Raw genomic sequence first — 72,089 nt, 5'->3', positions numbered from 1 at the left:
CTTTGAGAGATTGACTACCCTGCTCGATATTCTCACTAGGGAAAAGAAAAACAAATATATAATAATTGGTGATTTTAATATTAATCTTCTCAAGCCGCAAATTGATGTCTGTGAAAATTTGTTAAATATTTTAGGAGCATTTGGAGCTGAGGTCATATTTCATCAACCAACTCGAGTAACTCATTATTCTTCATCCTGCTTGGATAATGTTTTCACTAATATTGTAGATGGCAGGGGGGAAGTTTTTCAACCGCATCTCTCTGATCACCGGGCTATTTCATTTAGTTTTAGTGTACATGATTCTAACTGTCCAAAAAAGGTCATGAAACACCGTAATTTCAGCCATTGTAATATTTTGAAGTTCAATGCTGTACTTTCTAAAGTGGATTGGTCCACACTGTACTCATTTCAAAGGGATAAAATTAATGACATGTGGAATTATTTTTTTCAAAAATTCGAAATACTGTTCAAGAATTCTTTCCCTAAAGTTGTAAATAGATATCGGAAAACGGCGACTTTTGAAGGTCAAAAATGAGTTGGACATCTTGTATACAATATCTCGAAAGAATTCACAATACTTGTTACTCTATAGATCAAAAAAAAATGAATATGACAGACTGATAACTGTACTCAAACAAGAGTATTATGGTAACTTAATTTCTACCTCTACTAATAAATCTAAGACTACTTGGTCTTTGATAAGAGAACTCAAGGGGAGCGAAGGCACTAAGGTATCGAGGTTTCCTTCTGGTGATCCTATAACTCTAACCAACAATTTTAACAACTATTTTGTTAACGCTGGAAGCATATCCCTCACCCCAATCAATGATGGTACTTCTCACGACTTGACTAGATGCCCAAGGTCATTCTACATGTTTGAACTTACTACATCAGAATTATTGAATATTGTCTCAAAACTGAATAACTCGTTATCTCACGGTTATGATAAAATTGCTATGAAGATCCTGAAAAATTGTATTCATGAAATTGCTGAAACCCTAAGTTTCATAATAAATAATTCGTTCACTTCGGGCATATTTCCCAATTCTTTGAAGATAGCAATAGTGAAACCAATTCATAAAAAAGGGTCCCATGAACTATTGGAAAATTACCGTCCAATTAGCTTATTGACATCTTTCTCTGAAATTTTTGAAAAGGTTTTATCTATTCGCCTTATTTCCTTCTTTTCTAGGTTTGAAATCTTTAGTAAATTTCAACATGGGTTCGTTTCACACAAATCTACTGAGACAGCCATATTTGATGCGATTAATGAAATCCTTATTGCTTTTGAAAACGGCAATATTCCCCTAGGAATGTTTCTTGATCTATCGAAGGCCTTCGACAGCATCAACCATGAAAGACTTCTGTCGAAGTTGGAGGCATGAGGCATTCGTGATAATCAGCTCAAACTCATCCAGAGCTATTTGAGTGATCGCAAACAGAGAGTTGAAATGGTGAAAGATGGCGATGTTTTCTGCTCTGACGATCTTCCAATTTCTATTGGCATTCCTCAGGGCAGTATTTTGGTGCCTCTGCTTTTTCTAATTTATATTAACGACCTCCCACGTCTGATCTGTCTTCTTTTCAGGATTATCCTCTTTGCAGATGATACTAATGTCATTGCCTCTGATCCCGATATAGCTACAGTCATCCAAAAAGCTAACAATGCGTTTGAATCCATTTCATCATGGTGTAACTACAACCACCTCCAATTGAACGTGAGCAAGACCAATCTAGTCTTTTTCCACAGTGACCGATCACGCATCTTCTTCCCAGAGTCAATCAATGTCTGTAACACTGACCTTTCCACGAGTAATTCGACTAAGTTCTTGGGTATCCATCATGATGCCACCCTAAAATGGGATATTCAGGTGGAGAATTTGAGTAAGAGATTGCGCTCTGTGCTATACGCAGTAAATGTTTTGAAGCGTCAGGTAACAATCGACGTTTTGAAGGTTCTTTACTTTGCAAATTTCGAAACATTGATCTCATATGGTATTATCTTTTGGGGTAACAGCCCACATGCGCGACGCATTTTCATCATCCAGAAAATGACTTTGAGATCCATTTTACGTCTACCCTACAGAGAATCTTGTAGAGGATTTTTCAGAAGGAACAACATTCTGACGCTGCCAGGGTTGTTTGTATTCAGGTCTTTGTGTTTTATTCGCACGCATCCAGATCTTTTTTCACAATTTTCTAATTCGAACGATACTAGAAGGATGGTGCCTTACCTCCTCCCCAAATGTTCGCTTACTCTCACGCAGCAAAGCTGCCAATATAGTTGTATGCGATTTTTTAATGCTCTTCCGAGATCACTTCAACAAACCAACAATATGCGTTTATTTAAGATAAAGTTACGCAAGTTCATACTCAATATGGAACCCTATAATGTAGAGGAATTTTATAATTATTGTCGGTCAATTAAGGACTAATATATCTGTTTTGACTTGTTTCAATTTCATCACTGTATTTCATATATATTTATCTGTGATAATTGTTGAAATAAATATATGTTATTATTATTATTATTTTTGGATCTTGGTGGTTCTACTTTGATTTCAATTTGTCCGAGAAATTCCAGATTGAATATTTCTTTGTTATTTTTCTGAGACTTAAGATCTATAAGTGGTTCTTTACTCACTCTGTGCTTGGCGTTGCTGATATTTCTCACTTTTTGTCCTTTCATTTCGAGCTCCTCGTTAATTTCGATAATTGATATTGAGTGAAGCAATCCACGTATAACTACTCTATAATCCCTTTCTTTCTTCAATTGGTAGTTGTGATGTAATCCTTTCTCCCCGTTAGTGTAGTGGATTGTACTCGTGAGAAATTAAATAAGCTGAAATATTTTATATTGGAGGGCATCTCGCACTGCAAAAATTGATCCTTCCTTCAACAAAAAAAAAATACAGAAAGACTTCTCTAAGACACCAGAAACTTTCATCTGAAATAAAGAGAAAACAAAAGCAGAGTTCTCGAAATGAACATTTTTAATATTACTATACATAAAATGAGTGTATTACCTGAAATAACTTAGAGATTTTTCTTGCCGTATATCGATCGATATCGTTAGTTCTTTCCCTGCACGGTAAATCTTCTGAAGCGATTTAACGTATGACTGAGCTAGTTTCATGCCTGTTTTAATATACCATAATATACTACTTTTCATTCTGAATCGAATGGTGTGTCTAACTCATTTACGGACAAAAATTGGCATCAATGGTTTTTTTTGCTTGTACCCTTCAAATATTTTAAATACAAATTCAGAAAGACCAGAAAAAAAATTGTAAAACTGGGGATATGCTTCGTAAGTTAATCAAACGTACCTGGATTCCGGTCGAGTGGTCCTTAATCAATGAAACTGACACATAACTGCTGTCAACCAATTTCCTGAACCTGGCTGACTTACGAACCATATCCTGATGAATTTATTTAGTTTTTCCGCATACAGGTCTTCAATTTTTAACTTGAGTCAAATCTAGATATCTCGTTAATGAGGTGGCGGATAATTGAGAAAAATTAATTGCCTTCCCCAAATAGTACTTTTCTAGATTCGTTTCATGGAATCATTAATCCTTCTTGTTTTCTTAATTAGGCACTGGATCCCCATTTCATTGTAATATGAGAAGTTATTGGGACAAATTATTATCAACAATAACTAATCTCCCAAACAACCCGTATGCGTAAGAAAATTATCATAACATGTGTTCATTGCAAAACATCGAAAAATACATGAAAAATGTGAATCATGTTCATTCCGGAGAAATCATTCTTCTATTTTATACAAAATGACTATTGAGCAAATCTACATTACCAAGGTTGTACAAAAACAGAAAACAAAAAACAAGAATTTTTTTATCCGTGACTGATTATTTTTTCAGCTAATATATTCGTTTTTTTACTCTTCTGATGTATTCTCGGTAAGAATATAATACAACAGAGCAGTTTGTATGTATTGATTATTTTAGTAAATTATGCAATTTAGGTTCATTATTGGAAGCGTTTTAGGATACGTTTGGGACCTGAATTATTGAATTTTTTTAATACATTTAAGAATGGTACACACTGCTTTATTCTACTATTATCATCAAGAACACATCAGAATAGTTGAGAGATGCTCATACTCGTGTTCTAGCTGAAAAAAAGTTAAGATATGGAACTTTTGAAATTCGAAATGTTGATTTGTTGCCTTTGTTAAACAGGATGCAATGTGATGATCAATTTGGGCATCAAAGGTGACTAATTTCTGAGCATCACGTTGGGCACTCGGCGGCTCAGTTATACAGGGTGTTTCATGAGTCGTTGTCCATACCCTAATGGTGAATGCAAGTCATCCAGTTCTATCAGAAAAGTTGTTTTTTGTATCCTAAGGCTATTAGTTTCGGAGATACGGGGTGATTAATGAATATTGAACTAAATTTGCGATAGCCATAACTCTGGACGGCAAGATCCAATTTTGATCAAATTTTATGGGTTTGTTCACTTCAGAATGCTCTTTCAAACGGCGCATGAAATATCAATATTTTCAGGGCAGTACTCAGAATATCGTTATTTTTCATTCAAGCCCCAAAATCTATATTTTTTACATACCTCACAGAAATTTCGTTATTGCCCTGAAAAAGTACATAATTTATTCTAAGAAATCCAATTTTCACTTTGCATGGCACACTTGTCGCAAGGGAATAGGAGACGGACGAATTCATATTTTATGTCATTTTTTCGAAATGCGGTCCTGTTTTTATTCCTTCGGTTATTGTCCGTTGCAACTGATTTTCATTGATTACGGACCACTCGACCGGAATCCAGGTACGTTTGATTAACTTACGAAGCATATCCCCAATTTTACAATTTTTTTCTGGTCTTTCTGAATTTGTATTTAAAATATTTTACTGGAGACTCAAAACCACATTTTTTATTTTTTGAGCCACCACCTGATTTTTTATTATTTTTATCGACTCAACTGAGGACAAAGACTGTATAAGCCAAATATTATAAAATTTGTAGGGTAGTTCATAAGGTACGATTACCGAATTGATAAAATGGAAAAATCACTAAATGATGCTGCTAATGAAGAAATATACACCCACAAGTCATTTGGAGACACCTTGGTGTCCTCTATCTACCTTGACTCTATGCGCATTTCCCAATGAATCACCCTGTATATACCTTATGGGTAATGTTATATGTTATTTGTAATCACCAAGTTATAATGGAGTGGCAGGCTGTAGGTAAATAAAAGTAGTATAATAATTTTTTCAAATGCAAAATTGATCATCTTTCAGAAAAAATGGAAAAATATTTGCTAGGTAAATTGCGGAAAAAATGTTGTCGTTTTTGAGAAGACTGGAAGTTGGAATTAATAAATTATGATCAGGAAATTTCTTCATTCCATTAAATTCCCAAGAAAGAATTGATTTTTTTTTTATTAGAAATTTTTTTTACGTGATAGTGATTCTTCCATAGGATAAAGCGGGCAAAAATGAAATAAGCACGACAATTAGCATTCAATTATGGTACGTCAGATAAGTATCGTTTTCCATCTGAAACCTTAGCATCTAGAATTCTTCCATGGCATGAACCAAAGATTAGAGATCTAATCATACCAAAGATTAGAGATCTAATCTTTGGTATGAATTGTTCGCAGCTTCCTGATTGATGGCGAGTGGCTAGTTTGATTGGGATCGTATCATTTGTTGACATTCAAATATCGACGAGTCTGAATGAATTCTTATAATTAATTGCTTTCAGGACTCGCTGTTGCGGTGTTATTTTATTCTTCATTAATCTTCCTACTAGGTTTTCGCTTTTTATTCGAAAATAAATTTACTATTTGATGAAAATCCATAATTAAACTCAAAACAGGTTATATAATTTTCACAAAAATGAGCATGTGTTTCGCTATCTCAATAGCATCTTCTGGTGGGTGATGGTGAACTGAGTTAGTGAAGGTAAACTTAGTTACCTACATAAAAGAGTTCACCAATGCTTTTTAATGAAAATCTTCAATTATCGTGAATAGCTGCCTTAGAACTTCATATAGGTACGTATGCAAAATTTATGAAGAATATGGTATTCAGATACCTTCATTCAACTGTTCACAAATTTATTTTCATACAAATCAAATCAATCCAAACAAGAGGCTCTGGTGCAGTGGGATGTTTTGAGAAACATCAGATGATTCAGATGGTCAGTATTCTTTCATTTGGTGGAAAAACTGAAATAATGTTAGTATCGATCCATCCCTCCTATCCTAGCTATGATTGATTCGCTATTTGTGCAACCATTCCTAATCGTCCTTCATTTCCCCTCCGACTTTCCAGATCCCGAAATCAGACAGTGCAAACTGATTTTTCATTATTTTCATCGCAGCAACGCGAACATGTACGTGTATGGAAAGAGGGGAAGGAAAGAGGAGGTCCAGAGAATTGGATGGAAATATCATTACATTGGAAGTCTCCACTAAAGCCGCACCAAAAAAACAGACTGACCGAAATGCAAAAAATAGAGCGAATTTGACTGTGGAAAATAATGAAAATTGCATATGGACTCTGAATTATGCAAAGGCTGATTGGACGATGGAAATTTTCACCGAGGTTTATGCAATTAAAATAATTTTACTATTAAAATGATTCAGAATGGGAACTGGAAATATTTTCCAATGTACAGGATGGGCAAAATTCGTTGTCTACTGAGGGGATCTCGAGAACTATAGCAGCTAGAAGAAAACGGACGGCACATTTTTGAGCTCATTTTTCTTGACTAATCCAAATCTGAAAACAGATCCAGCCTAACGTTCATAGATTTTGAGTTATGAATGAAAATTGAGAAATTATCATTTTTAATGAAGCTGAATAACTCGCTTATTTGAACTCGTATTCGAAATCTGTTGTTACATTCTGCAGGCACTTTTTTATTAGGAATTCGAATATGATATCAATAAAATTTTCAATCCAGTCATTTTCGAGATACGACAGGAATCTCTGATTTTTCAAAAATAAACTATAGTTGAAAGTTTTTTCACCTTGCTTCGATTTTTTTGCTGATTTCAAAAATGTATCATATGTCTCTATACACATAAATATAACCTAAGAAAAAAAAATTCAATACTTTTCCCTGCTTTTTGATTCTGATTTTGAGGCCGGCGTAACCATAGCGACAGTTGAAAATGCATTATCATTCGTGAACTCCACATAATTCTATGTGAACTCAATCTTCTGCGATAAGAATCACCGACTGATGAAAAATTATTTCTTTTATGTATCGATATCGAGATCGATATCCTTTTACAGAGAGTAAAAGACTTTCGTCTGCAGCCAGATGAAAAAACTTTCAACTATAGTTTACATTTGAAAAATCAGATATCCCTTTCGTATCTCGAAAATTACTCGATCGAAAAATTTCTTAATATCATATTCGAAGTCCTCATAAAAAAGTGCCTGTAGAATGTAACAACGGATTTCGAATACGAGTTCAAATAAGCGAGTTATTCAGCTTCATTGAAAATGACAATTTCTCAATTTTCGTTCATAACTCAAAATCTATGACTGTTAGGCTGGATCTGTTTTCAGATTTGGAATAGTAAGGAAAATACAGCTACAGAATGTGTCATCCGTTTTCTTCTAGCTGCTATAGTTCTCGAGATCCCTTCAGTAGACAAAGAATTTTGCCCACCCTGTACACTGATAAAGTGTTTTGCTCGAATATTCAGAATATTTCAAACTACCCAAAATATGGTGCCGAATTCAGACGAAAGGCGATTTCCCATAGTGCACTTTCTTGAATACAAACATAATATTCATGAGTAGTTTACTACATTGAAACAAAAAAGCAATTAAATTTTTCTCATTTCTGATAACAAGTCGACCTATTTCACAAAGCATGGAATATTGCAGTCAAATATTCCAAAATAGTTTCGATTCGAAGAAATATATTTTCACCTATTGTTACATTTTATACCTCAGCTGTTACGCAATTTTGCACATAAACCACAATACAATTTATTTATTCATGATTCATTGTAAGAAGCAGTGTAGAGATTGAGTCTCACTATACGGTCCTTATCCTTTCCATATCCATACTATATACCTTCCATCGAATTCTCGCGTGTTCTCTCCTTCCGTCTAAATTACGTCTCTTTATTAACTTTTGTTTTTTGGTATGTAAATCAAAATTATGATTATCATACGTCCAATCGGAACACATCTGGTCAGTCAGCTTGAATGTGCGTAGCGTCGTTTATAAGGGTGCAATTCGTTTGTTAAGCGTGAAATGTTTTTGTAACTACTAATGATTATATTATTAATAAATAAAATGCTCAGTCAGCCATTCCGTAGAACGAAGCCCGTCAGTCAGTGGATAAGAAATTAAAGTTTTTTCGCTCTCTATAGATATTACATCAAAATCATTCAAAGTAACACATTTATTTCAATAAGGCACTTCCGTGTCGCAATTGTGCCTTGAAATCTCAGAAATAAAATTCGTTCGAAATCAACGCAGGTATACGCACAGAAAAGAACTCCTTGATTTTCAAACATTTTAACTAATATTTTTTAAATTCATTATGGATAACAAGCTACAAATAATCATCACATAATTCATCATCTGCATCTTCCATATAATTATTTTCACCATCGTGATCTAAGACGTCAAGCTCAGGTGGTGCAGAATCTAAAGAATAAATAAATTTGTGATTGTTTAATTCAGATAAAGATATTTCTATACCTATACCTGTTTTTCCTTGTAAAGGTTGAATAATAAAGAACATCCTGTACAAGTTCTGCTGAACAGGACAAACAGCCAAATAATGTAAAACTAAAAATGATATCCCATCCGTTTTGAAAGCACTAATAGGCTCTAATTATGCACTAATTATTGCAACAAAAATTTTCACGAAATTCCAATTATTCCAGATTATTTCCTTTGGTGCTGACTTCACGCCCAGCACCAAAGGAAATAATCTGTGATATTATGAAAACCGTTCATTTTTTTTCATTGTTTCCAAAAGCACTAATAGGCACTAATTAAGTACTAAATATTAGTATAATAATTTCATGTTAATTTGAAAATGTTGGTGCTGAGCGTGAAGTCAGCACCAAGAACTTGAATTATCAATTTCTCAAAAACTACAATGGTTCTGTCAAAGATTTATACGGCACTAATAGGCACTAATTAGGCACTAAATATCAGAATTAGTGCTTTCAACTGTTCGCTAACTTCACGGACCCGACGTGTTGAATGATTTTTCGAGCATACGATTTGGGAATTTGATTGAATACTGATTATTCGGGAGAGTTCTATGAATGAGTTTGTTTTTTTGTGTTGTTATTGTATACAGTCCAGATCAAAAGATCGTTGGTTATGCAAATTAAATCAGGTGAGACTTTGCCTATATAATAATCGGTTATTTTTGTTCTTTTCTCTCTTATTGATATTTATCGCCATAGTATAAAACTAAAAAGGTTTAGCCATGTCGGAGACCTCAGATAATGAGGGGTCATACATGGAAGCTTCCGATGAAGTCGAGGAAGACTTTGGCGAAGGTGAGTTCGTGGGTCGGACAAATTTACGCGAAGAAAATGAACTCATGAAAGCCGAAATCGCTAAACTCAATGAAACGGTTTCGATTTTGATAAATGAGCTCCGTCAAGCCAAAGAGGAAATTGTAAAACTCTCTGTGCTGAAGCCCCCAACTTTCGCCGAAGTTACCAATTCGGTGGGGAAGAAAGTAATTCCTGTGGAGATCAGAAAAAGCCCTAAAACGCCTTCGGTCAAACCCCAAAATGCGCCTCCTACAAAGCGCGCGCGCAAAGAAAGTTCTTCGTCTGACGAGGAAAATATCAGAAAAGCATCAGAAGTGCCTAAGAAGGATACAATCCCATCCATCACGATGATGGGCACCTCAGATTGGGTAGACATATCCAAAGCTCTCTACACAAAAAAGATCAAATACCGCGCAACTGTAGTTGAAGACGGTATAAAAATCATCGTTTCAACCGTAGATGATTTTAGAAAAATCACAAAATTCTTCGAGCAGCATGGTAAAGAATTTTTTACCTACCAAATGAAGGAGGATAAGAAGATATATGTCGTCATCAGGCATTTACCAATAGACGCTGATCTTGCGTTGATTAAGGACGACCTGATATTCCAGGGAATATCAGACGCTGAGGTATCCAGAATGACATCGAACAAGACGAAGAAGCCCATACCTCTCTAACTGCTTAAAACCCAGAAGAAGGAAATCTTCGAAGTGAAGCGCCTCTACAATCTCTGTATTGTAGTTGAACACAAAAAGAGGCCTGAAAGTTCAAGCCAGTGCTTTAGATGCCAAAGGTACGGACAAGGTACGGCACAGAACAAATCATCGCCTTGGATGTGAATGGGTCTAATCCATAATTTTAGGTTTTTTGAGTTAGAACTGTAGACAACTTCAAAAAAGCTCATATTTTAGAGTAGTGAAGACATTCAATCGATTTGTAGCTTATTCGTTGAGTTCTAGCAAAATTGCTGAAAGATCTGAGCAACAATTTTTTTCGAAGTAGCTATTTTTACTCGGATATCGGGGAGAAATTATTGGTTTTACTTTGAAAATCGTTCTCGGAAGTTACAATCAATATGATTTTATTTAGATTTAAATCATCTATGACATCCGCAAATTGTCAACCACAACAATTGTTACAGAGTTTTAGGTATACTCTTCAGAATCAAATTATTTAGCATCCCTTATTTCTCATTCACTTGGGTCAGAAAGAATGATTGGTTTAGTTTCCTCTTTCAGTGTTTGATCTTGAACTCGGTACTTGTCTTCAGTTTCAGTCATAATACAATTTTGTGTATTCATTATTTTACTAAACCCAAAATGGCCGCTGGAACAAAATATTGAACTATCAATTTTTCAACAAATGTCTCCATATTTGTGGGATTGGTAAGTTTAATGATAGAAGAAATAAGTCGCGTATAGAAAGCATGGTATCATTTATTCGGTTGTGAAAAATAATGTTGGTGTGTGTATTTTCAACATCTATAACACATAATATGTTCTGAACAGATAATTTCAAATTTTTTTGTTGCGATCCGGAAAACGATGACGATGTTCGTTGATCAATTGTAAAAGAAACTGTAACTGTTCTTCATTCTTCTTTCAGGAGTTATTGCGTTTTTCAATTAAAGCAATAATTCGCTCCGTTGAATCGTTAACAACAAAAAGATCTCTGAAGAAATTAAAATTCTTTATGTAACTTTCCCTACGTAATGTCTCCTTCAATGAAATCATAGAGCGAGAATTTTGTGACAGCGGCCATTTTGGGTTTACAAAAATACTGAATACACAAAATTGTATTGTGACTGAAACTGAAGACAAGTATTGAGTTTTGAGATCCAACACTAATCTGAAGATGGGCACAAAACCAATCATTTTTTCTGACCCAAGTGAATGAGAAATAAGACATGATTAATAATTTGATTTTGAAGAATATAAGACCCTTAGATACTTTCTGAATAATATTGACGTTGACTGATTGAGGATGTCGTTAATTATTTAAATCTTTATAAAATCATATTAATTGTAGCTTTCCAGAATTATTTTCTAATTTGCAAAGTGAATTCCAATAATTTCTCCTCGATATCCCAGGAAAAACAGCTACTTCGACAAAAATTTAATTTCAAGCTCTAATAACTTCTCGAAAAGCCGTTTTATGGAAAAATTGTATGAGGCAGTTTTTGTAGAGCACCTAATTCCCTACATAAAAATATATCGCTCAATGGTATCCGTCCATGGGTTTGCGAACTGAAATTTTTAAGTAGAAATAAAAAAATTTCCCCTGCTCTTAGTAGGGAGAATATAATTCCTCGATGAGCGACCACTATATAATAATATTTTCGGCTAATATTTTCATAGACGTCATTTTTCAATGACCTGAAGATAATTAGGGGGGAAAGTCTCGAAAAAAAAGAAAGTCGATTTTTTTGAATCAGCCTAATATACCGGGTGGCCCACCGCCCACCTCAGACGTGTCGCTCATTTTGAGGCAGTAAATAAAGATATTTTGAAAATCTTTTCTTGTGTTGTGAGTTCAAAAGCACAATTTAAAATTATTGTCACAACAGGGGTATATACAGGGTCTTCGAAAACAAAGATATAGACCAAAGTTACACTTTTTCAAATGTAACGCTCTGTACTTGAACTCAAAAATGGAATGGCTTCAGATCACTTCATACTCTAGAAGAACCATTTACGAGATAATGGCGAAAATGATTTAATAGTTTTGAATTGAAAATCGAAAATTGCTCAGAAACTATCAGGTTTAGATGCAAAAAATTTTTATGAATATAATTTCGAAATTAATCTTCACGTTCAACGAGATATAGGAATACCGGGTGTGCCATTTGAAATAAAAAAGTTTTCGATGATTATTTGTAGTTGATGTTTTAGAATTAATTATGATCACTCTGTATTTTCCACAGTTGAAATTTTCTTTTATATGTAGGAGTAGCACCTTGTCTACTCGAAAAAATTCTGTCTGTATTGATGGCGTAACCAGTTTATTCATTAATTGCTAATTGAAAAAACTCCATATTTTCTATTTTTCGCCATTATCTCGTAGAAGTGGCTTCAAAGCTATAAACTAATCTGAAGAAACTCATCATCACTGGAGCTTGCCATTCCATTTTTGAGGTCAAATATAGGGTGTTACATTTAAAAAAGTGCAACTTTGGTCTATATCTTTGTTTTCGAACACCTGGTATATATGACAATAATTTTAAATTGTGCTTTGGGACATCCTACACACACCACAAGAAAAGACTTTCAAAATAACTTTATTTACTCCCTCAAAATGAGCGCCACGTCTGGGGTGGGCCATCCGGTATATAAATATATGTATAAATATATATGTAACTTGTTTAACCCTCTCACCTCATATATGTCGCTGTCACCTCCGAAATTGGAGCTGACAACGTTTTGGCTTGTTTTTTAGCTTCTTAGATTCAGGAGGCTTCAGGGATCAACATATAAAAAAATGCTGAGCTGTATATCGAAGAATTGCTCCGGGGGACTCTTTGATCGTTAGCACCTCCGAAAATGGCAACGTTGTACTGTGCAAGCAGATGTAGACAGGCGGAATATCAGTATACGGAGGAATTAACTGGAGAGAGGCGCAGCGCGCTATCTCCCCCATTATTGCAATCCAGGCGGCATCCCAAAGATTTTTTATAGCATTCTTTTGTAGGGAAAAGAATAACGTAAAAGAAAACCAATCATGGCTCTCTCGGATGGGATTATGGCTGTTTATATTTCATCGTATGTATCTATGCATCCGTTGAACTTCTTTCGTCTTAAGCTAACATCATTCAAGATCCAGTATGCGAACGACTGAATTCTAAGAAGCCCGATATTTACTCCTCCTTCAAGTTGTCTATTCCTACCCAATATCTGTCTCAGTTAATGGAGCCCGCATTCTGGCCTGAGGGTGTAACTATCAACCGTTTTTTCCTGAAACGTAGGCCGATAGATCCTCCTATAAAGGGTCAACCAACAATTGTGGAAACCAAGTTCCAGTCTATCTTGCTACTATCAGAATGCAAGGGGATTGAATTCTAGAACCCATAATTTCTTTTGCGGTGTCCTGGGGAGTGATTATGACATTATCGGTAATCGGTGTAAATGAAACTTGGTTTCGTGGTGATGTGATGTCGTCGGAGTTGATTCCTGAGGGTTATTGCGTGTTTCGGTGTGATCGGGACCTGGAAGTTACTGGTGCGTCCACTGGTGGTGGTGTTTTGCTGGCAGTGCGTGAGTTTCTGCGTTCCAGACCTGTTTATCTTGGTTCCCTCCGTCAGCTCTTTCCATCGATTGATGTCATTGCTTGTAAGCTAGACTTAAGATCTCGAACCATTGTAATCGTTCTGATTTATATCCCGTCGAGGGTCGATATTTATACATATGAATTCTTTTTTGATAACCTGTTATCATTGAATTGCATGTTGTGTGAAGATTTGTTAGTCTTCGGTGATTTTAATGCTCCATTATATTATAGTCATGATATTAATGAATATAAGTCCATTACTCTGAACGTTTTTTCGAATATTCTAAAATTGAAACAGTTCAACTACGTGCTCAATTGCAGTCGAAAACTTTTAGACCTCGTTTTTTCTACAGTAATATGTAGTGTAGAGGAGGAATCATCTCTCTTCGATGTGGTGGATTCTTATCATCCACCTCTTCACATTGTTCTTCAAAGTGTTTCACATAGCCTTCCTGATCTAGAACCACATAACTTTGTAAACAAGGAGTAAAATTTCAGGAAAGCTGATATTCCTATTTTGTACCGGTACATCTATGAAACTGATTGGTCACGTGTTCTGGAGGAGACTAATGATGTTGATTCTGCCTGCGGAATCTTTTATGAAACTTTTAATGGAATATTCGCTCAGACAGTGCCATTCAAGTGTAAACGTCGAAGAAGATTTCCATCTTGGTTCACTTCAGATACAACACGTAGCATTCTTGAAAAAGAAAAAATCTATAAAAAATATAAAAATTTCAAAACAAGGCTCTCTTAGATCTTAGATAGGATTCTAAGAGCTATATCGAAGGCCAGAATTGCACTGGATTACAAATTGTTCCTTCGAGATTCAGAGATGAAGATTTTGAGTGATGCATCTGACTTTTGGTCTTTCATTCATAACAAAAAATGTAGTTCACGAGTCCTTGGCTCTATGAAAGATGGAGATTTGATCTATGAGGGAGCTACTGAAATAGTTGAAGCCTTTGCTGGTTATTTTAAGAGTGCTTATGTTCAGTCCTCAGATACTGAGGGTACTTGTTCGGGTGAATCTATTTATGAGGATACACTCTCACTAAAATTCATTTCTGAGGAGTCTCTCATTGCGGCATCCAAAAAGCTATCTGCTCGATTGACTGCAGGCCCTGATGGTATTCCCAGTTTCCTCGTCAGGGATTCTATTGGTGTCCTATTGATCCCGCTGTTGCATATATTCAACATGGCTCTAAGAGATAGCAAGTTCCCATCGTGCTGGAAGATGGCGAAGATTGTCCCGGTGTTGAAAGGTGGTGACCCAACTGATTTAAAAAATTACAGGCCGATCTCTCTTCTTTCGAGTTTTGCAAAGCTGTTCGAGATCGCACTATACCAGAAAATATATCCTGCTGTGAGGCACTTGATAAGACAGGAACAACATGGCTTTATGTCAAAGAGATCAGCATGTTTCTGAGATTCTGGATAGAACAGGTCAGGTGGACACTATTTACACTGACTTTCAGAAGGCGTTTGATAAGGTTGATCATAAACTTCTGCTACATAAGTTGAGAACTCAGTTTGGCTTCTCCGACGATCTAATAAATTTTTTTATGTCCTATCTGTCGTGTCGTAAGCAGTTTTTCTACCTGGAGGGACGCTGCTCTGTACTTTATATTTCTACATCTGGTGTATCCCAGGGCTCCAATCTAGGCCCACTTCTGTTCATTATTTTTGTCAATGATCTGCTCCAAGGTCTTGATGGTGAGGACAGCACTGCGAGATGGCATGGTGGAATGGTGGTTGGGGAGCTGATTAATCCAGTTCGTGCATTGGCTTATGCCGATCATTTTAAATTTTTCTGTGAGATAGGCTCTATTGAAGACTGCGTTCGCCTACAGCGTGCCCTGAACTCATTGTTGATCTGGTGTGGCAGAAATCTGCTTCCATTGAGCATTGCTAAGTGCAATGTCGTAACGTACACCAGGAAAAAGAACTATCTCTTGTATAGTTATAGTCTTGATGGCAGCGTTCTGAGCAGAAAAACGGAAATAAGGGATCTTGGCATTGTCTTCGATCAAAGATTTACATTTGTTCCTCATATTAGTCATTTACTTAGTACGACGTCAAGAATGTATTGATTTATCGTGCGTAATAGCAAATATTTTTCTGACCCGGGAACCATGATTTTGCTGTTCAATGCATTTGTGAGGAGCAAACTGGAGTTTGAATGCATTGTGTTGAACCCAATATACGAGTGCCATCGACATCACATGGAGGCTGTTCAGAGAAGGTTTTTCAAGTACATACTTGATATTTAAGGAGGAGGGTGTTTATCCGATGCGAGGCTTTGATCATGCTGTTTTGTTAGATAAATTCGGTGCAGTTAAGCTTGATGTCAGGAGGGGCGTTGCTTGTTTGAGGTTCCTTCATGGACTCTTGAATGGTACTGTTGACTGTCCGGATCTACTCGCTAGAGTAGGATTTCATGTATGACGTCCAAGTTCAAGATCCGCACACATGTTCAACATTGCTACACCAAGAACAAATACATTGTAACAGTTACCTGTGTATATGATTTGCTCTAAATTCAATCAGGTTTCGCATCTCTGTGATATTCACTTTGATAGTGTTTCCACGATATGTAAAACTTTTATTAATTTTTGTGATAATGGATATGAGTGTTAGTTCAATTTTTTTTTCTGTTGGCAACTTGTTTACTTTTTTAGTTTCACTGTTCATGCTTCTTAGTAATTAAATTCTAGTCTATAAGTTACCTTTTCGCATATTAGTTTTAGTTCATAGTTTTTGTAGATTTCCTGTTATTTGGCGCTGCCTGTTGGAAATAAATCCTTATTATTATTATTATAATTATCATAATTCTGAATTTGGCGAAATATTTCATTTCCTACTTGAAAACAAATCGATTTGAATCTTGTCCATAATAATACTGATTCTCTCGTATTCCGATGTTATCTGGCAGATGTTGCGTAAGAAATCTCTCCGCTGCAGTGGAAAATTGTCGATCAATGACCCAAAATTGTTGTACCGTAGTACAATTATTAATTTGTAGGCTCGTAAGGACCAATTTTATGTGTAAACCACTATAAGGTTTGTGCGGTACACATAAAGAAGAATTGATGACAATTTGTATTGCTTGATTTAATTAAATTCAAATTTGCTCAGTGAGTAGTTTATTCAACATTTGATTTTACAAATGAATGTTTCCACTCTCGTTCCAGATATGATAATACAAGATTATGCGCATAGCGCAGTTATCTTAGGTTTATACACCGTTTACTCATCTTTCAAAAATCGAGGTCGGAAACGTGCTATCCATTTTTGTCTAGCATTTACGATTATAGCGCTGCCATACAAAACCATCGTATTTTGCCCACCCAGTATTAATTGAAGAAATGGGGACAATCAGGTTACAAAGAACGGTAGACCCATACAATTTGGGTAATTCAGTGGCACCTCGGTGTGCCCCATATCTATCTTGAATGCCCATTTCCCGATTAATCACCTTGTATAATTATAATTGATATCAGAAGGGTCTCATTCAGGAAATTCTATGGCAGTTTTTCCGACGAAAACCTTGCCCAAGGAAAAGCCAGAAGCGTTAGCTCGGGCAAATAGATTCAGGAACATTCTAAATCAGATAAGGGGAAATAAAAATTTCCAAGGTATTTAATTGAATTGTAGACAGGAAAAAGCGTAACATCTAACACGTCATACGTGTGGAACGACACCGACGACGGTAACAAAAATGGTATACATAACTTCCGACTGGACATTTTCGGTTAGGAGGGAAAGCGCGGCGACTCGATCGGGAAAAATATAGACGGCATTATTATTTACTGACTTCATTAAGCGTAGTATGGGTTTATTCTCCCTGACTGGCCGGTACATTATTCAATTTGAAAAGTTCTTCGATGGAGGACCCAGAGAGTAGAAAATAAATTGTGTGTTTTTAACGGCAGGGACGTACTGAGAACAGAAAATTCTCTCAATTTTGTATGATCCATATATAAGTTGAATTATATCTTCAGTAATCCATATTTGAGACCATCCAAATACCTTCAATATTCAGAGTGTTTATTGCTTGCTACTATATACACTCACCGCCAAAATAATCGATTCACTCAATGAATCGATGAAGTTTGTTCATTTATAAACGTGCTATTATGTGTCTGATTTAATAGAATTTTTTTTTTCAATTGTAGGCGAGTTAATATAAAATCTATAACACGTTTTGAACTTCAAAAAAATAAGGCGTACGTCATTTTACACTGGGTAAAACGAAATCTCTTTTCCTACTCTAACCTTAAAACCACCTGTGAAGTGTTCCAGTTGTTCCATCTTATGATTTCTTGTTTTATCATCAAGACAGCTCTTTACTCAACAATTTCATTTTTTTTATTAAAATACCTTAATTTTTGTGGAAGATATAGTGCTTTCAGTGAAACGTTACATTTCACAATATATTTATAATAATAATAATAATATTGCTGTGCTGGAAAACGAACATCACAAGTACAGAGATCTCGAGGAGCAAACCAGGAGACAGTGGAAGCTGAAAGATGTCAAGACCATCCCTATTGTCATATCATCTACAGGCCTGATACCGAAGAAACTACTAGAGAACTTGAGGAAACTTCAGTTGGACGAAAATATCTATAGAGTCATGCAGAAGGCAGTACTGCTCGGAACGGCGAGAACTGTACGCAAGTACATGGGGAATGCAGAGGAGCACCGTCTGCTCCGACAGGAAGTGCGGGTGGAGCAGGAATCCAACCTACAGCAGGGAGGCGAGGAGCGACCCGGACCCGACCACCACCACGAGCCCGAAAACCTGGAAAGGGCTCCAACGGAGCTTAATCCTTTTGATATCTGAGATATCTGGGATAAGTGCATTTTCCTCTGGAGAGGAGTGTGAAAACCGCAAGGCTAAAGTCATAATAATAAATCCACTTTATTTACCCAACAGGAATACTCCCAATTATGGGGTAACATATATAGGTACATTTACAAGAAATCAAAACGAGATAAATTATTCAAAAAATAATATCAGTTATTAAAAATAACCAATAATTATTACTAACTAAACATGCTAATCCTGAGTGTAAAAGTGTGGACTTTTACACATGTGAAAAGCCGGCGCACGAACCAACAAGTTTGTACGAGGTGTTGGCAGACGAAAAACATTTGCAGACCTGGAAGCCAGCCTTGGAACGGCAATACACATTTTAGACAATAAATACGATGAGTCGATGTCACTCACCAGAAGCCTCTGGGCGAACCTAGCACATTGGTATCTATGTCTTTCGGCCAGCGACGATATTAGCAAATCCCTCATTACGGAGGAAAGATCAGCTCCACGTTCAGGATATATATCTGTTTGCCGAAATAGGACATACTTAAAAAACCTTCTATGGATTAGATCGAGCTGACTCAAGTGACATTCATACATGGGAAACCAAATGATACTTCCATATCCCAGCCTACTGACAACCAGTGTGAAGTAAAGACTTCTTAACACTTCCAGATCGTTAAATTCCTTAGAGCACCTGAATACAAATCCCAGCATTTTATAAGCGGAGGCACAAAGTTCCTCAATATGGGGTATGAAGCTCATTTTAGCGTCAAACAAAATGTCGAGATCGCGCATTTGATCCACATGGACGAGGAAATGGTCACCAATGCAGTAATTGCCAAATAATGGATTCATCCCTCTCGTGAAAGAAATCTGAAAGCACTTATCCAATGGTTATAACTGTAGGTTAGGTTAAGGACTGTTGAAGGGACACTATCCAATGGCGGCTCATGACAGTATGAGATGGTGAGGCATCAGAAAAAAAACACGAACCTCAAGGAATCGCCAAAAACGAATTGCTATAAGCAAAGTTCGCAATAAAGGATAAATGTAAATAGCTATCAGGAATTAATGGTTGTATTCTGCTTTCCATTCGTAAGTTACGAATCTGTAGCGTACCATCGATCTGTAAGTTTCAGATTGAAAGATTCGTAAATAATGCAATTCTGGAAATGTTTCTGTCACTATCTTATTGACAGTGTCACTTTTGAACTACTTATCGTAAATAGTTACGGATTCCTGTAAGCTACAGACCACTAAAAACCGTCCAGAATTGCAAATTTCCTATAAGCTTATGGAAAGTTACAGATTGGCTTACAGATGAAAGCAGAATACCACCATATATATTATTTTTATTCTCTAAAAATTAGTTCGTTATGAGTGAAAGTTTGTAACGATGCTTGATTGATTTTGAAAGTCAAGTCTCGTTTTAAATGTCCGTTTCCCTGAATTATCCAGTTGAAGCAATGCAACACCGTCTGATGGAGATTTCAGTTTTAATATAGTTATTCCGTTTCATTTTAGAAATATTTTTCAGATCCTGAAAAATTAAATTCAAATTCCGTAAAATTTAAATTTCCATCGCTAATCCTACGTAAGAATCCAAAACAAAGAAAAAGTGTCTTTCTGCATTCGGCGTTGTTTTTCCGTCACAAAAACACACCGAATTCAGCATAAAAACAACGGGGATTGCAGATAACGACAGTTTTTTCTACCGATAAAGAGATAACCGCCACCGAGAATATTTCTTTTGGGGAGAATATTCGAGAAAACCGAATTTTTGGATGCAATTTTGATCACATGACCGTCCACATGTTGGAAAGTTGATAAATAGGGCCGCATCACCAGACGAACGTCACTCATGATTCGGTATTCTTTAGTCATTCTTAGTACTTTTCTTGCTTCATTATATACTGTTCGGCGCTTAATTCATTATTTTCGGCAGTAGTTAGTAGATTCCTGATGCCGCATTGATTAGTTCATACTTGATTCGATTCATTTCTGGTTAATTTGATATTCTTCCTATAAGAGCTTTTTTTTCTTTTCTTTTTTTGTTCTCTGAGTGGTAGTGTGACCGTACCGGAACAAACTGTAAGTCTTTTCTTGAAACCGCATACATCGTGATTTAAAGTTGCATTCTTTTATTTGTTTAATTGTGTTAATCGCTGTTGTTGATACCCCTGTTTAACGCAGACTTCTGTCGCCTGGTTCTCTGGTGAACCAGAACCAATCGACAGGAGTCTCGAAGTCGTTCCACTGGTAATGCTTGGCGTGTACACCCAAGGTTGCCACAGAAAGACCACAGTAACCTATCCCGTTCTACCCCTGTTGTGTTCCGTTTAGATTTCCCGTTTACCGCAGACTTCTGTCGCCTGGCTATCTGGTAACGGAAACCAATCGGCAGAGGTCTCGAAGTTTTTCTGCTGGTAATGCTTGGCGTGTACACCCAAGGTTGCCACAGAAAGACCACAGTAACCTATCCCGTTCTACCCCTGTTGTGTTCCGTTTAGATTTCCCGTTTACCGCAGACTTCTGTCGCCTGGCTATCTGGTAACGGAAACCAATCGGCAGAGGTCTCGAAGTTTTTCTGCTGGTAATGCTTGGCGTGTACACCCAAGGTTGCCAAGGAGAGACCACGATAAACTACCCCGTTATCCCGTAAATTGTTGCATTGTGTTTCACCTGCATCAACCCCTTTCCGTTTATTGAATAGTTTCAATTCTGATTGGCCTATACACTGAAAATCATTGAAAGTGCTCGGGATCAAACCCATCGCTAAATTAACCGATTACAGGGACTTGGATCTTTCTGAGATACCCGGTTACTGTAAGTTTTTTATAAACCCCCTACATCCTTTATCGTCTCAGAAGGAATGAAAGTGACCGCTATTGATTTTTTTTTTCTTTAATACCTGATAGTTTGACTGAATATAATTAATTTGAATATTGTTCAATTCATTGATTTCACTGTGTTGAGTTTGAATTTCTGATCACCGTGACGAATCAATTATTGCAGTTCTGTTTTCCTCATTTTTTGAACTTGGTCATCAGCTGTATATATTTCTTGACTTGGAAATAACTGTATGGTTCACTGTAATTTAGATTGTTGTAATAAATTCGGTTTTAGGCCCGGTACTTTCACCTTCGAATAAATTTTATTCACTGTCAATAAGTATCTGTCAAATAAATTCCTATCTGAAGGATACCTTATTTCAGTGCTTTCAGATGAAATTATTTGACGAATAACAATTCTATGAAAACACGGAATACTACTTTTCACTGATTGATGTAAAATAAGACATCGCATTGTAGAAGTTGTCATAATGCCAACTATACTTCATTCAAATTTATTTTAGCAGTCGGTTGGCCATGAAATAATTTTCTCAAGTTTTTGTAACTAGAACGAAGTTAAGTTGGCACTCATGAAATGTCGTTAATGTCATAACGCCGTTACCACAACTAATATCAATTTTTATTACGAAAATTCGAAAATGTCGAAAGTGATTGAAAAAAGAGACAGGGTTTCAGGAAGTGCTATTTAGAATTCAGGTCCGCTCATTCAAATAGTTATACCCTGATATTCGAAAATCCACAATACTTCAGACGGTAGAGAACATATTCAATGTAAGAGAATTTATATAATGTTTCATCTGAATCTAAACGACTTATATTTCAGCTGAATATTTCCACAATCAGAAAGATTGTGAATGAAGAGGATGACAAAGAATTTCCTTCTATTGGGAGACCCAAAAAAGTGGTGGCATTTGAGAATTTTTTATTTTAGTGAAGTAATGCGAAAAATTTACTATAGGATTTTCGATAAATATCATCGAAGAATAAGTTCCCTAAAATGGATTTTTCTATTTTTCATTTGACTTGTCCTATACAATGTAAATGTCTTAAGGTACTAATAAATACCTAATTATTATTATTATATCAATGTATTAAAATCTGGTAATAGTCCATCGGTGGAGTTTTTAATAATGGTTATAAACAAATAAATTTTCTTTCTTTAATGTGTGTGTTTTCGCATGTTCCCCCTTTTGTTGAACATGTGATTGTGGATATGTTTAATTTGATTTTAATTGTTAAACATAGATGTCGTTATTAGTGTGTTTTCTTGATGATTTTGTTTATTTTTATTCCATTTTGCTCATATTACATCGTTGACGTCTTAACGAATGCATCGGTAGGTTATAATTTGTTCAATTTAAGATCTTTTCATTTGTTTGACAAATTGTTTGATTTTAGAGCACCTGATGATGGCAAGTTACCTTGCCGAAATGCATAGTGCATAATTTAAATATATAGTGGAATAGACCATTTATTTGTTTATAACCATCAATGTATTAAGATAAATAGCCACAAATACGCGCAAGTTGCCCTGTTACTTGTTTATTCATGTGAAATTTTTGTTCAACGGTGAAGTTTTGCATCTTAACTTGAAACTGCCTTTAATTCCTTTTACTTATATATTGATGCGAGATGATTTTTGTTGAAGAATTTAACATTTTGTAATTATCTGTTAATTCCTTCGGGAGATACCCATTCCCAACAACTGCATCATATGCATTTCATCTTCGGGTTAATATTTTTGAAATCTACAAATGATGTAAGCCAAAGAAGATTAACTCTCCTCAAGCTAGTGCATATTATGATATTATACTGATCTCTTGTATTTTCCATGCAAATAACTGGATTTGGTATGCCTTCAAACATTTTGTATAAACTTCAATTATGTTCGTCACATATTTTCCGAAGAGATTCGACATTGTGATAAAATACGTAATAACAGAAACTTTAACGTAGAACGGGCCACATAGCGTTGATTTAAAACCCAAAAATGTTTTGACAAGCTGCATAACCCCACATTTTCGTACTATACAGAGTGAAATGTGTCAAATTTCCATGGCCAACCGACTGCTAAAATAAAATTGAATGAATTATAAAAAGCAAATATGTGATATTTCCGGCTGATTGGAGTTCGATTAACCTGGAATATTCCTTGTTGTTGTGTCTTGTGTGTGAAATAAATTCCGGTGGCTGAACACTGTAAATATTTCAGGCCTCTGGGGCTATAGTTGTAGTTAGAATTAAGTTAGTTTCTTCTTTCAGTTATTTTTTTTTGTTTCGATTGGGATCAGATAAGCTCCTTATCTCTGGTATTTTTTTGTTTCCATTATGAACGAAACAGATCCCGAGGCTTGGCCTCGGGTTCTGGAAGCATTATCCCTCAGGGCAAGGCTGGCCTTGGAGCAGCTGAACAGGGATGAGTGGAATTCCATTAATGTGGGACTCCTGAAGGATGAAATCACTCTTGTTAGGTCGGAGGCATACCGTTGTGGGAGGGTGAATATAGTTAAAAAAATAGACGAAATTCTATCTATCATTGCCCAGGGCAGATCGAAGATTAAAAAGATGCATTGTTTTTATTCTGATAGAGATAGGGGTCTTTTTGAGGTCATAATAGAAAGTACCAATGAAGAGATAAAAAACTTGAACCCACTCAATATAGGTAAGGTAATATATAACAACAAAAGCTATAAGGATTATAAAATTCTGAATATTAGTAGAAAGGGTATTAAAAAAGTGGGTGTAAGATTTTCATCGGCCGATCAGGCAAACTGCTTTGTGAGGTACAATGAATTTGACCCCAACTCATATGATGTCTATATTCCAGGTAGATTTGTCTCAGTCATGAGTATTGTCAGGGATATTGGTCAGGATATAACAGACGAGGAGCTAGTCAATATGGGTAAGGGATTAAATCCGAATGTGAAATGCATAAGAGTACGAAGATTTATTCGAAGGAAGACTACTGAAGATGGCATTGTTTTTGTGAAAACGAATACGTGTGTGTTAACCTTTAAGGGTACAAGATTACCAAAATATTTTGAATTGTATACTATCAGACTTCCGGTCGAACTGTATATTCCTCCGGTAGTTCAATGCAATAAATGCTTACGCTATGGTCATGTAAGGAATCTCTGCAGGGGGAGATTCAGATACATGAAATGCGGTTCCCATCATGAAGATGAAAATCCTTGTGACGCTGAACCTTGTTGTCTATTTTGTAGACAGGGGCATGAGGCCATGGATAGACGATGCCAGGAGTACCTAAGACAGGTTAAGATGAGGGAGATTATGGCAATTCATAATGTCTCGTTATAAGAGGCAGACAAATCTTGCAAAAGATCAATGGCTCCTAACCCATCGGAGTTTCCCTTAATAACGGGGAAAAAACAAGAGGGCATGCAGAATAGACCACGAAATCAAACATATGCAGGCATCGTGTCGCAATCTGATTATAAAACCCAGAGCTCGATGCGAACTAACGATAGCGGTCCAAGACTAAAAAGAAAAGCTCCCCCCACAGTGGGCTATGACAAAGCGTGCCTGCTCTCATACAAGCCGGCTTCCCCAATAAGTCACTTTTCCCAAACTTTTTCTCAGGCTACTTCCGTACCACCCCATTTACAAATAGGCATCGCTGGTGAAACTACATATGTTGAGAAGGTCAGAATCTCAATCCCAAATGAAAGGTAACGTTTACTCTATCAGTCAGAACGACCAGTCAATGATGGATAATGTTTCAGATGATACAGGAGAAGACAGACAGATTATTACATACAGTGAGGACTACCTAAGATATGGGAAGTCCTCACCCACATATTAATCTCGATCTTAAATAATAGTAAATTAATTGCTGAAATCTCTGTTGTGTACCTTGAGGTTTATTTTTTTTCCGAGTGTTGAATGCTCAAAATCTTGCAGTGGAACATAAGATCCCTTTGTGCCCATTTCGACGACCTTAAGGTTCTCATCAGAGACTTCGAGCCAGATATTATAGCGTTGAATGAGATTTTTTTGCGAGATTATCAGGCTGTTGGTACCTCAGGTTTCTCCCTGGTGAGGGAAGATAGGGCTGATGGTTTTGGGGGTGTAGCAGTGGCGATGTGCAACTACCTTGAGTTTGAGGTGGTGGAACTGAGCTATATGAACTTTCCGGCTGGAGTCCAATTGCAGGGCGTTCGTTGTGCTGGTGCCACTGTCGTTAATATTGTTACGAATTGAATAATTGAATATAAGTTGCCATGACTGTCAAGGAGACAGTTCTAAAAAAATGTGACATAGGAAAATAGACGAATTAGTATTGTATTGTTTTGGATGAATAAAGGATCGTTTGGAATTGTTAATCAACATTTTTACTGAAAACGAACCCCAGTTTCGTAAAAATATATATGTACCACCTGATGTCTACTTTGTGGATACCCATCTGGATCAGTTTGCGTCGATTGTGGGGGGGGGGCAACTCTTCATCTTGAGTGACTTCAATGCGCAGAACCCCCAGTGGGGATCGGGGAGATGTAATCACAATGGGGGTATTATGATGTCATTTCTTAGGGAAAATATGCTTGTTCTTTTGAACGATGGTACGCCAACCCGGCGTACTGCCCCGGGTCAGAATCCCAGCGCTCCGGATTTGTCGATCTGCTCTGGGGAGCTGATGCTTCGCTCTACTTGGTCCGTAATTCCGGACTCTGGCCCTAGTGACCACTTCCCTATTCTTATAGAGGTGCAAAATGTGGTTCATGGTTTCTGTAATCCCAGAAGATCACTTCGCGAATATAATACCAAGAAGGCCAACTGGCAACTTTTCGCCTCTAGTTTCCTTGAGCAGATCAAAGTGAGGCGGGTGAACGATCTAACGGAGTATATCTCAACTATTCGGGCCGCAGCTGATGCCTCTATCCCCAAATATAAGGTCCGCAACATGAGTAAGCATAGTGTGCACTGGTGGGACGAGGAGGTTGCATCTGAGATATCCCTCAGGAGATCCCTTCTGAAAGTTTACTTACATGCCCCTTCTATTGAGAACTTTATTAAGGTCAAACACCAAATTGCGAAGACGAGACGGTTGATTAGAATGAAGAAAAGAGACTCTTTTCGTAAGTTCACGGAGAATCTCTCAGTGAGGGATACAAGTCGTTTTTGGAGAATAGCAAAGAAATTCTCTGGTCAACCTTCCAGTATGAGAGGACACATAATTTCCGACCAATGCTGCAGAGACATCCTGGCTAAGATTGCCCCTGTTGACTTTTCACAAGACCTCCTCCTTGAATATGAGGACTCCTCGGAGAGCTTCACTTTGGAGGAACTGCTGTATTCGTTGAGGGTCAGAAAGGATTCTTCTCCGGGTATAGATGGTGTGGATTACATGATCCTGTCCCACCTCCCCTATCTACTAGGATACTGCTGCTTGAACTCTTCAATCGGCTGTTGCAGGATGAGTGCCCTCCACCATGCATGAAGACTGCGATTATAATCCCTATCCTGAAAAACAATCTTCCGTCTAACGTCTGTACAAGCTATCGACCTATCACCATTACGTCATGCGTCACAAAAATCCTGGAGAGGATGATGAAGGAAAGGATAGAGAAGATAGTATAGGACCGATTGGGGCAGGCTCTAACGTTTGGCTTCCGTAGGGGAAGATCTATCTATGATTGTCATACTCTCCTTACTGCGCACATATACAAGGGATTTAAGAACAAATTATTTACTGTAGTTGTGTTTCTTGATATCTCAAGCGCATATGACTGTGTCAACCTGAACATACTTTGGCAAGATATGATAGACAGTGGTGCTCGGCGTAATATTGCCAACCTGGTTTACCAACTGTTCAGGGGCAGATCGGTTGTCATCAGGGGTTCATCGGGATCTGAGTTCCGGGAGGACATTACTAGAGGACTGATACAGGGCTCTTTGTTGGGTCCTCCGCTGTTTGGCCTATATACCCTCTGTCCCCGAGGGCTTTTACACCGGGAGCTTATCCTGCTTCAATATGCAGATGAATTTGCGTTGCTTGGCTCGGGGAGTGATGTCGAACACATTGTGGAACTGCTGAATACTAGCCTTGTAAGCTTGAATACTTGGCTGTCTGCTGTCTGGCTGTCTCTATTTTAAGAAGGACACGTGAGAATAGGAATTTCCTACGTCTCATACTGTTTACGGATGAAGCAACATTCCACGGAGATGGTTTCTTCAACAACAAAAATAATATAATATGGCAAAGGGAAAATCCACATGCAACAGTAGCAAAAAATAGCCAGAAGAGATTTTCTGTCAATGTTTGGGCGGGAATGAAGGATGGATTCATTATAGGACCGTACATTCTTCCTGAAACATTGACTGGAAATGGCTATAATCAATTTTTGAGGGAAACTCTGCCCGATCTATTGGAAGATATTCCTTTGAGTCACTTTCAGGGAATATGGTACCAGCATGATGGTTGCCCTGCTCACACAGTGAGGAGTGTACGAGAATTTTTAGACTCTCAATACCCTCGCCGATGGATCGGCCGATTGGGACCTGTCGCATGGCCTCCTCGTTCTCCAGATCTTACACCTATGGATTTTTATTTCTGGGGTCATATGAAGAGTCTTGTTTATGATAAGCGAGCTCCAGTGACTTCGAGAGAAGAACTGATTCAAAGAATCGAATCAGCCGCCGAAGAGATTCGCCGAAACCCGGAAATGGTTCGTTCAGCGGTGGATAGTGTGGCGAAAAGGGCGAGAAAGTGTATCCTGAAAAATGGCAAGATTTTTGAGAACGAATTATGAATAAATTTTATACTAATAGGTTTTTTTTGTTGCGTTTGTGAAATTGTGGAATTATTCGTAGAAATTTCCGCAATAATGCCATGCCACTAATATCTGGGAAGTATTAACCGCCAATTTCTACTCAAACTGCATAAATTGGTTTCAAGATAGTTGCAATATTATATTCAGTTAAATTCCAATACTCTGTCAAATTTTATGAGCTGCCATTGCTTGGCAACGAAAATTAAAAACCTTTGAACAGTCTCAATTCAGATTCCACATTTATTTTAATAGGTACTTAACTCAGAGCAGGGAGTACGACTCTCAATGAAGTTTCACTGATTTTTTTTAAATTCATTTTGCAATCTGAAATGTTTCGACATACAAATTCAAAAATTATGGGCCTAAGAACACAAGCTGTGTCATGTTTTTTTATTATTTCAGATATTCGAACGGGACATTTGAATGGCTGTAAAAACGAAACCGTTTGATATTTTTCGATTCTGTTTTGATATTCGTGTTAGGTATGAAAATAAGTACAATCGTGAAAAATTTCATCAATTTCGAGTGAAATTTTTTTTTCGCTGTAGACATGTAAAAAAAATGTTGTGTTCGATTTCTGGAAAAATTTTTTCACAGATATCCTTTAAAAATTGTGTTAATTTAGGAAATGAAAATCAATTTGGCAACCGAAAAAAAAAATCACGAACATTGCAGGTTTTCCGCCATTTTGTAATTTTTTTTTCGGTGCTCTACACCATTTCTGAATGAAGCATCCAAAAATACTACGATATGACAAGAAACCATTACTTCCAGTCTTATACATAACCGACCACACTCAATATAATAACGCTCGAAAATGACATTAAACACCGTGTATCTCCCATATGCTTCGAAAACGGGAAATATTTCATAAGAAAAAAATGATTCTCCCGATGTTATCTACACGTCATATGAGTTTGTCCAGTTTATGATGAAACACCCTGTATATGTAGGACAGAATTGGAAATGAGTCGGCAAAGGAGTGGAATTTAGTCCAAGAATTCATAATTGCACTCTATCTACGAATGTGGGGCGGTATAATGTTTGAAAGAACTGGTAATGATTGAATAGGTGAAATAGTTCTAGTAATGATTCTCATAGAAAATATTTAGCTGTGCATCAATTTTTTGCACATGATCATTATGAACCCACACAAGGAAACAACATTCAAGAGCCAAAAAAACCAAAGCTAGGGCTGCCGTTCGAAGAGTATCAACCCTATGAAGTACCAGCTAGTTTATGCAGGGTATTATACCTAATTTTCAACATCAGAAACTTCGATCGGTTTCCTATATTTTTGATGACTATTCAAATGGAAACAGGAAAAAATAAAACTCGGTTTTATGTGGGTTAGGACGCAAACCCACCTGAAAAAATAATTCCTCAAAATTTTATCTCTAGATATACTATTCTTAATACATCTGAAATCAGAATGACGGAATGCGAGGGCAATATCATCAGCGTATATAAATTTCTGAGAAGAAATAGTATGGATATTACATAGATATAAATTTAAAAAAAGAGAAGAGTTTTGATAATCGTTATAGCAATTTTGTGTTTTATCTGACCAACCAGGAATATATTCTTGACGACACCTCGAAATGAACTTTTTAGCTGCAGCTTCCACTACACCTACAAATCTGGAGTAATGATCATAAGAGGGACGAAACCATCCTATACGTCGCTATCAATTTTATTCGAAAATCGAACTTTATTTTATAATTATTGCTTCGATTTTCTTTGAGTAGTACGAAAAAGGCTCGAAACGTACCGAATGCAACATTTTGTTGTGAGACGTTGCATCGTTTTTTCTCTCATAAAAAGTGTTGCAAGTCAAAATCCATATTGCAAGCGGAGCGTACTGACCCATTTGATGGCGAAGAAAATGCGGAGCTTGCAACATCTCGCAACGTCTCACAACACCGCGCAACAAAATGTCGCATCCGGTGAGTTTCCAGCCTAATTCATCAAACATTTCAACATTCTTTATTTCATGAAGGCTCTCGGGATTGATGTGCATTTTGTCCCTTTATCTACTTGGTCAATAACGCAGACTAGATAGTGCAGAATTTAAATTCGCATTAAAAGAAATAATGCAAATCAGGCTCATATATTCCCGGTTATAAAAATCGCTGAGAGATTAAAGTGGTTTATTAAACATTAATAAACAAGTGAACAGTGTAGGCAGTGACAGAAATGAGCGGCTTGAAGTCGAATGAGTTTTACGCACACAAAACCGCCAACAACTTATCGTGGAGTTCCGGAGGAATGTAGAGATAAAAGAACCGGAATAAATGGAAAGTCTTCGCGAAACTGCATCCGTATTCACGAACAGGTATGCTGAACCTCATTTGTGATCACATTTAGCGCTCATGATCCTAGGAGACGGACGCTCATCATGTACAGTAATTTTCAAATTTCGAGTCGAAAATGGTCTGATACGATTGGGCTGAACTCATTGATGGTAATTTCACGAGAGTTCAATAGTGCTCTTTCTTCCGCCATAAAGTATTCATACAGAGTGTGGAATGAATGGATTATATATTTGGTACCTGCGGGTAGACGACGTTGTGGCGGTTCAGAAAAATAATTTTTAACTTTTGTGAAAGTGCCTCGGTTTTCGAGATATTACACATTTACGAAAATTCAAAAAAAAATATACCATCTGCCACTCTTTTTCATGGTAAGACTCCAAATGGAAGGGTTTTTTTAATCTGTTTTTTTTTCGGACAGATGCGCTATGGAATGTCATTTATGATTTTTGTTGCGCATGCATAGTTATTTCTCAAACAAAAAAACTAAAATTTCCTGTTCCTCTCATTTTTTTTTGCAAGATTCATCTCACCTGAGTGCAAAAGTAGGAAAAAATATACCTGTTTCATGGAGAGTCCCAAATGGTATAAAACAGTGATGTATTGCCAGCATTCCATAATACTAAATTTATAAATGAATTCCTATTACAATGATTCCGAGCCTAGTTTAATGTAGACCTTGTTTTTGAAATTTTTAGCAATTGAAAAGAGACATATGCAAGCAGAAAAAAGCAATCTTTCATTAGAAAGTGCAGTTATAGAGCTTTCGGTGGACACTTTGAGCTACTTTTGTAAAACCCAATTCAATAAAATTTAAAATTGTTATTTTTTTTTTCGTTTTTTTTTCATTATTAAGCTTCACAGTCATGAAATCGATGTGAGTGAATTTCAAGTTATGAGGTAATTTTAGTACTTTTTCACAAAAGTAAGAAAAAAATCTTAAAATGAATTCCTATCACGAATAAAACTAATTCAAAAGCTTTTTTCTTGATAAAAAATGGCTAAAAGATATACTTCATTGAATGAAATCAAAAAAAGTATTGATTTCATAACTATGGTGCTCAATCTGCGAATAACACGAGAGAAAATAACAATTCAAACCAAACATGAGTATCATATTATTGAATTTCACAGAATTTTTTTACATCTTTGAGAACCTGCAGAAGGTTTTCCCACCGCTGAAAGTGCAAACTTCAAAGAACCTTTTTTCTTTATAACATCTAATCTTCAAAATTCACTAGGTTTTTACGACGCTCGAGTAAATCCCGATTGTTATTGTTATTGTCATTGTCATTGTGATTGTTCTTGTTATTATTGTAACGTTTTCTTCGCTTGATTAAAACGTCCAACTTATTAAAATTATTTATTTACACTTAATACACATATAAAACTATTTATTTCCACTCTTGTTTATTTCCACTAGTCGCTTGCTTTGTAACTGTACTTGTACTTGCCTACCTGCTCCTCCGCTGGGCTTATATAGGCGCCGGAAACATTCAGGTACCTTCGCGAACCTTTCGCGAATCTTCCAGAAGGAAGCGACCGCCCTGGTTCTCGAAAGGTCCGACCGCAAGGGCCGGACTGGTTACACTGTCCCCTCCTTAAGCCTGTTCTGTCCCAGAACAGATTTAGTGAATTTCTCCGAGGACCGTGGCGAAACTTGCAGTCATCACCATTCCTACAGTAGCCATTCTGATGGAAGTAGCACTCCACAGTTTTTCCAGGCTCCCTGGCCTGCTTTGGGTTGAAACTGCACACCAGGATCCGTATACCAGTCCCCTGAAATACCACCTCCAGCATGTTTCGCACAACTCGCCAATTCAGTTGGTCCAATCCACAACCGAGCTTGGGAACAGCTAATTTCCTAACTCCAAAGCGTTGAAGGTCTTCTTTCAAGCTATGCAGTGCCGTCCATAGATTCTGATAGGTTGGCTTCTGATAGGAATGTCGCTTGGTGACTAGGTAATAAATGAACCGACCTTCAGCCTTCAATTTCAAAACTTTTCCGATTCTTGGCTGCTGTCGCAATAGTTGTTCCTGACGTCCAAATTTATTTCTGAATACTCTGGCTATTCCTTTGCTCATACGAAGGTCCTCCGCTACGCAATGAGCGAGAGAGTATTCCTCAGACACGGTAAAGAGATCTTGATGTACTTCCTGTGTAGCGCCGAACCGTGCAACGCGTGTCTCACCATAACGATCCATAAACTTCTGGTAATCGCTGCTACCTTGCATCGGGGCTTCCACAAGACGTACCTCTTCTTTGTCCTGCGCGTACGGGGCTAATCGGTTGAAATGGACAACCTTTGGTTTTCCTCTGGGGAGCTTCCTTATCCGGTAAACTACATCATTTATCCTCTTGATTATTTCATACGGTCCCTCCCACTGTCTCTGCAGCTTTGGTGAAAAACCTTTCCTCCTTTGTGGATTATGTAGCCACACCAGATCTCCAGTGGTGAATCCACCTTCAATAGCCTTGATGTCGTAGCGCATTTTCATTCGGTCACTTGCTTGCTTCATTTGATTGCGCACCTTGTCATGAATGTAATCCAGCTTGTTCCTTAATTTACTAACGTAGTCCTCCCCAGCTACGTCTTCTCCAGGCTTACATCCAAACTCTAAGTCGCAAGGCAGCCTTATTTCTCGGCCGAACATTATACTGGATGGAGTTTCCTTGGTAGATTCTTGAACCGAAGATCTATATGCCATGGCGAATAGATGTAAATATTCATCCCAATCCCGCTGGTGATCAGGAACTACTTTGGCTAGATGTTTTCCCATGGTCCGATTCATTCGTTCGACCATGCCGTCTGATTGTGGATGAAGAGGTGTAGTCCTTGTTTTATGAATCCCCAATTTGTTGCATACTTCTTGGAATAACTTCGACTCAAAATTTCGGCCTTGATCACAATGCAGCTCCAGAGGTATTCCAAATCTGCAGAAAAATTCTCTGACCAATTTATCAGCTACCGTACTTGCCTCTTGATTAGGAATACCGTAGGCTTCCACCCATTTCGTGAAATAGTCCATCGCTACCAAAATGTACTTATTTCCATGGTCTGTTTCGGGAAAGGGGCCAGCGATGTCGATAGCTACTCGTTCCATGGGAGATCCGACGTTATATTGCTTCATTGGTGCTTTTCCTCTACCATAAGCAAACCTTGCATCTTCTACACCAATCTTTAACGTCCCTCTTACAATTTGGCCAATAGAATCGCTGCCTGACTTTTTCCAATGTCTTAGTTATCCCGAAATGTCCACCTGAAGTTCCGTTATGTAGTCTGGTCAGAATGTCTGTCACACGGCTCTTCGGCACAATCAACTGAAGTCTCTGCTCAGTTCCATCTTCATTTTCCCAACAACGTTTCAGAAGACCTCCATCAATCTTCAGCGTTTCCCATTGTACCCAATACGACTTTATATTCTGGCTCAGTCTGGATACTTCTTCCCAAGTAGGTCGTCTACCGCTCTTCTTCCAACACAGGATTACTTTCAAGTCGTTATCTTCCTCTTGTGCTCTTTGAATTTCTTCAGGTAGCCAGTCGTCTTCGATTACTGTGGTCCGCCTCAAATCAATCTTTTCTTCCAGACGCGAACAATGGCTGCAATTCTCGGGACAAGGTCTTCTTGATAACGCGTCTGCATTGCGATGGCTAGTCCTCGCTCTGTGTTCAGTGTCAAAGTCATACTCTTGCAGCCTCTCAATCCATCTAGCCACTTGTCCTTCCGGGTTCTTAAAACTCAGGAGCCATTTCAAAGCAGCATGGTCAGTTCTTAGTAAGAATTTCCTTCCGTACAAATATTTGTAGAAATGTTCTACGGACTTGATGACTGCTAAAAGTTCTCTCCTGGTCACGCAATAATTCCGTTCTGGTTTGGACAACACCTTGCTGAAGTACCCGATGACTCTTTCCTGTCCATCCTGGACTTGCGATAGAACGCCGCCAATGGCTGTATTACTGGCGTCGGTGTCGAGCACAAATTTACTTTCAGCCCTTGCGTAACTCAGAACTGGAGCTGTGACCAGAGCCTTTTTCAATCGTTCGAAGGCTTCAGCGCAATCATCGGACCATATGTACAGGGTGGGCAAATTTCGATGTTTTAGCACTACAGTTTTTAAACCAGTGGAGATAGACAAAATCTGATGCCCCATTCTCGTTCTCTTTTTCTGAGAAACTAACAATTGTAGTAGTCATTTTTGGCCACTTTCTTTTGTTTTCGAGTTATAAGCAAAAATTGGAAAAATGGCGATATTGAAATAAATTTATATCTCCGCTAATACTGATGATAGAGCTCTGAAATTGAAACATTATAGAGGCACTTCTTTACGTAGAATCCAGTGGCGTACTCGCCTTTTTAGCAGGATTTTTAATTACGAAGCTATTATCCAAAGTTATGTTTTTCTAAATGGGAACACTAGTTTTCTGTGCAATTTTTTGATAGCTTAATTTTTACTGATTTCAAAAATATATAACATCATATGGTTTGTATCAATATAAATGATAGAAAATAGTCAAAAACCTTTTTTCTCAATATTTCTATGATTTCAATTTTTGATGAGCACAGAAACATATAGCATGGTTTAATTACCACTGTCTCCTTCTATAAGTCTTTTCATTATTATGAAAATTTATTAAATATATCTTGATTCAAATTTTGTGAAAATTGGTAAAATGCATAGAAAGAATGACATTGCCGAAAGGAGACTGCTTTTGTTATAGGAAACTCTATTTTTCTGTGCTCGTCAAAAGTTGAAACCATAGAAATATTGAGAAAAAAGGTTTTTGACCATTTTCTATCATTTATACTGATACAAACCATATGGTGTTATATATCTTTGAAATCAGTAAAAATTAAGCTTTCAAAAAATTGCACAGAAAACTAGAGTTCCCATTTAAAAAACATAACTTTGGGTCATAGCTTCGTAATTAAAAATCCTGCTAAAAAGGCGAGTACGCCACTGGATTCTACGTAAAAAAGTGCCTGTATAATGTTTCAATTTGAGAGCTCTATCATCAGTATTAGCGGAGATATAAATTTATTTCTATATCGCCATTTTTCCAATTTTTGCTTATAACTCGAAAACAAAAGAAAGTGGCCAAAATGACTACTACTATTGTAAGTTTCTCAGAAAAAGAGAACGAGAATGGGGTATCAGATTTTGTCTATCTCCTCTGGTTTAAAAGCTGTAGTGCTAAAACATCGAAATTTGCCCACCCTGTACTCCTGTCCATCTTCCGTCAATTTCGTCAGCGGCTTGGCAACGTTGGCAAAACCAGATACAAATCTTCTATAATAAGTGCAAAGGCCTAAGAAACTCCGCAACTCACTTTTGTCTTTCGGTATAGGCCATTCCTGCACTGCCTTGATCTTATCCGGATCAACTTTCACACCTCCCCGTGAAACTACGTGTCCTAAATATTTCACTTCTGTTCGAAACAGATTACACTTTTTAGGACTTAGCTTTAGGTTGGCATCACGAAGTCGCTGGAAAACTTCGGATAGGTTGTGTAGGTGATCTTGGAATGATTTTCCCACTACTATCACATCATCAAGATACACCAGACAAGTTTTCCAGGAGAGCCCTCTCAATATTGTCTCCATCAGACGTTCAAATGTGGCAGGAGCATTGCATAGACCGAAAGGCATAACTTTAAACTGCCACAGACCCGTTCCAATACTGAAGGCAGTCTTTTCTTTGTCTTTTGGATCCAAGCCAACCTGCCAATATCCACTCTTCAGATCCAAGGTGGAAAACCAACGTGATCCCGAGAGTGTGTCCAGGGTATCGTCAATTCTCGGTAACGGATAGCTGTCCTTTTTCGTGGCCTGATTGAGCTGCCTGTAGTCTACGCAGAATCTAGTGGTTCCATCCTTCTTCTTCACTAATACAACGGGCGATGTCCAGGGGCTATCGGACGGTTCGATTACACCTTCTCTCGCCATGTCTTCAATAATCCTTTCAGCTTCTTCTCTCTTTGCCAGAGGAAGACGTCTAGGATGCTGTCGGATAGGTTGTGCATCACCAGTATTGATTTCATGCTGCACAACATCAGTCTTCCCTGCTTTTCCGTCCGTATCAAAAACGTCGGAGAATGTTTGAACCAATTTTCTCACTTCGAGTAGTTGGTATCGGTCGAGCTCTTGACATTTTGAAGTGAGGAGGGACACCAGTTCTTCAGGATTTCTTTGCGATTTTGAGACTTCTGCAGTACTTATCCCACCCGAAATATGGTACACAGGTACACCACGTCCAATCAAGGTATCCTTTTTCAGGGTGACTGGAAACATGTTGACATTTAGCAATCGGATGGGAATGCTGTCTCTTACCCTTACCAAGGTCTTCCCAAGTAATAGTCCTTTAGCTAAGGTTATATCGTCAGAGGGCTCAATTACCCTCACGCAGCCACTCCTCGTTACATCGTCACATCTACCAGTCACTATGCCTTCAGTTCGCCCTGGCAACGTGATGTCCTCGGTCAGTCGAATCCGATATATCTTGTCCTCCACATCATTGAATGGAATCTCTTCACTTCCTAGCCGAAGTACATCACTCTTCATATCCAATTGGCATCCAAGCTTCTTAACAAGGTCCAATCCCAGAATAACTTCTTCCGTGATTCCAGCTACCAGAAGTTCGTGGCTAACTGTTGTGTTTCCCAATTCAATAGTGGAGACGATCGATCCATAAGTCGGTATTTCCTGTCCAGATGCAGTTCGAAGTTTGATGCTAACTGGGCGAATCTTGAATCCTTCAGCAATTTCTGGACGCACAATAGTTTTGGTCGAGCCAGTGTCTACCAGTATTTTCACATTTCGATCATTTATCTTTCCAGGGATAACTATGCTTGATAAATCCTTAGACATTATTCCTCGGATAATCACTTCGGGGGCATTTTTGGCTTGGGTCGATTTATGCCCCTTATCACCGACCCCTTTTAGTTTCCCTGCTGTGACTCTTTTTCCAATTCTGGACAGTTTCGCTTGAAATGCCCACTTTTGTTGCAGTTCCAGCACACAGCATCCTTTTTCCTAACTTGTGATATTCTGCGGATTTCTTCCCTGACAATGTCCTCAATAGATCGGTCTGTTTCTTGGACTTGTCTTACACGAAGGTGTCCCCTATGCGACGCTTGCTTCGCTGCCTCAATTTCCAAAGCCTGGGCTAAGGCATCATCTATAGTTCTAGGGCGTGCTAGTCTCAGGGATTGTTGTATTTCACTATCCTTTATCCCATCCACGAATGTCTGGATTGATAGCTGTTCCAGGAAGCTGTCTGGAGCAGATGGATAAGCCAGCCTGACTAATCTCGCCACATCAGCTTCAAACTCCTGGAGATTTTCCCCTGTTTTCTGCACTCGGTTCTTTATTTGTGCATGGTATACTTGTTGTAGATGAGCATCACCATATCTCATCTGAAGTTTCGATGTAAGAACTTCGTAACAGGCTTGTTGACTCTCCAGGATCGTCTGCAAAATGTTGAGTGCCTCTCCTCGTGGAGCTATAATTAATGCCGTGGCTTTTTCGTTTTCGTTCCAATTGTTCGCCAGCGCAGCAGCTTCAAACTGTTTCTGATATGTCGACCAGGGTATTTTTCCATCAAAAGTTGGAGGCTTGATCTTCATTCTACTACCTTCGCCGTCATTTTCCGCTTTCGCTGTGCTGTAGGGTGTTGAAGCCAAAATATCTGTTCTGTTTGACATTCTTTTCAAGGAATCTATCAATTTGGAATGATGTTCAATTATTCCTGCCATTTCTTCCAATTTTCCATTAACGTCGTCATAAACTTTGTCAAACTTTTCGTCAACTCTATCAAACTTCTCGTCTACTTTTTCAAATTTTTCATCTATGGTTTCCAGTTTCTTATCCAATTTATCTGTAAGTTGACTCACCACATCATTACAATTTTCCTTAATCTGGTCCATGTTCTCATTCAATTTTCGAGAATTTTCTTCCATTTGGACCATTATTTGTTCGTTCAACTTACAAGAGTTCTCGTCCATTTTCTCATTTAATTTTCTCAAAAAGTCCATTACCGCTTGAGTCTCCATCGCGTTCTGTAATCTTGTGGTCACTGGCATAAACAAATAACCGAAATTATTTATTTAATTTGAGCGATGTTGAACCCCACACCTGACACCAATGTAACGTTTTCTTTGCTTGATTAAAACGTCCAACTTATTAAAATTATTTATTTACACTTAATACACATATAAAACTATTTATTTCCACTCTTGTTTATTTCCACTAGTCGCTTGCTCTGTAACTGTACTTGTACTTGCCTACCTGCTCCTCCGCTGGGCTTATATAGGCGCCGGAAACATTCAGGTACCTTCGCGAACCTTTCGCGAATCTTCCAGAAGGAAGCGACCGCCCTGGTTCTCGAAAGGTCCGACCGCAAGGGCCGGACTGGTTACATTATTATTGTGACTTTAGCCTTGCGGCTTTCACACTCCTCTCCAGAGGAAAATTCACTTATCCCAGATATCTCAGAAATCAAAAGGATTAAGCTCTGTTGGAGCCCTTTCCAGGTTTTCAGTCTCGTGGTGGTGGTCGGGTCCGGGTCGCTCCTCGCCTCCCTGCTGTAGGTTGGATTCCTGCTCCACCCGTACTTCCTGTCGGCGCAGACGGTGTTCCTCTGCATTCCCCATGTACTTGCGTACAGTTCTCGCCGTTCCGAGCAGTACCGCCTTCTGCATGACTCTATAGATATTTTCGTTCAACTGAAAGTTTCCTCATAATTGCTTTTATATCTCCTCAGGCGTTCTGCATACAGACTTAACTTTTGCTTCAGAGTGTCGAGGCAGAGGTGAGCTGTAGCATTCTCCGTCTCTCGTTCTGTGTGTGTTCTGTTTCTATCCATGATTTATTTGGCAGCTTTCACAACCTTTCTTCCGCGATTCCTGTTCAAGTACTCCGTCAGTCGTCCAATGTCTCTTCTTAGTCTTTCTGTTTTGTGTTGAAGACGTTTCTGCCATGGTGGCGCATGTAATTTTGGACCATCGTTGTTCGTTCGAATTTTTGCCCCTATGGTTTAATAATAATAATAATAATAATGTCTGGCCTGCCTGGCAGCTATCTGGTAGATGGCCTGCCGGGCAGCCATCGTAACGACGTAGACGGTGCAGCCAGCCACGCCAGCCTCGAACCGCTGAACGTGCTGCGCAGGATATTCAGCCAGCGCTCACCCAAGCGGGGTTAGTTAGAAAGCGCATGAAGTGGACAACGTCCATGAATGAAACTATTGTGCGCATATATAACTCCATCACGGGACTAGGGCAGAACACGAACAACTATAGGAAAAGGCTCCATGAGGAATTCTGCAACGCCTACCCAAATCTCAATGTCACTGAACAACGAGTGGCAGACCAGTACCGCGTAATTCTGAGAAATGAACTAATACCAACGGCCCGAATCGACGCAATTAAACGAGAACTTCAGCGTCCGCCTGCAATAGAGAATAACACCAACACCTCTGATGAAATTCACATGCTTGGGCAACAACAGGCAGAAGAAACTGATACTGAAAGTCCGTCTTGCAACGCAAGGGAGCCTGAACACCAGGACGATAGGGAAGAGCTCCACCGACAAGTTGACTCTGACATGAGGAGATACTTTGCCGAACTGGAAGGAACAGATCCCCTTCATCGAGTAGCACCTCCACGGCTCAATACATCCAAGAAACTGTCACTTATAATCGACATCTTGAATAAAGACGTTTTACCTGAATACCTAGAGAACGGAAGTTCATTGGAATATCTGCATCTAGTTTTTCACTGTGCAGCGCTAACGACAGCGAAAACCATAGGGGCAAAAATTCGCCAAACGAACAATGATGGTCCAAAATTACACAAATTACACGCGCCGGCATGGCAGAAACGTCTTCAACACAAAACAGAAAGGCTAAAAAGAGACATTGGACGACTGACGGAGTACTTGAACGGGAATCGAGAAAGAAAGGTTGTGAAAGCTGCCAAAGAGATCATGAATAGAAACAGGACACACACAGAACGAGAGACGGAGAATGCTACAGCTCACCATTACCTCGACACTCTGAAGCAAAAATTAAGTCTGTATGCAGAACGCCTGAGGAGATATAAAAGCAATTATAGCCGGAAAAGAGACAATAATTCATTCGAAAAGTCGGAAGAATCATTCTACCGGTCACTCACATCGTCGGATGGAGAAAATGGAAAGTTACCACCAAAGGAAGCCATTGAACAATTCTGGACCGAACAATTATCAACGAAACCTCACTTCAATGGAGATACCGGATGGATTGAAGATGAAAAATCTGAAGCTATAAAATATGAGCCGATGCAGCATGACATGGTCACAATTGAAGAAGTAAAATCAGCTATCAGAGGACTGCACAACTGGAAAGCACCTGGTCCTGATGGATAACAGAACTTCTGGATCAAGAAACTTTGGATCATGCATGACAAATTGACCTCCGCAATAAATGATGTCATTGAAAATCCTGAAAGAATGCCAGTATTCCTAACACATGGCACAACATACTTGTTACCTAAAGACCAAAGGAATACAGAAGACCCATCCAAGTACCGACCAATCACATGTCTTCCAACGATGTACAAATTAATCACATCGTGCATTTCAAACCGAATTCACAACCATTGCGAAAGGAATAACATCATCGCCATGCAACAGAAAGGATGCACCAAAGACAGCCGAGGGTGCAAAGAACAACTAATAATAGATTCAGTTATCTGCAATCAAGCGTTCTCTAAGCGAAGGAATCTTTACGCTGCGTACATAGACTACAAAAAAGCATTCGATTCTATACCTCACGAATGGCTCTTGACGATCTTGAAGATTTACAAGGTGGATCCCAATATTGTTAAGTTACTGAAAAACGCCATGTCAACCTGGCGTACTAGTCTTCAAATGAGCAGCAGACTGCTCCATTACAACAGGACCTATTCCAATAAGACGCGGAATTTTCCAAGGAGACTCGCTGAGCCCTCTGTGGTTCTGCATGGCCCTGAATCCCTTGTCTCGTAGATTGAATTCTACGGACTACGGATTTTCCATCAAAAGCGGCAGTAGAACTATGATGAAACTGAATCATCTCCTTTACATGGACGACTTGAAACTCTTCGCATCTACCAAAAAACAAATGCAACTGATGCTGAAAATGGTGGAAGGATTCTCGGAAGACATCAAAATGAAGTTTGGACTAGAAAAATGTCGACTGCTTAACATAACGAGAGGGAAAATAGAAGATGGTACGTTCAAACTCAGGGAAGGTGCAGAAATTGAAGCATTGAAGGAAGGAGACACATACAAGTATCTAGGCATAAAACAGGCAAGAAAAATCAATCAGACCCAGATGAAGAAAGAATTAACGGAGGAGTTCACTCGAAGATTGAGGAGGATAATGAGAACTGGTCTTAACAGCAAGAATCTGATAAAAGCGATTAACACCTACGCTTGCTCGGCGCTGAGCTATTCATTTGGTATTATCTCTTGGACGACCACCGATTTAGCAGCTTTACAGAGAAAAATAAGGACGATGCTGACTAAACACAATAAACATCACCCTAAAAGCTCAATAGAACGGACAGAGCTGCTACGACATCTTGGGGGTAGAGGAATTGTTGATTTGTCCAACCGTATGTCCCAGGAAATTGAAGGACTTCGAAAATATTTCTTGAGCAAGGCAGCTTCGTCAGAACTCCATCGAGTAGTTTGTGTTGCTGATAGTTCTACACCATTAAAGCTACAACAGGATCACTTGGAAACCGTCGAACACTCTGCAGAAAGTAAAATGCAGAAACTGATTGGCAAACCTTTGCATGGGAGGCACCAGAACGAGGTCAACCATGATTACGTCGACATATCTGCGTCGAACTACTGGTTGACTTCCGGAAGGTTGTTTCCTGAGACAGAGGGCTTCAGGCTCGCCATCCAGGATCAGGTGATTCCAACAAGAAATTACATGAAGTACATCGCCAAGGATGCCTCAGTGGCGGACGATAGCTGTCGTTATGGCTGTGCGACACATGAAACTATCCAGCACATCATCGGGGGATGTCAGAAGTTCGCGGGCACGGAGTACAAAAATAGACATGATGGTGTTGCCAAGATTCTTCACCAAGAATTGGCACTAAAACACCAACTTCTAACTTCGAAAAAGGTTCCTTATTACAATTACCATCCGGATGCTGTGCTGGAAAACGAACATCACAAGCTCTACTGGGATCGCACGGTTCTCACAGACCAAAAAATAACCCACAATAGACCAGACCTCATATTGCTCAATAAGGATGAGGACAGAGCACTATTCATCGACGTGGCAATTCCAAATAATACCAATCTTCAAGATAGGCACACTGAAAAAATTTCAAAATACAGAGATCTCGAGGAACAGACCAGAAGACAGTGGAAGCTGAAAGATATTAAGACCATCCCTATTGTCATTTCATCTACAGGCCTGATACCGAAGAAACTACTAGAGAACTTGAGGAAACTTCAGTTGGACGAAAATATCTATAGAGTCATGCAGAAGGCGGTACTGCTCGGAACGGCGAGAACTGTACGCAAGTACATGGGGAATGCAGAGGAACACCGTCTACTCCGACAGGAAGTGCGGGTGGAGCAGGAATCCAACCTACAGCAGGGAGGCGAGGAGCGACCCGGACCCGATCACCACCACGAGCCCGAAAACCTGGAAAGGGCTCCAACAGAGCTTAATCCTTTTGATATCTGAGATATCTGGGATAAGTGAATTTTCCTCTGGAGAGGAGTGTGAAAGCCGCAAGGCTAAAGTCATAATAATAATAATAATATTTATTTTCATGATCAAAAATACAATTTTGAAGAGAAAACAAGTCGAAAGCAAGAGAAAAAAAAAAACAGAGATGTTCACACAAGAAAACTATGACTCAAATATTCACTCATACAATATGGTTCCAAATCAACAAGTAGTTTTTGAACAACTTTTTTGAATTTTTTTATATCTGCTATTTGATATTTTTTGGGCAACTTGTTGTACAAAACAAGGCTCATGTATTCTACGTTTCTTTATGTTAGCGTGAGAGAGCACCTCGGAACATGGAATGAGTGTATGCGCCTGGTCATATTTAGATTCAAATATTTTTCAAAATAATGGAGAGTTCGATATATATACAGTGCAGTTACTGTTAGGATGCCTTCTCTTTTGAATATTCCTCGGCAGGATGTTCTGGAGGATAAACTCAGCATAGTTCTTAAAGCCCTTTTTTGAATCACGAATATTCTAGAAACATCAGAACTGTTTCCCCACACGATGATTCCATAGCCCATGATTGACTGGAAATTAGAGAAGTATACAGTTTTAAGCAACTCAAAGTCAGTCTGCTGTTTTAACATTCGAAGAGTGTAAAGAACTGAATTTAGTCTTCGTTGGAGTGCATCAATATGATTGTGCCAGTTGAGATTTTCGTCTAATATAATACCGAGAAAATTGGTATTCTGGTTAACTTTAATATTATGTCCCAGAAGATCGACACTCTCTGGCTTTTGTATTCTGTTGTGTGAGGTGCAGAATATTAAACATTCAGTTTTATTCAGGTTCAAGCTGATTTGATTCCTTTGACACCAGTTCGTGATTTTAGAAAATTTTCTTTGTGATACTTCAACTACCTCAGATATGTTGGTAGCCGCAACCAATATATTAGTATCATCCGCATACGCAGGACTACGTCTTCGCCATCCTCCTTTTCTTCTATCATATAGCGGTTCCCTTCCTCTCCGTCAATTGCATTTACTTGAAAAATTGCGTTCATCATAATGGGCTCCTCGATGAAAATGTACTCTGGCAGGTCATTTATATAAACCAGAAAAAATAATGGTCCCGCGATACTCCCCTGAGGTACCCCAAAGCGCAAGATTTCATCGTCCGAAATGAAGATAGCACCATCGATCTCCATGGATACTCTCTGGACTCTACCCTCCAGATAGCTCCTAATCAGATCAAGTTGTTTATCTCTGATACCGTAGCTGTAAAGTTTATCAATTAATATGTCATGGATGACGCAGTCAAAAGCTTTGGAGAAGTCGAGGAATAGCCCCGCCGAAATCTCACCGCCCTCCAGTGCTCTAAGAATCGATCTCGTCAGTTCAAATATAGCGGTTTCCGTGCTCCTTGTCTTCAAAAATCCATGTTGAAATTTAGAAAAAATATGAGATTTATGAAAAAAGTTCAGAAGGCTACTCACCAGAACCTTTTCGAATAATTTTGAAAATGAAGTAAGCAGACTTATCGGACGATAATTATCAAGATCATCTCTATTCCCTTTCTTATAGAATGGTTTTACAACAGCTATCTTGAGAGATTCTGGGAAGACACCCTCTTTGAATGCCATATACATTATATGAGCTACCGGTCTCGCAACAACTTCAATTGACCTCTTGATAACTGTCATGGGTATTCCTTCATATCCAAAAGAACCTTTGTTTTCCATAGCCTTCGCAGTCCTGATGACCTCATCTGCTGTAATTTCAAAAAGGAAAAAAGACCTTTCATTGTAGCGAAGAGGTCTGGTATCTGAAGCATTGAAATAGTGAGTAGAATTCTGAGTACCGAGGGAGGCAGGAACATTTATAAAGTGCTTATTGAAAGCATTAGCAAGTGCTTGTGGCTCATCAGACTTTAGCTTCTCAGTATCATTCCGGGTTTTTTTGCCAGTTACTCGGTTGATCGTTTGCCAAACTACCTTGGATTTATTTTTGGCATTTGCAATTTTTTCACTCAAGAATTTTTTCTTATTTGATTTGATGCACTCGTCATATAATTTCTTTGTACTGCGGTAGACTGTTGAATTCTGGGCGTGATTGACAAATGGTATGCATACAATCCAATCGATTTTTGAGCTCTCTTACTTCAGGTGATTTATCTATATATTTCTTTTGTGACGACCCCTTCCTCACCATGACAAGCGGAAATGAAGTATCGAATATGGTCTTATATCTATTGAAAAAGATATTCCACACAAGATCAACATCCGCAATGTTCCGGTAGACAGAAAGATCGTCCCAATCTTCCATAGACAAACGTTCCAAAAATTATTACAGATTATTACATTAATCAGGCGAATTTGCTTTGGGACGGATTTAAAATCAGCTTCACCAACAGGAAAAGACAATAACTGGGATGTATGATCTGATATATGGGATGGAACAACAATGGCATCATAACTGTTTAAATTCGTTATAAAATTGTCGATACAAGTAGCAGAGTTGGATGTAATCCGGGTTGGTTCATGAACTGAAAGACTTGCACCAAAGCCTTCGAGAATTGATATAAATTTTTGAGTTTCAGAGGTATTGGCAAGTATGTTTATATTAAAATCTCCAGCTATTATATAATGACTATTGGAATTAGTGAGTTTTTCAAGAAGATGGTAAAGTTTTTCAAAAAACAAATTGATATCACATCTGGGATAGCTATTTGGTCGATATATAGAAATTATTGTTAACTGTACATTGTTTATAGTTGTTTCAATCGCAGAACACTCAAATACGTACGGGATGCTGATATTCACGAAATCAAAACGTTCCTTGTACACGATTCCATCTCTACAATAAACTGCGCATTCACCATGACAGTTTATCGGTCTACAGTATTTAGATGCCAATTTGAAACCATCGATTGCAAGTGCCTCCAGTTCCGCAGTACTCTGCCAGTGCTCCGTGACAGCTAAAAAATATGCGTTATTATTGTTTACAAGTTGTTCTAACCTTAAAATACAGTTTCTCAACGACTGAACATTTTGATGAAGAATTATAATTTCTTTTTTAGATTTATTGATTTGCTCCTGGTGAGACGGAATAAAAAATGGTTTATTCTACTACCTTCTGGCCATAAAGCAGGGTTCTTGATTTCTTCGAAATTCTGAGCAGGTACAGTTAACTTAAAAGAGGAGTATTCTTCTGGTCTCTTGGATTCCAATTTTTCACATATTATGTTATTGAAACCATTGGTGTTGAGATGTTCAACCAAAGCCTCCGGTTTCAGGCTGGGGTCGAGTTTACAGACGTGAAGATATCCATACTTGATGGCTCCTTTTATTGACATTCCATCGGGTTTTCCACTTCCTACAATGCTTTTATTATTTCGTTTAGCTCTCGTCAGCCAGGCCCGGATCTTGGGGGGGGCAAGCGGGGCGCTTGCCCCGGGCGCCAGCTCAAGGGGGCGCCAAAATCAACCAGAGGGGAAATTTTTTTTACTTTTAATTTTCTCGGAAGAAATTAATTTCCTAGTTCTAAAATGGAAAGTGTAGAATGGAAACATGATTAACCATCACTATGCCTAAAATCTTTAAAATCAATGAGGGATCAATTAACTGCATATTATTCAGTCATCTACGAATGACCGCCACACTTGGGTGAAAAAGGTTGAAAGAACTGATATGTTCACACTGCGTCCAGCAGTAATTTCTTTGCCTGTCGACTCATGGCCTTCTCATCTGGAACTAAGGGCCAAAATTTCCGATTTTCTATAGACCATAACTTAAAAACGAATCCTTTCAGCATAATTCTGTTTGCATATTCGTAATCTATGCCTTAGTAAAAATATCAATTTTGGTGTAAATCGGTAAGAATGAAATTTTTTCAAATTTTCCATAGATGTACCGAGTTTTTCACCATAATATGAGCCCCCCTTTAACTTTGTTACTAAGAGAGGTACAAAAAAATGTCTTTTACAAAAGTTTCACGAAATTGAGTGTTTTAAAATGTTTTCACAAAATGAAATATATACAGAGTGGGCGATTTTTTGAAGAATATTTTTGGTCTCCGATCAAAACCGAATTCATTCTGTACACTAATTCGAGGGCGTAGAACACGAATATGCAAACAGATATTTAAAAAAAAATCATTTTTCAAGTTATGGTCGATGGAAAATCGGAAATTTCGGACCTTCGCGGAAAAATTCATAAGATCTGAACTGTTCGTGATAGATGAATGAAGTGTGGTTTTTTATATTTGCAAAGAACCAATTCATCACTAAAAAAACAGCATATTACTAGTGCCTTTTTTCTAGCTGCTACAGCTCCTCAAAGTTGACCAATATTTCCGAAATTTTGCACTAAAAGTGATTTATTTCTCAAAATACTGATCCTCCAAAAATCTAATTGCATATTCGTGATCTTCGACCTTGAATTAATATGTAAAATGATCCGGGTCGACATATGTATAGCTAAAAAACTAAATTTTTGTTCGGAATAATTTCGTTCATGAAGCGCGGGTAAAAACGATAGACGAGGGCGGGTTGCAAACGACATTCTTGTAAATACAAACTTTTTTATTTTTCGAACGATGGCAACCCGAGTCATTTTTTTTACTAATTCGAGGTCGTAGATTACGAATATGCAATTTTTGGGAGTATTTTGGGAAAAGAATAACTTTTAAAGGAATAATGAATGAGAAAAAATATCTTTTGATGGATCAATGGGAAAAAAATAAGAGTGATTTTTTTCCCAAAGTACTCATCTTAGGAAAAATCTAATTGCATAATCTATACGACCTCGAACAAGTGAAAAAAATAACTCGGGTTGAAAGCGATGACGAATATGCAATTAGATTTTTCCTACGAACCTTAGAAGGGGGGGGGGGGGGGGCCATCATGAATTTTTGCCCCGGTCAGAAAAAATCGTAGATCCGGGCCTGTCGTCAGCGCTGCACAGTAAAAAACAAGATGAAGATATTCCAATGAACTTCCATTCTGTAGGTACTCAGGTAAAACGTCCTTATTCAAGATGTCGATTATGAGTGACAGTTTCTTGTATGTATTGAGTCGGGAAGGTGCTATTCGATGAAGAGGATCTGTTCCTTCCAGTTCGGCAAAGTATCAAGTTATTATTATTGTTATTGTTATTATTATTTATTTTCCACAGGAACTTCCTGGTTTGGCATAAATGAATCGGGATATTTCATCAACCCCAGCGAGCACAAAAACATCTCAGAGATGTTAAAAGTAAGAGATTTCGAGACATTGAACATCCACTGCGATGTTTTGTTTATACATGAATAGAACTTTTATAGAACAGCCAATGTCCGCCGCAGGCGGCTATTATATGGATGTCCCTGGGATGTCACAAAAAGAACTACTCAGAAGTTTTTTTGATAGCCTTTTCATGTACACAGTAGAACATTTCTAAAGCTCTTTGCGCACACGAAATCGCTGTTTGTAAGACTTTATATGAAATTCTTTTGTGAGGCCTTTTTTCTTTCATTTGAATGTTTGAGGATACCACATTCAATTTCAAATGAACTACAAAGTTCAAAATACTATATAAGAATAAAAATATTTTAATGATACTTCAACAGGTACAAAAGGAAAAGAAATCACATCTCACGTAAAGAATTGAACAACAAAAAACAATTGATAAATATTATACTACAGAAAGGGAGAATAAACAAAAAAATATATCACATTCAATAAAACAAACATAAATAACCAAAGAGAAATATCACATTTAACATAAAAAAACAGAAATAATAGAAAACAAACCGATTATAATTTTAGATGTACCGAAAAGGAAAATGAAAAAAAATTTATGAAAAATTTATTTTCCCTTCATTTTATCGTCCCTCCTCCTCTGCCCAATATGCCTTAACCAATCTTTGGCATAGAGTTCGAATACTTTCCTAGTGATTTGGAATTTTTTATGGATCACATCTACAAAATAAAAACAATTCAAACAATTAATTCACAAAATATATGAAGGTTAAGATGATTTTTTCCAATTAAAATAACAGAGAAAATAGCCGCATGAAAGGATCTGGAAGATTTGAGTTGTATAGCTCCTGACCAGGTTGATTTGCGAAACGATTTTATTTATTTATTTATTTGTACTTGTATTTAAAGATACAATACAACAATTCGAAGGAATTTTCAAAAACAAGAACTTTTCTGGGACAATTTGAATTATTTTGTGATTCACAAGTGATGAATGATTATTATCATCGTCGGAAGAGTAGTCTTACAAAATATTCTGGGAATTATCAACGGCCTAGATAGATTATCGAAATATGTTGAAATCCTCGATGATATGGCTTTAAACTCTATAAAGTTATTTCTTGAATAATTATAATAACCTTCCATATACCATTCGATTATTCCAACCAAAATACAATGATCTCTTATACCTAGTCCCAAATACACAAATAATATTAACCACGCAGCGTGGATTCTTTTGAGGTTATATGTATGTTTCTGAACATTATACTATACATTTAATTCATGTAATACTTACTTATTAATTGTATTTGGTTACTATGAAGAGATCGATCCTAAATTCACAATCAAAACCAACACAGAAGTAGTTAATATTATACAAATCACCAATCAACTTTCAACTCCGAACAATCCACAGTCCAAACTACGAAGAAAGTAGAAATGGCGGCAAATTGTTTATTTGGAATAAACCTCCCAAGGCAAACTATGCGACGCCAAGAGAAGATATCCACACGTTTACATTATTTTCAACACGACAGTACCTCTCAGTAGGTAGTCGAAGAAATGCCACAGATGGCACAGATCAGAACAAATAAAGATTTCCAATAGCCTTCGGAGACCTCTTTGGGAAGTGCATATTACGTTTCAAAGAAACATCCTCATGCCAACATTTTCGAAACATCCCAAAGCATCCCAGGGATGTTTGTGCTCGCTGGGACGGTTCAGTCATGTGTGAGTACCCTTCGGACCGTTCTAAAAGTTCCCAATATGGCGGCTTTCTGGGCGGTGAGTATTACATTTTGTGTTTCCTCTATTCCTAATTTAATTAATTCTTGTTTCAGGTGACGTTCGACAAGACCATTTGCAGATATTATCAAAGGATATATAGTGACTTGGTTTAGCTGGTAGATTGCTTTTATTTCGAAAGATAAGTCGATGTATTTACTGATCTTTTGATTTCTTGCCTCGCTTATATTGTGGTCACATGGGATGGTTACATCAATAATTCTTGCTTTCTTTTCTCCCTTGTCTATCACAAAAATATCAGGTTTGTTATATCCTATCTCACGGTCAGTTATTATAATTTTATCCCAGTATATTTTAGCTGTTGAATTTTCCATATAGTCTTTGGGATTATATTTATAATAGGGCTCATCTTTATTAATAAATTTGTATTTCTTACATATAGCTTGGTGGAAAACCTTTGCAACATCATCATGCCTCTTCTTGTGATCACGCGGCGCCAGGTAGGTACATCCCGACGAGAGGTGCTGGATGGTTTCCGTTTTCTCTCGGCAAAGTCTGCACCGGTCGGATGCTATCTCCTGATGCAATATGTATCGTCTGTAATTTCTTGTCGAAATAACCTGATCCTGTATGGCCACTGCAAAACCTTCTGTTTCCATTGTGAGTATTCCTCTAGTGAGAAATAGTACTTATAATTCTTTGTCCACATCTGGGCTATTAAGTGCTGCTGCGTATCGTCCGTGCAGTTCCTTACTCTTCCAGTCGCCTTCAATCTCAGAGTGGTAATTTTTGTTCTCTGTTACAGGTGGTTCTTGATTTGCCAACCTCAAGGGAGTCAACGTGAAGTCCAAAAGAAGATCGCCGAGTAAGTTGGATGAACTCTCGATTTCAGATAAGTAAAAAGCTCCTTGCATTCTTTGTTGTGTGTTTCTTTGAGATTCCTCAGTCCTCTTCCCCCCCTATTACGAGGTAAGTATAGCCTATTGTTAGATGCATTCGGGTGATGAAGGCGGTTCTTTGTTAGTGACGTTCTTATCAATCTGTCCAAATTATCCAGATCCGTTTGGCTCCATTTAATTATACCAAAGCTATATGTTATTGTTGGTATCACCCAGCTATTTATTGCCCTAACTTTCGCCCAGGTATAGAGTTTTGACCTCAGAACCAACCTCAGTCTTCTCTCCAGCGACTTTTGGAACAAAATTTTATTTTCTGCATGATTAATGCTGAGAGTCTGGTGTACACCAAGATATTTGTACTTTCGATTTCCTGGCAAAGGCTGGAATTGGCTGTCATCTAGAAGGGTTATATTTTCGGCCCCCTGAACTTTTCCCGCTTTAACGTAAATATAAGCACACTTCTCAACTTCGAATTTCATACGGATAGCCTTGCTGAACGCTGCCACAAGTTCTAGAAGGGCTATGAGTTGTTCAGTTCTTGCAGCGAATATCTTAAGGTCGTCTATATATAAGAGATGTGAGAATTTTTGGATTGGTCTATTGATAATTTTGTAACCATAAGTGCGTTCTTCCAAAATGTTGCTGAGCGGATTCAAAGCCATGCAAAACCGTCACCCTGGAATATCCCTCTTCGGATCCTGATACCTTCAGTGAAATACTGTACCCCTTCCACATCAACATTGAGAAAAGTTTCCCAAGCATCCATCACAACTTCGAGAAAATGTATCAGATTTTTATTTATTTTATAGATCTTCAAAATTTCGATCAGCCACGTATGTGGCACCGAATCATACGCTTTCTGATAGTCTATCCAAGCAGCTGAGTTATTTCTTTTCTTGACACGTGCATGATTAGTGACAACCGAATCCAGAACTAACCATTCCTTACTTCCCTTCGACCCGCTTTTACATCCGTTTTGCTGCCATGCTAATAATTTATGTTTTTTTAGGTGATGATTCATTTTGTCTTTTATAATTCCGGTTAAAATTTTGTATACAATCGGTAGACAGGTAATCGGTCTATAGTTTTGTGGGTGGTCTAATATATAATTTTTTGGAAGAAGGTGGGTAATCCCTGAGGTGAAAAAGGCGGGTATCTCTTTAGGATCTTTGAGAGCAGCGTTGAACTGAACTTTTTTTTTATAGCAGGGGGAATCTGCGACCGTGAAAACACGGGACTCTATCTCTCGCCCAGAGGAACCCATTTCTAGGGAACACTCTGGGGTTACTCACTCTCCTGAGTTCGCGACCCACTAAACCTAACCTGCTTTACATTGGTTCCGGGCATTGCCTATAAACCATTTATCCCAGGATCGGTTAATTTCTTCTTGCACATTGACGTGCTAGGGTTTTCATGTTCGTCCATTTCGGATATCTCTTCTTAGTATAGTTTTAATGAGTTTCCGTACTCATTTTAATCTCTCCTCAATTTATCTCGCGGTCTCCTTTTGTAAATTCTCATTCTTCCTCTGTCTTCCTCCGGATCGTAGTCCACTAGTCTCCTGAGTTCTTCATTTGGATGTTCCTTCGCTGTTTCGAATAACTTTTCAGCTTTCCTCTTCATAAATTCGGTGATGGTTTTCCACTTCAAATCTCGATATATCTGTTTGTTCCTGACAAACCAAGGTGCATCTATGGCATATCGTAGTAGTTTGTTTTCTGTTGACTAAATTCTTTGTATATGGCTCTTTGCCGCGAATCCCCAAGCACCTGATCCGTAAGTCAGTTGCGGTCTAGCAACGGCTTTGATTATTTTCAATTTTGTCTCATTTGACATGTGGCTCTTTCTACCTATCAGCGGGTAGAGCATATTCATCGCTGCCTTGGTTTTGTAAACGGCTTGTTTGATATGGCTTCTCCAAGTTAGACCTTTGTCTAGGGTGATACCTAAATATTTCGCTTCGTTTTTCCATTCGATTTCTTCTCCATCTACCTCTAGATTTGTTGTAGTTCTCAGTCTCCTCTTTTGCAGTAATATCGCTTGGCTCTTTTGTCCGTTGAGCTTTATTTTCCATTTAATACACCATTCATTTATTTCATCTATAGCTTCTTGTAATATTCCTTCTATGATTTCTGGCTTGCGATGTCGCATTGCGATTCCCGTGTCGTCGGCATATAGTGTCAGCATAGTCCTTGGAGATTTTGGTATATCGTGAATATATATGTTATACAATAACGGCCCAAGTACGGACCCTTGAGGCACCCTTGCTTCCATATATCTGGTTATGGAGTTTTCTCCTTCCACTTTCACGTAGAATCTTCTGTTCCTCAAATAATTCCTAATCAACTTGCACAGTTTGATTGAATATCCAGCATATCTCATTTTGTAAATCAATCCTCCATGCCATACTCTGTCGAATGCTCTGGCGACATCTAGTAGTACAAGACCTGTTGCTTGTTTATTTTAGAATCCTTCTGTTATGTATTCTGTGAGTCTCAGTAATTGCTGTTCTGTTGAGTGATCTCTTCTGAATCCGAATTGCTCTGCTCGAACGAGATTCAGATTTTCAGTTTCTTCTGTAAGCCTTCTAGCGATTACTCTTTCTACTACTTTTCCTAGGGCGGACAATAAACTTATCGGCCTGTAGTTTTGGGGGAATTTTTTATCTTTGCCTGGTTTGTTGAACACTATGACTTCTGCAGTTTTCCACTTCTCCGGATAGTGTTCAGTCCTCATTATACCGTTTGCAATATTTGTGAGAGCAGTTATACCTTTTCTAGGTAATTTCTTCAACATAGCAATCGTTATTTTATCACTGTTGGCGAAAATGATAGCTCTTAAGTTGTTGAGATAAAATGGACTGTATTAACGAAAAAGCGGCGGTATCAGAAACCTCACCTGGATGTTGTAGCTCCAATTTTGCCAGTGCCAACGATCGATTGAGCTCTTCTTGAAGTCAGCAATACAGAACTGTTGAATTCTTAGTGTACACAGCACTTTCACTATAGTCACAGTGAAAATAAGTAGTTTTGAAAAATAGCGAAGAAATACTAAAAACGTAGCGATAAGCGATTAAGCAGCAGTATATATGTCGATTGTGCGAAATGTCATTCATTACTAACTAATTGTCTTCTTGATGAGGGGGGAGTAACGAATTAGATTCCTGATACCACATGGAATAACGCGTATTTTGAGATCCAAGTCTTTTCCCCAACATCCTGCCCCGGGAAAATGAAGAATGAATTTTAAACATACATATTGGAAAAATTATTTAAACTTGAGTGAGAAAAAAAAAAAAAAATATATGATCGTTGATCGCAGATGCGTAGAGAGCGAATCATTTGATACAAAAAAAAACGAAATAATTCACGCAGAAATAACCTATAAACAAAATACCAAATTTGATGCAATTATTTTTTTTATTAGGATTGCTCACTGGGAAGTGGGCAAAGTTTCACAAGTGGTCGTTTTAGTAAACCTGTAGAGGTTTTAATGGTGGCGACGCGAGCAACCTTATCGTCACCAGGGTGTAAATCAAGGATTTTACCTAAATTCCATTTGCCCGGCGGAACATTATTATCTTTTATCAACACCACCGTGCCAATTTTAGGAGGTGATAGTGGATCCAGCCACTTGGTACGCTGCTGCAGCGTATGTAAATATTCTTGGCGCCAACGACGCCAAAAATCATGATGAATGCGTTGCAGAAGTTGCCATCTAGATAAACGGTTCAAGGGTAAATCAGAAAACTCTGGAGTGGGAACTGCAGATGGCGGTTCCATCATGAGAAAGTGTCCAGGCGTCAAAATATCAATACTTTCAATATCTGAGGACAGTGGTGTCAGTGGACGCGAATTCAAACTGGATTCGACCAACGTCAAAATGGTGTTGAACTCTTCGTACGAAAGAATTTGGTCACCAATTACTTTCGTTAGATGGAGTTTCACGGATTTGATACCAGCTTCAGCTAGTCCGTTGAAATGGGGACCAGAGGGTGGTGAAAACTTAAAATTTATAGATTCTTGTTGAGCTGCAGTTTGCATCAGCTTTAATTGTTTACTTGCTCCAACGAAGTTTGTGGCGTTATCACAAAAAATTGTTTGAATTCTTCCTCTTCTTGCAATGAAACGCTGCAAGGCAGAAAGAAACGTTTCAGATGATAAATCGCTAGCTAACTCTAAATGCACAGCTTTCGTAACAAGGCATACAAAAACACATATATAAGCTTTGCAAGCTTTGACACCACGATGACGGGTCAAAGTTATGTAATAAGGACCTCCGAAGTCAACAGCAGAATTAAGAAAAGCTTTAGCTTGCGTAACTCGACTTTTCGGTAGTGAAGCCATAGGGGGTTGATACGGTTTAGGAGCTATTTTCCAGCAACGAAAGCATTTTGAAATTACTGAATTAATGGCACGTTTGCTAGCTAGAATCCAGAATTTTTGAGAAATTAAGTATTGGGTGGTGCGGCACCCCGCATGCAAATAGGTTTTATGGTAATGATCTATGATCAAAGAAGTTAAGCGGCTCTGTCGCGGCAAGAGCATCGGAAACTTCGCATCATGTGGCAGGTGAGCGTGTTTGATGCGTCCTCCTACTCGTAAAACACCCTCGGAATCAATGAATGCGTGCAACTTTCGAAGAGGAAACGAAAACCTTCTGCTTTCATATTCTTGCGCAAAATATTTATGTTGGGTGAACTTGACAATCAACAAAAGAGCGGAGTACATCTCACTGGAAGACAGACGATCAGTAAATTTGTTGGACCGATTCCTTACATTATTTATAAATCGCAGAACATACGCTGTAACACGTAACAAGGTATTGAATGACGAGAATCTGTCCAGTAAACTGTCAACCAAATTTTCATCATTGGGGACATTCAACAGAACTAATTTACGTTGCTCCTCCGTAGGATATGAAAAGGAAGAGGTTGGAATGAAACTTGATATCTCACGTTCTTGCAACAGTGGTGGACCGGTGAACCACCAACTTACCGAGAGAAGATGAGACGGTAGTACGCCTCGAGAAGCGATGTCTGCGGGATTATTATCTGTATTAATATAATACCATGAATTTTGAGGTAAATTAGTTTGTATGAAAGATACACGATTGGCCACGAACGGTTTCCAACGAGTAGATTCGCCGTTCAGCCAGTGAAGTACGATTTGCGAATCTGACCAAGAGACCACTCGCTTTATATGTATGGTCGATTCCAAAATTTTGACAGTATATTTCATCAATTTGCTGAGTAAGACTGCAGCGCACAGTTCGAGACGAGGAATAGTTATCCTCTTCAAAGGCGCAAGTTTGGATTTTGCACATAAAAAATTAGTAGAAATCGAAAAATTATTCAGCGCTCTTAAATAAATGACACATGCGTATCCCCTCTCACTGGCGTCACAGAACCCATGGATCTCGTAACTAGAGACCTCAGGTGGAATAATAAGGCGTGGAATTTTCAACTCCGAGAGTAACGGTAGTTCTGAAGTATATTGTTGCCAGACACGGGTAATGTCAGGAGGCGGTGTTTCATCCCAATCAGTTTTCGATATCCAAAGTTGTTGGATTAAGTTTTTAGCGAGAAAAATCGTAGGTGCAACAAAACCGAGGGGATCATACACTTTAGCTAATTCAGAGAGCATAATCCTTTTCGTACATAATGAATTGTCAATTGCTTTACAGAAAAAACTAAAGTAATCATTGCTGGGATTCCAATTCAGTCCCAAAACTTTTAATGAGAACGGTTGTGACCCATTGTCAAATGATAGTGGGTCAACAGATACATGCGATGCGGGCAAATCACTCAGAAGTGATGGCTCATTACTGCAAAACTTACGCAGTTGAAAACCAGCCTTCTCTAACAAGGAAACTAAATCATCGCGGAGTGTGCGAGCGTCTTCAATGGTGGGTGCACTAAAAATAAAATCGTCGATATAGGAATTATTTGAAATAATTTCGGCTGCATGTGGATGATTTGATTTTTCATCTTCGGCGAGTTTACGCAGGACGCGAAGCGCTAAGTATGGGCTCGATCGTAGTCCATAAGTGACGGTTTTCAAGCGAAAATCTTGAACTTTATCGTTCGGTGAAAAGCGAAAAAGAATTCTTTGAAAATCACAATGACCAGAGTCCACCCAAATCATCCGATACATTTGGCGTATATCACAGCATATAACAAATGGAAAAAGGCGAAAACTAGTTATGATTTTGGAAATATCGGGTTGCAATTTTGGACCTGTCATTAAATGATCGTTAAGGGTTTTTTGAGAGTTAAATTTATATGATCCGTTAAAAACAACTCGCAATTTGGTTGAGATGCTTTCAGGTTTTAGTACGCAATGATGAACTAAATAATATGAATTCGACTGTATTTCATCGGAAGGTATAACTTCCATATGATTTGATTTAAGGTAATCCATCATAAATTCTTTATACTGTGTATCCAACTGAGGATTCTTTAATAGACGGCGTTCAAGTGAGTAAAATCGAGATAAGGCGAACTCACGCATATTCATGAATTGTGGCGTTGAATTATCAACAAAAGGTAGGGAGACGACAAATTTTCCGTCATCGGCGCGAGATACCGTTTCAAGAAAATGCTTTTCACAATCAACTTCTTCCTGACTGAAATGTTCGACCTGGGGGACAGTTTCCGCTTCCCAAAATTTTTGTATGTTACAGTCGAGCACATTTTCGCTTGAATTTATGAAAAACGAAGAAACAGGATGCGGAAAACTGTTATTGGTTTTACCAAGTAAAATATACCCGAATACAGTATTTATAGCCACGGGTTGATTATCGTTACCGGTGATGCAGTCAGATAAAATAATTCGAGAAAAAATCTCTGCTCCCAGAAGCAAATCTATGGCACCGGGACGATGAAATGATGGATCAGCTAAGGGTAAATTACGAATATGATTCAACGAATCAGTACAAACTGGATGTACAGGTAAATTTTCACAAATTCTATCAATTACTATAGCATCAGTAAATAAAATCGGATTATTCGACATTACTGGTTTCAATGATAGCGATACTGATCCACTACTCAATTTAGCATTCATGGATCCTAATCCTCTGACTTCAACAGAATTAGGAACTTTATGCAAGTTCAGACGTTTTACTGCCTTTTCCGTGATAAAACAAGTCATACTACCCGAATCTATTAAACATCTAAGAGATTGATGAGCACCGCGGCCATCACACACATCAACATAAGCAGTAGCCAAAAGAACATGACTGGGATGTGCCATGACCCCAGCACCAACGAAAGTCGAATCATTATCAGGGCGATTTGAACTATTTTGCGGTCGAAATGATTCTTGACCATTTGACATAGGGGATATTGCGGATGATGAAAAACTTGAAGCATTAGCGGAGCGCATTTTAGTGTTGTCATGGAGAAGTGTGTGATGAAATTTTGACTTACATACTTTACATGTATGCGAGGATCTGCAAGATCGTAAATCATGAGAGGAACTTAGACAATTGAAACATAGTTTATTGTCTTTACAGAAGTGATAGCGATCAGAAACAGACTTATTAGCAAATGCAGAACAAGTATAAAGCGAATGATTTGCTTGGCAAAAAATACAAGTAGCGGCGGGCGATTTGTTGACAAACAATGCAGTTGTACGAGATGAAATGGGACGTATGAAAGAAGCAGATTTTCGCAGTGCATTTTGTTTATCATTAATTGTTTGCGAAGTTGAAGATCCCAGCGTTTCTAACACAAGACAATGTCTATTAATGAAATCAACTACTTCACTGAATGTTGGAACTTCGGTGGATTGATGTTCCATTTCAAAGCGTGTAAGCGTATTCTTGTCAAGACGTTTTATAATCATCATGACCAAAATAAAATCCCAATGATCGGTGGGAAATTTGAGGGTTTTTAAAGCAGCAATGTTTTCGGTGAAGGTATCTATCAATTTTCTATAAGATTCCGTAGAAGGACTTGTGATCTTAGGAGCGTTCTCTATTTCGGTCCACAGACTCTGAGATTGTAAGCGGCGATTTGAAAAACGATCAACAATACTTTTATAAGCGATGACGTAATTAGGCGACGTTAAAGGCAACGTTTTAACTAAAGAAAGTGCAGAGCCTTGAACAGAACTAACCAAATAAGTGAATTTTTCTATTGGAGTTAAGGATGGATTGTTGTGCACAAGTGCATCAAACTGATCTCGAAATGATGTGAAATCTTTGTAATCACCACTAAATTTCATCAATGATATTTTAGGTAATCGAACATTTCCATGATTAGTGGATGGACCCAACATAGTACTATTATGGCTTGGTCCTGATGGCGAACTTACGTAATCATCGAATAATTCGGTAAAGCATGTCTTCACATCGTAGTAATCGGAAAGAAAACTCTCTCGAACCAAATTTTCCGGTTCCAAATCGGAGTCAGGATCATTCAAAAGTGTGGAAATTACCTTGTTGTGATGTTCAAAAAATGCGTCGTGAATCGTCTGTATATCTTGATAGCGTACCTTGAATGAGACGTGTTGAGTTCTATCGGTTTTAGCCTTCTGGGCTAGAACATGAAGCGACTTCATATCGGAAATCGAATTGTTTCGAAATGTTTTGGACTTTTTTAATTTATCCATCGCGCTCCGTTATTCAGACGAAATACAGTGAATCAGCTAATCGGAAAATGATGTCAACAGACATGCGTTGATGCGCGAGATGAATTTTCAAGATCAAGGTCACTGCGTTTTCAAAATGCTGAAGAACTTATGAAAATGGCGGAACAGGTGTTCGATTTCAATTACAGAGTTTGTATTCAAAAATCAATAAAATTGATTATATATCCCTTAGAACTATAATAATTGCATCAAATAATTGGAAAATCTGACGAGCTTCTATTGAAAGCGGTAACCTTTCCGAACACGAGCGATTGGCGATCTCCACGCACATGCGATCAATTTGAAACTGCAATGAAAATTTTGAATTTTAAGATGAAAACATGGTTTATATCCGGCTACAGAAGGATCAAAATGTTGGCGAAAATGATAGCTCTTAAGTTGTTGAGATAAAATGGACTGTATTAACGAAAAAGCGGCGGTATCAGAAACCTCACCTGGATGTTGTAGCTCCAATTTTGCCAGTGCCAACGATCGATTGAGCTCTTCTTGAAGTCAGCAATACAGAACTGTTGAATTCTTAGTGTACACAGCACTTTCACTATAGTCACAGTGAAAATAAGTAGTTTTGAAAAATAGCGAAGAAATACTAAAAACGTAGCGATAAGCGATTAAGCAGCAGTATATATGTCGATTGTGCGAAATGTCATTCATTACTAACTAATTGTCTTCTTGATGAGGGGGGAGTAACGAATTAGATTCCTGATACCACATGGAATAACGCGTATTTTGAGATCCAAGTCTTTTCCCCAACAATCACTTCCGGGAGCTTTTCTATTTTTCAAGCTTCTGATTATCTCTTTTATTTCAAATGGAGAAGTTGGTTTTTCTATTTTGTCGTCTACTGGTGGTTCGTCCATTTCTTCTTCGTTCTTCCAGATCGTCATTATTGTCATCAGGTCTTTAATTTATTCTCGATTCTCTGTCCGCCAGTGCTTATGCTTTATCGATATTCGTATATGCCATTCCTCTTTCTCCGTGGAGAGGTGGTATTTTAGTCTCTTCTCTTCTCAGACATTTTTGCATTTTCCATGCAGAATGATCGATAGTATTTAGTTCTTGAGTTCTTTTGTTCCATCTATTTGTTTTCATGTCCTTCAGGGCATTTTTTAGAACTTGGCTGTGTCGGTTTAGATTTCTCTTATTTATATCTGTTTTGTTGAGCCTGTATGTTTTTCTTAGTCTCCGATTTTCCCTGATGAGATCTTTGATTTCTCTGGGTGTATCACCGTGTGGATGTATCGGTGCTGGTCTCGTTATTTTCTTTGTGCTCTTTTTGTAGGCATCTAGAATATTCTTTTTTAGTTTTTCAACTGCTCTTTCTAGGTCTTCCGGTGTGTTGATTGTTGGTATTTCTGTTACCTCCGATTGTATCAGATGGCTATATTTAGTCCAATCGGTGTATTCTCTTGTTTGCATTAGTTCTCTTCTTGGCCCTTCTCCTATTGTTAATTCGATGGGGTTGTGGTTAGAGGTTCCGTCCCACAAGGTCTTTATCAAGAATTCTCTTCTTCTTCTTCAGGTACAATAACGATAGCTTCATGTTTTTCAGGAAGATCTTTCAGTTTTTTGCCATTTCTGTTTTCCATCCTGCTGTTCCATTCTGGAGATTTGCAATTAAAATCTCCGATGCAGATTTTCGGGTTCGTTCCATCTAGTAAGTTGTTGATTTCTTCTTCCAATAAGTTATTTGGGGGTCTTTTATATGCCGATGTGACCTCGACTCTTTGTCGATTTATGTCAGCAACAATCGTCACTGTTTCTATTTGTGACTCGTCAGATCTTCCTTTAAAATAGTGTTTCAGATCGCGTCTAACCAGTAAGGCAACACCTCCCCCAGTGTTTGCGATTCTGTCACATCTATATATCTCATAATTCATGATGTTCAATCACGTATTTGGTTGTATTCTTGTTTCCTGTAAGGCTATAATATCAGGTTGTCTCTCTGATATTATTTCTTCTATCTCAGATTTTCGAGTTCTGACCCCGTTTATGTTCCAGGAGACTATTTTAAGGGAATTTTTCCTATTTGTATGTTCAATTGTTGAACTGAACAGCAAGCCTTGCATGAACGCAACGGAAGTTTTTCCACCAATAAGCTTGAATCTTGTCCATTCCTGGCGCCTTCCAGTTGGACAAGTTTTTGATAGTCTTCTGAACATCCTCATACGATACATTGACATTCTCCATTTCTGGGATTGGCATTATTCTTTTTTTTTCTTTATTGATCCAGTAGGCATCGTTGTCGTGCTCTTCTGCTGTCTGCCACAACTCGGTCCAATATTGATGCATATAGTGGCGGTCTACTGGTATTCTTGTAGGGTTACTCGAACTCCCAGTTTCTAATGAGCGATAGAACAGTTTTTGGTTCTGTTGACACGTTCTCTATATCTTCTCAATTTACTCACTAAAATTTTTGCTTTCTGTTTCAGGTCTTCCAGATGCGATGTTAACTTGAGCTTGGAGTCAGGTAAGTTAAGTTTGATTTTCAGGCCTCGACAGATCTTTTTAATATGCTTCTGCAAACGATTTGTAGGTGAGTTACAGCTGAGGTAACTGGTTATTTGTCCTATCTTTTTTCTCAAGATATTCATTCTATTTTGAAGTCTCATCTCCCATGGCGGATCCCCTCTCCTCTGATTTGGCTTTCCTTTCGCTTGCTTGATTTGTATCCCCATTAGTTCCAGGACAGTTAGCGTCGCGCAATAAACAAGATGGCAGGTTTCCTCCAAGTTTGAACAGTCAGTCAACTTCTCCCCCAATGCTCTGTCTGTCTGGAGGACCGTGTCTTAATCTACTCTGAAGTACCGCAGTTTGGTCAACGATGGTCTTTCTTTAAATGGTATTCCCTCGTATCTCAACATGTTTTCAGATATGGCGTTTCTGATCTCATTTGGTACATCTTCTGGCTGGATCTCAAAAATTGTAGATCTTCTTCTGTTTTCTGGGCTTCGCACTTGCTGAACCTCTCACCCATCATTATAATCTCCTGAATTCTGGTCACTGGCATCCCGTTTGAGTTGTTGAATTTCTGCTTCCGATAGCACCTTTCTTCGTATTATAGACCTGACTTGGTCGGAAAGTGGCTGTGGCTCTCTCGGAAAATCCGGTCTCATCAATCGCCATTGTTCATGTAGTTTACTTCTGTAGTGCGTCCTTTCCTGTTCGGCGTTTGTCACAAAGAAATATGCGCGCATGAGATCAAGACTATCTTGTCTACTCCAGCGTATACGCCTTCTTTGTACCTCTGGTGATCGAGCGGGATTCTCCTGTAATGTATTATCCAAGCGTCGTTTCTCAAGTGGATTGTCCAAAGCAGCAGGCCCTGTGGTTCCATTTCGCGGGGGTGCGCCACTTGCTTCACGCATTCCCGCTAGTGACTGTGTAGTCCCGCCAGCTGGAGCAGTCGCACCTCCAGAGGCTTCCGAGGCTTGTTTCCTAGTGATTATAAGAGCAAATTTAAATCACAACATGGGGGCTGCTAACCCGATCATGCTGGTTGCTGAGGTCTGCGGGGTTGCGGCCCGTGGTCTTAGGCCCCTCATGCAGGCGAAGCTGGCTGTACAGGTCTTACGTCGTTACCTGTAGCGTAGTAGGAGAAAAACATTGCTGGCGACAATGTTCCACTTTTTCCGGCCAGACATATTATTACACAGGCCAACAAAATGGAAAAAAAATTTGGGCCGGAAATCTAACATCTGATTTTAGATGTTTTTAATGTGCTGATTCCAAAAATGCCACCAGATTTTTTCTATCAGCTCTAGTTTCTGAGATACACGTTAAGGTTAAATGGTATATTTTATTTTTATTGACAGTTCAAAACGTAGTTTAAAATGTGTTCTTTTACATAACGGTAACAAATATGGCTGAATTCCTATTGGTCATTCTACTACCATGAAGGAAGAATATGAAACAATAGCATTAGTTTTGAAAAAATTAAATACGAAGAACATCAGTGGTCAATTTGTGTTGATTTAAAGATGATTAACTTCCTCCTTGAACAGCAAAGTGGTTATACAAAATATCCTTGTTTTTTGTGCCTTTGGGACAGCAGAGCAAAAAATGAGCACTGGGTTAACAAAAATTGGCCTTCAAGAGATGTCATGATTCAAGGAATACAAAACGTGATCAACGAACCTTTGGTTTCAAGAGAAAAAATCTTACTTCCGCCCTTGCATATCAAGTTAGGCCTAATGAAGCAATTTGTGAAGGCTTTAAATCGAGATAGAAATTGTTTTGGGTATTTGTCACGTAAATTTCCTGGCATTAGCACGGAAAAACTAAAAGCTGGTATTATATATTTGATGGTCCTCAAATAAGGCAACTTGTTAAAGATACACAATGAACGAGACTGAATCTAACGCTTGGAGTTCACTTGTTCAAGTAGTACAAAATTTTCTTGGCAATCATAAAGCAGAGAATTACGTAGAATTAGTGGAAACTATGCTTTCAAATTTTAATATTCTCGGCTGTAACATGAGTATAAAAATTCACTACCTCCACAGCCACCTAAATCGTTTTCCAGAAAACTTAGGTGATTGTAGTGAAGAACAGGGGGAAAGATTCCATCAGGATATTAAAACTATGGAAGATCGTTATCAAGGACGATGGAATAGCCACATGATGGCGAACTACTGCTGGAGCCTTCAGCGAGACTGCCCTAGTAAACTCCATTCTAGAAAATCGTATAAAAGAAAATTTTTATGTGATTAGTGACTAATGAAAATGTGAGGTTCAGGGAATAACAGCTCAATTTTGAAATCTCTTTTATTTTACATCGACGTTTCGACGACTCTCGCCGTCTTCTTCTTCGTCGAAACGTCGATGTATAATAAAAGAGATTTCAAAATTGAGCTGTTATTACCTGAACCTCACATTTTCATTAGAACACTACAGCGAGAGCACTATACATTTAATTAGTGGCTAATGTAATTATGTGAATTAAGTTTTTGCAATAAATACTTAAATCCATGTGTCTTTGTTTTTTTTAACTGTCAATAGTAATATTATATATTATAACAGTTATAACGTAAATAATATACACAATTTTTTTTAAAAATCTCAAAAACTAGATCTGATAGACAAAATCTGAGAACTTTTTTACATTCTGCATCCAAAAATTACTCAAGAACAGTTAACAAATCGCAGGCACCAAAATGTGTGTTGGCCTGTGTTATTGTTATTGTTATTGTTATTGTTATTGTTATTGTTATTGTTATTGTTATTGTTCTTGTTCTTGTTATTGTTCTTGTTATTGTTATTGTTATTGTTATTGTTATTGTTATTGTTATTGTTATTGTTATTGTTATTGTTATTGTTATTGTTATTGTTATTGTTATTGTTATTGTTATTGTTATTGTTATTGTTATTGTTATTGTTATTGTTATTGTTATTGTTATTGTTATTGTTATTGTTATTGTTATTGTTATTGTTATTGTTATTGTTATTGTTATTGTTATTGTTATTGTTATTGTTATTGTTACTGTTATTGTTATTGTTATTGTTATTGTTATTGTTATTGTTATTGTTATTGTTATTGTTATTGTTATTGTTATTGTTATTGTTATTGTTATTGTTATTGTTTTTTTTTTTTTCCTTCGTGTGAGGGGAAAACCCTTTATGGGCGCCCAGAGGGTCCGCACTCTAGGTTGTGTGAGACTCCGAGATCTTGTTTGGCTACTCACTAAAAACCCCTCACACTTTCGACGGAGAAGTTCTTCGTCCGGCCCTTGCAGCGTCCCTTAACAAAAGAGATGAGCTGCAAGTGGCATCTAGAGTTCATGGGATCTGATGATATGCAGTGACCCAAGCAACACCGCCTTCTGCATTCTGTGCGCTAGTATCTCGGCCCAAGATCTGCAGGCCGGAATAATCTTCAATTCTTCCACGTAGTTGGCTCTCATTCCTCCGAGACATCCTATGATTAGTACAACCATCCTGACTTAATGACCTGGGTACATAGTTCCAAGCTCGAAAACAAGATCTTTGTATTTTTGCCTTTTCTGCTCTTCCTTCATCACCATGTTGTTTTCTGCAGGGGATGAAAATTCCACGACGAACAATTCCTTCAGCTCTTTGTCCAAAAGAAGTATGTCTGGCTTTATTGCATTGATCTGCCGCGTTGTTGAGGATAGTTCCAGTATATTCGAGCTTTCTCGTTCTGGAACACCGCTTCAATCTCCAGAGGCACATATGGTAGCACCGGTTCTTTGTCTATCTCATATGCCGCCCTCAGATGGAAGTAGAGAACTCGGAGTGCCGCGTTGTGTCTCTCTATATACCCCGATGGAGCATGGACTCTGCAGGCGGAAAGAATGTGCATAATCGTTTCTTGTTGACTATGGCACGCTCTGCACGTTGTTGGGGTGTCCATTTTCATGATGTTCTTTTTATACCATCTGGTATTTATTACTCCATCCTGACACGCCATCACAAATCCCTCCGTCTCTGACTTAAGGCTAGCCGACTTAAGAAAGGCGAAAGACAATTCTTCCGACATATCTTGGTCTTTTAAACTCCTGAAAAATATGGAGTGCAGGCTCTTACTCATATGATGTTCGAGTAATGTATTCGACTGAGACTTCCGGATCAGTCTTGCTAGCCTTCTTTGGTCCGCTTGAGTGATCGGTGCTCCTGCACGCTCAGGATCTATCGACACGCCGGTTATACCGAGCTTCTCCAAGGCTCTCTGTGCAGCTCGGAATAGGAAGGCTCCGTGGTTCGCGAGTTCATGCTGAGCTACAAACTTCAGAAGCGGATCTTCACTTCTTAGGACCCTTACTGCTGTTTCCAATGTTTGTTGATAGTGTTGATATTCCAAACATTGCAATCCTCTACCCCCCTGGCTTCGGGGAAGGTATATCCTCTGAATCGAGCTATTTGGGTGAAGGCTACGATTCATGTTCATCGTTTTTCTTGTTGACCTATCAAGATCGAGGAGTTCGTTCACCGTCCAGTTTACCACCCCGAAAGAGTAGGTAAGTATCGGGATGGCTAGCATATTTGTAGCTGATACTTTGTTCTTTCCTGACAGCTGTGATTTCCAGATGTCTCTCAGCTTCTTCTTGTAGCTGGCTGATAAGGCGTCCTTTATCTGGGTTGTCTCCAGTACTCCCCTCTGTTTCATCCCGAGAAACTTATAAGTTTCTCTGTCTTCCAGACGTCGAAAAGTCATTCCGTCTTCCAGTTGGATATCTTCTCCTGGATCATCAACCCTTTCCCTGCGGAGATGAAAAACAGCACACTTGTCCAAACCAAATGACATTCCCACTGCAGAGGTGTACTCGGAAACGATATTCAACAGTTGCTGTAGTGCGGTCCTGGAGGGAGCGTAGAGTTTCAGGTCGTCCACGTACATAAGATGGGAGATCAGGTGGTTCCTTCTGCCTGGTGGACCGGCCTTGTATCCTATTTTGCTTGCCCTCAGCTCAATTGATAGTGGCATGAGTGTTATGCAGAATAATAACGGGCTTAGCGAATCTCCCTGGAACACTCCTCTTCTGTACCTCACCCATCCCGTATAAACGGTTCGTCCCTCTGCTCGGATGGCAAACTTCGTTTTCCACAACGCAATGATGCTTTCTATCGCATGGATGATGTTAGGGTGGACTTTCAGCATTTTTAATAGCCGTATGATCAGGTCGTGCGGCGAGGTGTCAAATGCTTTCGCGTAGTCTAACCATGATGTATGTAGGTCGCGCTTGTAATGTCTGGCGTCTAGGCATACGCTCTTGTCGATCAGCAAGTTGTCCTTGCATCCTTGCACTCCTTTCTTTGCTCCCCTCTGTTCGTAGATACTGTCCCACACTGGTCCAATAACCCTCAGAATTCGATCTTGAATAACACTTGTGAGTATCTTGTACAGTGTATTGAGGCAAGTGATTGGGCGATAGTTCTTGGGTTGCCCTAAGTCCCCTGATTTTGGTATCAGCACTGTCCTACCCTCCACCAACCATGAAGGAATGGGCTCACGGCGAATCAGCATTCCGCTGAATAATCTTGCCAGGTGTTTATGTGTAGCCGGAAAGCTCTTCCACCAGTAGTTCTGAATACCGTCTGGTCCGGGTGCTGTGAAATCATTCTTGTTCTTAAGGGCTTGTCTAATATCTTCGGCTGATATTTCAGAAAGTTCGTCGTTCTGCTGTAGGGTTTGATCACACATCTGCTGGAATCTGGGAAGTGCTGGAGTATCCCTGGTTTTGGCTGGTTGTTCGTACAGGCTTTTCCAAAACTCTTCGACGTCCTGAGGTGATGGTGGGTTTTGCACCTCTTGCTGTTGAGGTTGAAATAATTTCGATGGTTCCGCGGTGAAGGTGTTGTTATCTTCGATCCATCTTTTTCTCCTTATCAATTTCTTTCGTGCTGCTGCAAGTGATCTTATTTTATCTACAGCTTTCTGCTTCAGTAGATGGACTGTGGGCAAGTTAACGGTACCATGTATAGCACGAAGCTCCTCAATCATCTCCCTCATTCTCTTGTTCGGTTTAGTTTTTCCTTTCATAACATCTATGACACATTGGTACCAAGATGCCTGCTGCCTCATTGATTTTATTTTGATGTCAAGTCGATTTAGCCTTTTCCTATGCTTATTATTGTTATTCGCAGCTGTACTTTTCGGTGGACATAGTAGGTAAGCGGCTGTTCTCACTGCAGCCTCCACCTCTTCCAGTGAACAGGTCTCGTTAAGATGATCTTGAATGATGCTATTCAAAACGGCTAGATCTTCAGCCTTGTGTCTTGATTTTATCCGGGTGGGTTTGATCAGTGGGTCTCCAACGGCAGCCTCAAAAGCCTCTTTTGTATTGTCGGTTAACTCTGATGAATCTCTCACTGTCCTTGGCCTTTGTTGCTGTCGGTCTGGAGCATCTGTCACCTGCTCTCCAGCTAGTTCTATCTCTGGAACTTCTCTCACTTGTTCCGTTCTTGGCCTTGCTTCCAGGGCTACAGCTTCACTTCTGTGAGTCATCGCTTGGTGTTGTTGGTCTGGAGCATCTGTCACCTGCTCTTCAGCTCGTTCTATGTCTGGAACATCTCTCACATGTTCCGTTATTGGCCTGTTGGAGCGTGTACCAGTCCTGGTTCGACCCGCGATATCACTCAAGAGGGCTACAGCTTGTTCTTGAGTTATGTCAACCGTCAATTGCTGATGTTGGCTCAAAGCATCTGTCACCTGCTCCTCAGCTTGTTGTTCCAACCTTCCTTGCTCTCGAGGCCGCTGCAAGATTCCTCTTCTTTTGAGATGACTGATCTGATCTCTCAGGTTTTGCTGCGTCATGTAGTTGAGGTCTGGACAATTTTCGCACCACAGACCATGCAGCCTATTCATGTATCCCCTTCTGTCGGGTCCTGATCTTCTGTATAGCGCAGACAGCAGGCTATGCTGCTCGGGCGTCCACTTGTGGCGTCCCCTTTGTGCTGTCCTGTTTCGGCTGCCGGTTCCGACTACGGGGTGCTCTTGCGAGCTTTGAATCCCTATGCGACCGACAACCTGAACTCTCTCCTCGTCGATGTCCTCCTCGTCTAAAGGCTTAGCTTTTTGTGTGGCAGGCGCCCGCCTTCTTAGCGTTCTGCCGTTGGGGTCCCGCATGCTGTCACGTCCAGCACCAACTCCAGACGTGCCCTGACGATCCCCAGGCAGCGACTGTTTTCCGAGGCTTAGCTGATTTCTTTCCGACATCGGCTGAGAGTGACCGGGGTCCGCGGGATTGTCACACTAAGTAGTACCCCCGTGCGGTTATTGTTATTGTTATTGTTATTGTTATTGTTATTGTTATTGTTATTGTTATTGTTATTGTTATTGTTATTGTTATTGTTATTGTTATTGTTATTGTTATTGTTATTGTTATTGTTATTGTTATTGTTATTGTTATTGTTATTGTTATTGTTATTGTTATTGTTATTGTTATTGTTATTGTTATTGTTATTGTTATTGTTATTGTTATTGTTATTGTTATTGTTATTGTTATTGTTATTGTTATTGTTATTGTTATTGTTATTGTTATTGTTATTGTTATTGTTATTGTTATTGTTATTGTTATTGTTATTGTTATTGTTATTGTTATTGTTATTGTTATTGTTATTGTTATTGTTATTGTTATTGTTATTGTTATTGTTATTGTTATTGTTATTGTTATTGTTATTGTGACTTTAGCCTTGCGGCTTTCACACTCCTCTCCAGAGGAAAATTCACTTATCCCAGATATCTTAGATATCAAAAGGATTAAGCTCTGTTGGAGCCCTTTCCAGGTTTTCGGGCTCGTGGTGGTGGTCGGGTCCGGGTCGCTCCTCGCCTCCCTGCTGTAGGTTGGATTCCTGCTCCACCCGCACTTCCTGTCGGCGCAGACGGTGTTCCTCTGCATTCCCCATGTACTTTCGTACAGTTCTCGCCGTTCCGAGCAGTACCGCCTTCTGCATGATTCTATAGATATTTTCGTCCAACTGAAGTTTCCTCAAGTTCTCCAGTAGTTTCTTCGGTATCAGGCCTGTAGATGAAATGACAATAGGGATGGTCTTGATATCTTTCAGCTTCCACACTCTTCTGGTTTGTTCCTCGAGATCTCTGTATTTTGAAATTTTTTCAGTGTGCCTATCTAGAAGATTGTTATTATTTGGAATCGCCACATCGATGAAAAGTGCTCTGTCCTCATCCTTATTGAGCAATATGAGGTCTGGTCTATTGTGGGTTATTTTCCGGTCTGTCAGAACCGTGCGATCCCAGTAGAGCTTGTGATGTTCATTTTCCAATACAGCATCCGGATGGTAATTGTAATAAGGAACCTTTTTTGAACTCAGAAGTTGGTGTCTTAGTGCCAATTCTTGGTGAAGAATCTTGGCAACAGCATCATGTCTATTTTTGTACTCCGTGCCTGCGAACTTCTGACATCCCCCGGTGATGTGCTGGATAGTTTCATGTGTCGCACAGCCATAACGACAGCTATCGTCCGCCACTGAGGCATCCTTGGCGATATATTTCATGTAATTCCTTGTTGGAATCACCTGATCCTGGATGGCGAGCATGAAGCCCTCTGTCTCAGGAAACAACCTTCCGGAAGTCAACCAGTAGTTCGACGAAGATATGTCGACGTAATCATGGTTGACCTCGTTCTGGTGCGTTCCATGCAAAGGTTTGCCAATCAGTTTCTTCATTTTACTTTCTGCAGAATGTTCGACGGTTTCCTAGTGATCCTGTTGTAGCTTTAACGGTGTAGAACTATCAGCAACACAAACTACTCGATGGAGTTCTGACGAAGTAGCCTTGATCAGGAAATATTTCCGAAGTCCTTCAATTTCCTGGGACATACGGTTGAACAAATCAACAATTCCTCTACCCCCAAGATGTCGTGTCAGCTCTGTCCGTTCTATTGAGCTTTTGGGGTGATGTTTATTGTGTTTAGTCAGCATCGTCCTTATTTTTCTCTGTAGTGCTGCTAAATCGGTGGTCGTCCAAGAGATGATACCGAATGAATAGCTCAGCGCCGAGCAAGCGTAGGTGTTAATCGCTTTTATCAGATTCTTGCTGTTAAGACCAGTTCTCATTATCCTTCTCAATCTTCGGGTGAACTCCTCCGTTAATTCTTTCTTCATCTGGGTCTGATTGATTTTTCTTGCCTGTTTTATGCCTAGATACTTGTATGTGTCTCCTTCCTTCAATGCTTCAATTTATGCACCTTCCTTGAGTTTGAATGTACCATCTTCTATTTTCCCTCTCGTTATGTTGAGCAGTCGACATTTTTCTAATCCAAACTTCATTTTGATGTCTTCCGAGAATCCTTCCACCATTTTCAGCATCAGTTGCATTTGTTTTTTGGTAGATGCGAAGAGTTTCAAATCGTCCATGTAAAGTAGATGATTCAGTTTCATCATAGTTCTACTGCCGCTTTTGATGGAAAATCCGTAGTCCGTAGAATTCAATCTACGAGACAAGGGATTCAGGGCCATGCAGAACCACAGAGGGCTCAGCGAGTCTCCTTGGAAAATTCCGCGTCTTATTGGAATAGGTCCTGTTGTAATGGAGTCATCTGCTGCTTTCATTTGAAGACTAGTACGCCAGGTTGACATGGCGTTTTTCAGGAACTTAACAATATTGGGATCCACCTTGTAAATCTTCAAGATCGTCAAGAGCCATTCGTGAGGTATAGAATCGAATGCTTTTTTGTAGTCTATGTACGCAGCGTAAAGATTCCTTCGCTTGGAGAAAGCTTGATTGCAGATAACTGAATCTATTATTAGTTGTTCTTT

The 72,089-nt window shown here is 38.7% G+C and overlaps 2 protein-coding genes across 2 annotated transcripts; both read right to left on the bottom strand.

Annotated features, from left to right (window-relative positions):
• Positions 1-44,231: 44,231 nt before the first annotated feature.
• LOC123313237 lies at positions 44,232-46,693 on the bottom strand. The gene is made up of 4 exons (XM_044898013.1): positions 46,447-46,693; positions 45,665-46,291; positions 44,811-45,085; positions 44,232-44,741 (listed from the first exon to the last, which is right to left on the bottom strand). Exons 1-4 carry the CDS (start codon positions 46,667-46,669, stop codon positions 44,232-44,234), a joined length of 1,635 nt encoding a protein of 544 aa, XP_044753948.1. The 5' UTR covers positions 46,670-46,693.
• A 7,927-nt stretch (positions 46,694-54,620) lies between these two features.
• LOC123313234 lies at positions 54,621-55,544 on the bottom strand. Its single transcript, XM_044898006.1, has one exon. The coding sequence runs from the start codon at positions 55,542-55,544 to the stop codon at positions 54,621-54,623; it is 924 nt and encodes a 307-aa protein (XP_044753941.1).
• Between the last annotated feature and the right edge of the window lie 16,545 nt (positions 55,545-72,089).

Source organism: Coccinella septempunctata, chromosome 5, assembly GCF_907165205.1.
Source record: "Coccinella septempunctata chromosome 5, icCocSept1.1, whole genome shotgun sequence".
Taxonomy (NCBI): domain Eukaryota; kingdom Metazoa; phylum Arthropoda; class Insecta; order Coleoptera; family Coccinellidae; genus Coccinella; species Coccinella septempunctata.
The sequence above is the reverse complement of the archived record's forward strand: the minus strand, read 5'-3'. Positions and strand labels throughout refer to the sequence as shown.

Coding starts and splice junctions, on each gene's coding strand:
- LOC123313237 (XM_044898013.1), bottom strand. CDS start 46,669: ATGTCAATAAAAGGAGCCATCAAGTATGGATATCTTCACGTCTGTAAA. Junction 46,292..46,446: donor CCCTGCTTTATGGCCAGAAG/GTAGTAGAATAA, acceptor CATATTTTTTAG/CTGTCACGGAGCACTGGCAG. Junction 45,086..45,664: donor CCTGATTAATGTAATAATCT/GTAATAATTTTT, acceptor TTGAAATTACAG/CAGATGAGGTCATCAGGACT.
- LOC123313234 (XM_044898006.1), bottom strand. CDS start 55,544: ATGGCTTCACTACCGAAAAGTCGAGTTACGCAAGCTAAAGCTTTTCTT.